The sequence below is a fragment of the Phasianus colchicus genome, chromosome 8 (assembly GCF_987193195.1).
Source record: "Phasianus colchicus chromosome 8, bPhaCol1.hap1.1, whole genome shotgun sequence".
Taxonomy (NCBI): domain Eukaryota; kingdom Metazoa; phylum Chordata; class Aves; order Galliformes; family Phasianidae; genus Phasianus; species Phasianus colchicus.
This window is the reverse complement of record NC_143443.1, coordinates 34,843,147-34,915,235: the sequence shown is the minus strand read 5'-3', so window position 1 is coordinate 34,915,235 and position 72,089 is coordinate 34,843,147. Positions and strand designations below refer to the sequence as shown.

Genomic DNA, 72,089 nt, shown 5'->3' with positions numbered 1-72,089 from the left:
TCAAGAACTCTGCCAGTGCGCATTATTGATGGCAGAAGGCAAAACTGGTGTGGCAAAGCCAAAGTTCTCAGATTAGATATGAAAAAAAAAAAAAAAAAAAAATCACTAGTAACTTCTATCATCCATAACAAAACTGTTATCTAAGAGTGAAAAATGCCCACATTATGAACTTAATCTAAAATTAAAATGCACCCCTTGCCCAAAGAAGCATTTCATGAACCACATCCTATCAGGTATAGATATAAAATTAGTTTATGAGAGATTTGATAAAACTTCTTTACACTACTCCAGAATCGGGTATCTCGTGTTGGCACAGCAGATGATTATGGTCTGCAGACTATGTAACAAAGTAGTGAAGCAGTGCCATAGCAGTTAAATCAGAGCAGATGTGAATAATTCCCATTATGTCAGCAATGTGTTTCTGGCAGCTGTGTGTCACCAACCAGGTCTCCACTGCCATGTCAGCCTTCTGGTTTGAAATCTACACAAAAGATTCCACCAGGTACCCACAGAAACGTCTTAACTGACAGTGACTCCCACTATTCTGAAGATCAACAAACTAAAATAATCACGTAAGTGACTATTCTCTCAAGGAAAAACATTAATTCTTCACAGCATTAAGTTAATGCATTATTTATTTCTTGCCATGATGCTGCTCGTGCTTTCTCACACTGGGATTCAGTGCAGGGATGCTCCTAAAAGCCCATCAGTATATCATAATTTGCTGCAGGTGCTCGTTGCTTCATCCAGCGCATTTTATACCACCCTTAGCTTAGCCACCACCAGTTACCTTCAGTGCAAAAACAGCTGTTCTTCGGCTCCTCGGGAAGGACTTAATGCAAATTTCCAATAATCTTTGGTCTTGGAGATGAGACAGCCAGCTGCACTAACAAGAAAAGACCACCACATCATCTTGAGTAGAGCAGTGTGCATGGAGTTTGTGCAGATGTCTTGGATGTGTCAGGAGCAGGAGGGTAACAACCCAGCAGCCTCATGCTGCCCACCTTCATGGGTGGACGTGAAGGTTCATACCTGCAGGCCAGGAGGGGTCTGCTCTTGACAGTGGGGGGATTGCATGTGCTTACTGCCCATCCTCGCCAAGCAAGCACTGCCCATACAGGGAGAGTTGCACTTTTGTGCCTTAAATGATCTCATGTTTCCATTTTTTTCCAATTTTTGAGGCAACCTACAGAGCAGCAGGGTTTGAGCGAGGGAGCGAAGTGTCAGGAAGGTGAGCACGGAAGTATTGCAATGAAGAGGGATGCAATGCAGGATAAAAGAAAAGGCCTGATGTGATAGATGGGCTGTTCTACTGCTGATGATAGTTTTTCTACAAATCATCAGAGCTCCTGCCTCAAAGATGGATTGTCCAATTTGTCTCCATGGGAAGAGGAGCGGCAGTTGTGAGCAGCTGTTCCTTCAGCATTGGGTCAGGCAGAAGGAACACCTCTGCCCTGCTGGCACCCATCGTGTTGGCCAGCCAACACTGGCCAGTCACTGTTTTCTGCTCCCATACTATGATCCTTTCACACTTATAGGCTCATCATCTGAGGAAAGTTAATTAGAGTGAGAAGCAAGGCAATGCCAACAGATAATCACATTAGTATCACTGCTAAACACACCGTGGTGCTGCTGTTCATACAGAGTAGAAGCAGCAGCTTATTTATAAAGTGCTGAGAACAGGCTGGCTCATAACTCAGCTGCTCCTATCCGCAGCAATATTTCTTTGCCTTTTAAGACAGTTTCTTGTTTTTCAGTTATCTGTGAAGCAACAGATCTGAACTCTATTAACTTTAAGCCTGACACATTGTTTATAAAAGGTCCTGAAAGCTTCATCCTTTCCTACTGAGTGCTTCCTAGGAGAAATAAATAATGTGTGTTTATTTATGAGCAGTGATATAATTATTATAAAGAAAAATAATCAAGCCATAAAGAATAATCTAACATTGCTCATATTGCTCAAAGCAGGAGAATAACAAAGTACTCAAATACTGTAAGAAAGCTTCGTATAAATGCTCCTTTCCCAACATAATACAAAGAAACCCTACCCTACCACCACCACGTGGTACTGGGCCATATTAAGTAAAACACCAAGCACCATAACATGGAAATATATATATATATATATATATATATATATATATATATATACATACACACACCCAAATATAAATGTATATCTATATATGTGTTGGATATTTATTTATTTTTTTTACACAAATGGATGAGTAAGTAATAATCTTTGTGATGTAGAATGTATTTAGGGGGCAGAGGCATCTTTAACTCAGCAGTAGATCATCATTCATCATAGCACAGGAACGTCAATACCACAGAGCTCAACAGCTGGCTTAGCCTGCATCCTTCTTTCAATGTAAGTCAGCTAGAGAAGTACAAAAGAAGAGGACAAGTGCACTGACACATAAGAAAAGCTCCAGCATCCAACACTTTGCAGCATAGGGGTAAGCAGTTCTTCATTAATCACACACCTCTGTCTTGTCTGAAATGTAAAAAAAATAAACAATGAAATGAACAATAATAAAAAAGCAAGTCATCTTGGACAGGCAATGAGTTATTTGAGGTTCCACTTTCTTATGCCGAAGTGCAAATGAAGTGGCAGATTCAGAGTTATCATGGACCTTTTCTGAAGCAGAAAAATAGAGACAAACCCAAGAGCTTAATATGTCACTGTAGGGATTAGATTAACCGATTTTATTTTAGGTCAGGGAAAAAAATAGAAAACTTGATTTACATAATAGGAATAATTTATACAGTAAGGGTAAAATAATGCAGGTTCTGAAAAGATTTGCTAGAATTCTCTGAGAAAAGGGGAAAAGTCTGCAATACAATTTATTTAGATTTCTAAGCATCTCTCACAGAGCATTTGGATTGGACTTGGCGATCTGGAAGGTCTTTGCCAACCTAGAGGATGCTATGATTTTGGGAAAGCATCACAAAAATCATTTTTCAGAGGGCAAAATAGAATTTTCTTGTGGCTTAGAATCCAGCTCAGACACAAAAAAAAATCAGCAGGAGGGATCAGCTGACACACAACCAGACAAGCAGGTAAGCTTTTAAACCAGCACTTGCATTTAATTTAGAACACTTCAGAGATAAATGCATGTCCAAGGAGAAATACTGCTCCTATTTTCCACATCAAACTGACACAGCATACATGAACTGCCCCGTCCATTTGTGGCAAAGAAAAGTGTTTCAGTGTTTTGTCCATTTAACCACAGGAGAAAGGATACATTTTCAAAGTTTTACTTTACTAAAAACGAACAAACAAAACAGACCCATCACCTGTTGGTTGAGAACTGCACCTACTGAGAGTACTGGCAGCTAAAGGACCATAACACACTGTCATTTTTGTTCCAAGCCTAAGCAGAAATGCCACGTTGGCACAGCCAAACTGGTTCAAGAAATGCAGTATGCATTATGCGAGAACATGCTGCTCTAGGACGACTTCAGATGACTACTGCCTTCTTCTAGCTGCCTTATTTCAGTCCATTCCCCTGCTCTTTGGATGGGTTCTGGGCTAACATCAGTACTCACTTGGAAGACATGCCATCATAGTTGCATAGCTCCCTTCAGCTGTATGGCCAGTGCTGTTATCAACATAAGGGCAATGAAACCAGTCAATTCAGATCAAAGCATGGTTATACCAAGCCAAACCCACACTGTGTCCGGAAATATATTCTGTCAGTCTCAGAATACTTCTTCCAATTTAAAAAGCTTTCCTTCATTTTATTCCTGCTCTGTTTCAAATGCCCCATTGCCAACAGGCCTTGCACTGGTCATGCTGGAGTCATGGGAAACGTCCCAGACTTTCAGCTTTAAAGTTCCTTTCTGAATTATCTTAGAATCCTAGAATGGCCTGGTTTGCAAAGGCCCACAGTGCTCACCCAGTTCCAACCCCCTGCTGTGTGCAGGGTCACCAACCAGCAGCCCAGGCTGCCCAGAGCCACATCCAGCCTGGCCTTGAATGCCTGCAGGGATGGGGCATCCACAGCCTCCTTGGGCAACCTGTTCCAGTGCCTCACCACCCTCTGGCTGAAAAACTTCCTCCTCATATCCAACCTAAACCTCCCCTGTCTCACTTGAAAACCATTCCCCGTGTCCTATCACCACCCACCCTCACAAATAGCCATTTTCCCTCCTGTTTATACACTCCCTTCAAGTACTGAAAGCCACAATGAGGTCTCCCTGCAGCCTTCTCTTCTCCAAGCTAAACAATCTCAGTTCCCTCAACCTTTCCTCATAGGAGAGGTGCTTCTGCTCTAGGATCATCAAATTATCAACTTATAGTTCTTAACAGTTTAATACCCAGAATATTTTGTGTATAACACACAGAGGTTATCATCACCTTGTCCACAGCCACCCGCTGCTGCTTTAAAAAGCAACAAAAGTATTCCAAGTATCCTCACAGTTCAGTAAAAACTCACACAAAGGTTTCTCAGAAGTCCCCAAGACAGCAGCCCTGCTAACAGCAGTTCCCCCAGGATCAGCACACGAGGCTGCTTTGTGCAGAGCCTTTACATTAGGATTAACTTACTAGTTTTTTAGCAGGAGAGTTCTTGACAGCCTTATAAGCCTGCTGCAACTAAAGTTGTATCTTTTTGGTAGCAGAAACCATTCTTTCCTATGCTGCTCTCAATATGTGATTAGTTATTATGAACACAAATCTCATAGCAATGTTAGGAGCAAAAAAAGGAGGTGTAATCATTAACTGATGAGCCAGCCTGGGCAGATCCATGACAATCTCTGCACCCCTTGTACCTCTCCTTGTACCTTTCTCCTCAAAGCTTTGAGTAGGTTAATAGGGAAATGTAGCTCTTCAAAGGATTTCAGCTATCAGTCGATAGGAGCAAGCTGGGAGATGTTTGACATCAGTGACTTTTTTCAGGTTTCTGAAAGGAACAGTGCTGTATTATCAGCCCTGTCCAGCAAGTCAGTGACACGTTCAGTGCTGAGAATGGAGCGAGTCACAGCTCATCAGATAACACACTCAAAATGAAATTTAGACCCAGAAAGCACATTTGAAACCTCTCTCTTCAACAGGGCAAAGATGACCTGTGCAGTGCTATTATCTGGAACAAGAAATTAGTGTACTGTCTTGCTCTAATGGGGCAATGTTTCAAAGAGCAAGCTCTAGAATGGGTTATTTTTTCCAAGAAAAATGGAAAATCCAATGACTGCCAGGAAACTGGAACTGTTTCACTGGAACAGGTTGCCCAAGGAGGTTGTGGATGCCCCATCCCTGGCATTCAAGGCCAGGCTGGATGTGGCTCTGGGCAGCCTGGGCTGCTGATTGGCGACCTGCACACAGCAGGGGGTTGGAACTGGATGAGCACTGTGGGCCTTTGCAACCCAGGCCATTCTAGGATTCATTCTATGAACCCTAGTACTACTGCTAGGCAGGCCCTGAGCAACAAGCAGCTGGAATGCCAACAGCACCAGGACACAGAATCACACAGCATCCTCCCCAGAGACGAGAGGACCACTTGAGAATCACTATATAAAGCAATGCATCTCTTCTGAAGTCACTCGTTAACCACAGTTTAATGAAGGGTGACAGAGTGGGAACAGGGACAGCAAGGAAATGTTGCCCACGCACCACAGGGACCCAAATACACCCGTGCCCTGCCAACACCACAGAACAGGGACTGCGTGCTGCTCAAGTCAACAGCTTTCACTGAGGTAATCTCCTAACAAGGTGTGGAGGTCAGCAAAGCACTAGGAGAAATCAGGGCTAATGAGCAACCCACTGCTACTGGGAAATGAAAATTACCATAAGGCACTGGAGAGTATCATATGAAAATTGCCCGTAAATTTCCAATGGCTAAATGCTATCTCATTTCATTGAGGGTACAGTTTTCATTGTAGTTGTATTCTAAAGACTGAAAGCTTTTGAACAAACTTAGTCGTGGATGAGAGAAACAAATAGCACACATCTGACTGCTGGGAGAGCTCAGCCTTATCCTCCCACCCCATTGCAGTGCTTGTGCTGGAGGCTGCAGTGTGCTCAGCACAACGAAGGGATGTCACCACCACAAAAACCACCACAAAACCACTCAGTCCTTCTCCAAACATTGAGGTGATGCCAAACAGATGGCTCCAGACCTGGATCTGCTCCTACCACCCAAATACCCATAGCAGCCCATAGCCGTTTCTACAGCCAATTCTTGAGTGCCAAATGTTGAAAGGATTTTCCTGAGACATGCATGACAGGCTAAAGACACAATGCACTTCAATCCCAAAATGTTATCCGTCACCGACCAGCCTCCCCTAAGTATAACCACCCTGTTTCATGCAAAAACTATGCCAGGAAGGGTAAGGCAGGACGTCACTTTTCTATGAAGCATTCAAGTTCAGTTTGCTGCATCTAAAATAGTAATAATAATAATAACAACAACTCAGAAAGTAACACAACTGACATTTGAAAGATTTTCATACTTAAGCCTGAGGGAGAGAAACAGCATGGAACTTCAGATAGGACAGGAATGCTGCTGAATGAAATAAAGATTTTTTAAGGGAGAGGAGGAGGAGGAAGGGAGAGGAGGAGGAGGAAGGGAGAGGAGGAGGAGGAAGGGAGAGGAGGAGGAGGAAGGGAGAGGAGGAGGAGGAAGGGAGAGGAGGAGGAGGAAGGGAGAGGAGGAGGAGGAAGGGAGAGGAGGAGGAGGAAGGGAGAGGAGGAGGAGACTGCAAGGACTTTTGTTCCTCCAGAACAACAAAAACAAATGAGAAAAAAAAAAAATAATACAATTGTAGATGCAGACTCAAAATGGTAAGGAGCCCTAGCAGCCATAATACATTCTGGCTCCAAAACAAATTGTCTCCGCAGTGCTATAGGATTTAAGACAAGCACATTTTGTCAGTGGATTTAGCATGATGAATCAGGTAAATTGGAGGCTGAATCATCATTGTGTCCCCAGGCATCTGCAGTGAAATAGAAAGGAAGAAAAATAAAAAATTAAAGAAGCACCTAGAGAATGCTCAGGAAATCACAGGCACAGGCAATAGTGGGGGGAAAAAAAAAAAGAATCTCACTGATATGGAACGTTTGCATCCTTTTTTTTTTTAAATGATAGGGAATTCATGAGCTATTAAGAGACACAGCCAAGGGGATTTTGTATTGGAGAATGAACCCAATGGGGATCGGGGCACCAGAAAGCAAACATTGAGAAAAAAAAAAAATTGAAAAAGAGAAAGAAAATCTTGGTAAGCAATTAGAGAGAGGGGACAAACTGGAACCTCGGAAAATGGGAAAGCAGGGACCTGAAATGACTCCAGCAGTGATGGGAGTGCTACAGTGCAACCCTGAGGGCTGTGGGAGCCTTAGAACCATAACATCATTAAGGCTGGAAAAGACCTCTCCCATCACCAAGTCCAACCATCAGCCTTCCTACAGCAGGCACTGAGGGAGTTCTCAGATCTCACTGCTGCGCGTGGGAAAATGGCACAGCAGGACTTCAAGGCTGGATGTGGCTCTGAGCAGCCTGGTCTTGTGGTTGGCCTCCCTGCCCATGGCAGGGGGGCTGAAAGTAGATGATGATGATCTTTGAGGTCCTTTTCAACCCAGGCCATTCTATGATTCTATGATGACTTCTGCCTTCTGACCCAACAGAACCAAACTGCTGGCTGTAGAAAGAAAACCTGTTCAGATCTCATATGTTTGAATGCAGATGGCACAAGCAGCCTACAGCCATCCCAAACTCACCCACACACATCCAGGCACAGGGTGTTCCTGTGTCTGTGTCCCATGGAGGTGGGGGGTGCAGGTCCTGGGGCTGAGTGCTCCTCATGGCACGTCCTGCCACCACTTATGGGGTCAGTGCTGGGTGCTCACCTCCTGGTTGTCAAAGCATCATGTAGAGATGGGAGGAAAAAAAGGAATATATACATGAACTTGGGAAAGAACACATGAAACTAGAGTGCATAATGTGCATTATGTATAATAACAGTAAAATACAATCAGTACATATCACACCTTATATGGTAACTCATTACTATAATTAACAGATGGCAGTATTAATACACTGCTGTTTCAACTGCATCAGTATACGATGCTAATAATATTGTACCTATGTGTGCATATGCACACGTATTGCAATGCCTACACTAAGTACACATCATCAAGAAAGTAAGGAGGCAGAATTGAGGCTGGTGCAGAATTTGGAGAACATCATCAGCCAAAATAACTAAAGGCAGCTCCTTCACCATGAGAACCCACAGCCTCTCAGTGCCCCTGCACCGTGTGTGAGGTGCTCATAGAGGACACAGCCAGAGCATCCCACTGCATCAGAAACATCTCCATGCTGGGCACCATTGCTGTGTGCATTGTTCTCCTGGACAGACACCGATTGAGACCATGTTCTGTTGTCAGTGTTAGGGATAACAACCCAGCAGCAGCACTTCACAGTGTGCAGTGATGCCCTGGCTGAGAACATCCTGGATTTCACAGAGAAGAGAGCCTTAGGCAAACCAAGGCTCTGCAGGTCTATGGAGGGGCTTACTGCTGCAGTGAGCTGCTGGTGCAGGAGGATCACCGAGATAAAGTGGCTTCTGTGTTGTCAGGAATTTCCTTTCAGGTCTCTGGAAATAGCTCTGAGAGGAGCACTGAGGAGCTCAGGCTAAGCAGAGGAGGCAGGAGGGGATTTCTCTCCCATAACACTCTGCAGCTGCTTCCAGACACCAAATAATATGAAATCCCCAAAGGTAAGAGGCTGTGTGCCAGCAAGCCTGCCTCAGCACCTGGCTGCTGGCTGGAACCTCTGACACCACAAGGTTTTCCCTTTTAGCTGTGACTACAAACAATCCTGGAAGATCTCCCACGGTGTTAATGGCTCTCATCTGTCACTTAAGCACGGAGCCACATTCCATCTTCTCTGTGATCAGGGAGTAAATGAGACCCAGAAAATAACTTCATTTCTGATGTCTTTCTGAACTTTTTGTTATTACTGAGTTCTGGGTTTGGCAATAGCTTTGTGATTTAAAAGCTGTTATTCAGGTTAGTTTGCACAACCTCAAGCAGCCACCACCATAACTGAGTACTGATGGTGGTGCAAGCTTAAATGTAGATCCACTTTTAGGTGCACTTCTGTGTTTTACGAATGGATAGCACTTGCTGAAAATAAACAGCACTCCTCTGCTGGGCTCAGCAGGGCAGTGACTGCTTTGGAGCACCTCTGCTGCACACAAGTGTTTTTATACGTGCACAAGTGCATTTACACAGACATCCACACTCCCTGCAGAGCACTGATAGAGCCCTGCAAATAATACAGTTTACAAGCCATCTCATTTTCCAACTCAAACTCTACCCACAGCTTTATCTTGCTCTCCTGCAGCCTCTGACAGGAAGGTTGTAGCCCTCATTACGTAGCATGTCCTTGGTCATCTCCTCAAGTAAAGCATCCCATGGGGGGAAATTTTATTCCTCACCCCAGCATCTCCAAATGCCAATCATGGTGCATCTCACCTTGCACAATGCACAGAGACATCCCAGTGTAACAGCCTGCAGCTTCACAGCACTGCCCAGAGCAGAGAGGTTCCCCTTAAAGCAGAAATACAATTGGTGCCATAACTTTTCCAGTGCCACTGCTGAAGTTTCTGCACCAAAAAAAAAAGAAAAAAGCTGTTGTGATGCTAAAGCAGATTTCTCATGTGATGCTTTTAGTAAGGAGATTAATGTAGGTGCTCATAGAGTTCAGCTGCTAGTCTGAAAGCTGAGATTAATCACCTCTCTAAAGCCACCACTTGTAAGAAGTCCATCAGCATCAATACTCCAGTGCAGCAGCCCTCTGCAGGGCAGACATGGACAGATTTGGGGGAATATTCTCACTTTCCCAGGCTGAATAGCTGCACACACCAGCATTTATGCAGATTTGTGGCACGTTTTACTCCGGAGTAAAACATTTTACGCCGTGTGGGTGAGGCAGCCCCCGGGGGCCAGCTGTCCCCCTCCATCCATACAGACCACACACCTGGAGGAGGAACATGAAATGACATTATCACATCACACAAACAGTCTTCAGAACTGTCTGTCAATGGCATCAAATCCAATGACATTGTGGAAACTGAGGAGCAAGAAAGAGCAAAATGCCAGGCTGGTTCTCATTAAAAAAGAAAAAAGATCTCAGAGAGCAACTCAGGTGTCCTTTGTCACATCTGTGGATCCGTGGAGCGTCTTGGTACCATCAGTGACACAGCTGTGAGACAGTTCTCCCAATGAGAAGTACCTGAAGGGGCTGCAAGAAAGAAGGGGACAGACACATGAGTGGGGGCTGTTGTGAAGGAGAAGGGGAATTGGTTCCAAACTTAAAAGAGGGGAGGTTCAGACTGGCTACAAGGAAGAAACATGTTACAGTGGGGGCAGTGAGGCACTGCATGGGCTGTCCAGAGAGGTGGGGGTGGTCCCTGCAGACAGCCCAGGGCAGGGGATGGGCTCTGAGCAATGATGGAGTTGTGGGTGTCCCTGTGCATGGCAGGGGGTGGCACCAGGTGGCCTTTGGAGGTCCCTTCCAACTCAAACCATTCTATGAAGCACGTGGGCACCTCCAAAAAGCACGAGTTTCGAGGTGCAGACCCTGCATGCAGCCCTGTGAGCCCATGGGTCCACATCACAGCTCCCCACACCACCCATAGGAAGGGCCACAGCCCAGGCTCTGTGCCATAGGAACAGCCCGTGGGCTGGGCTGGCAGCAGGGGCTCAGATGGATTGCTGCTGTTGGGAAGACAACAGCATCTTCCATGTATCCTCCTAAAATTAGGAATGTTTTACCCTAGCAAACAGATCCCTTCAGAGAAAAAAGCAAGCAGAGAAATAAGAATATCTTTTCACGGATAGGGAAGCAATCTTATTATTGCAGACTATTACAACTTAGAGGTTTCTATCAAAAAAAATTTTCTAAGGGAGATAAATATCCCATTAAATGCCCAATTCAGTCCCAGAACTCCTACATTTTAAAATCACCCCGGCGGTCAGAGGCACGCACACAATTATCTCTACATCTCACTCTCTCTTACAAACCCTCGTATCAAAAAGGGACAGTTATTCCATTCAGGGCTACTCCAGCTTCAAGAAAGACAGAATTTGAGCAGGAAAGGTCCCTCAGTAGTGATGCTGAGAGATGGGGGTGGGCTTTGTTTCGGAGAGCTCTACCAGGGTTACATCCGATTTTGTTAATGCAACTGCTGCTGTAGTCTCATCTCCATTATAAAAAGCATGTATTAGAGATGCATTAGAGCTATGTATTTCTATTTGTGCCAGTTGGGTAGGTTTAAATACGCCTTGGTTTCAATCTCATTTGTAAAAAGCCACATTAGAGCGATGCCTTCATCTCTCTTTGCATACATGGTGAGCCCTCAGAGACAAGGCAGGATATTGAAGAGTACAGATCAGGGTTTTTTTTGTTCCTCAAGAGAGAGTTCAGTACAATCAACAGTTGATTTACATTTTTGAAGATCATCCAAAATAATTGGTATTCAAAAAAATTCCGGGGTTAACATCTCGTGTTATGGATTATTTTAAGAAATGTACACAGTAACATTTGAGAAAAACATTTTTCCAGTTGGCTTATTCTTAACCTCGGTGCAATTTTTCCCAATTACAACCAGAACCTCCTTATATGTTCTACATTTCTGCTGATTTCACTCATCCAGAATTGCTACAGAGCTAAAAATCTCTGACAGAAATCCTATTTCTTTAAGATTTAACTTCTATTGACTCACAGCTCTGGTGTTTTTGTTGAAAGAACACAAGTTCTACAATCCTCTTATTTTCCCCTGTAATAGGGGCAGACAAATTCCACTCCTGATTGTGCAGTCTGCCATGCAAGCTCATGACTTGCATTTTCCTCTCCTGTGTATCTACGGTTCTGTGATTTGTGACAAGTAATTGGGAAATGAGATCATTCCTCATTACTGTACTGGACTCCTGGTGCAGTACCAGGGCACCATGCCTTTTGTGAATCCGCTCCATGTGGGTGACCCAAAAGAATGGAAGAGCCACGAGGCTTCCTTAGCAGCACAGTAGTATCCTGTGGTAGCCAAAGATGCTCTGTTAATTCATTTCTTTTCATTACCTGATTTCTAAACATAGTAGGATCCTTTGAGAGAGGCCCGACCTGCAGCTGGCACCGTTGCAATGAGAGCAGAGCAGTGCAGGAGGGCATTGGGACACCAGCAGCACCAACGTGCCCACGAGATACCACTTAATTTATGCTTTCCCAAAAAGGCAAAAACTGCTGCGTTTTGATTGCCTCTAATATCCAATTATCTCCATGTTTCACTGAAGATTGCTGGACAGAGTCTGAGCTCTGATTTCTAATTCCCAGCTCTCCCTGAAACCATGTGCTGTCTTTCAAGCCTGGCGTTTGCAACTTCAGAGCATCCCCAGGTGCCACGGTGGGGAGGAGTGAGGCAGCAGCTCCTCCAACACACCGCCCTCATTGTTCTGACCTAGAACTTAAATTTAAATATAAAAGACACCACTGAACAAAGAATTACTTATGCGATTCTCTGATCCTTATTCCACACAGCAGAAATTCTCAGGAAGATAAGAGTTTTCCTCCTGCCCCTTTTGCAGCTGGTAGCAATCAGGAGTAAATGGCTGCTGGAGGGCACACAGCTCAGCCCACATCCCAGAAGCACATCTTGTTCATAAATACTTACTTTCTTCCAAGAGCTTCAGAATTCAGCTCTGCTCCTCAATTCACTGCCACACCAATGTGGTCCTGGGAGATCCATGAGTGGCACAATGCATCCCCCCTTTCACTTTTGCACCAAGATCTGCACCTCCCTTCATCCCCCCATGCTGCAGTCCTTCCATCAGCTAAATGGAAATCCCCACTTCATGTGGTTTTCCAAGCAAACAAATTTTGAGCTCACAGCAATAACAATTTTCTTCAAGAGTTTGTAGTTTTGGGATGCAGTACATCACACCTCACCCCCAGCAGCAGAAATAACAAATAACAACCTCAACCGCAGCAGAGTGCATCCTAAAGGTGACAAAACTGGGGATGAAAGGCAGTGGCTACGACATTCTCTGCCAAATCTGCTAAGCATTTTGAAGCATCTACACCACAGTGCCACAGTCACGACGTACCCACATCCCACCAGTAGCAGCCATGGAAAGGAGCAGCCTCAGCTGGTGAACAGCAGTGTTGCCTCCTCCCCCAAACACCCATAAGATGCAGACATGATGGGGTACGTGGATTTGGGGCCAATTAACACCCACTCCAACCCCTCTGGCCACACATGGGGCATTTTTGCCAAGGGTGTCCAACCATGACATACACTTTCCATGCTTGAAAGCAGATGGGCATGAGAGTGCCCAAAGACATTGCAACTTAAGCATCTCCATCATTCATTTATGCTTTCACGCCAACAGCATCCCATGTTATCTCAACAAAAATCATCTTTGGCACAAAGGAAGCTCAGATTTTTCTCAATAAATCCTCATGGAGCTGAAGGCATCTCTTTCCACAGATCCAGTACTCAGCATTCCAGCAGCATACAGGCTCTGCTGTTCCTTTTTCTTTTCTTTTTTTCTTTTTTTCTTTTTTTTTTTTTTAATCTAAATCATTCCCTCTGTATTTCCTCAACACAGAAATAACAGGAACTGTACACTGGTTTGGGGGTTTCTCTTCAATTTTAAATTTACTTCTAAATTGTGACCTTGAATACCAGGATTTTGCCCAAAGCAAGGTTTTATTGTTATGTTATCAACTCCAGAAAATAAAACCCTCCCTTTATAAAATGTAACAGACCTTTAATTAACTGTAATGATAGTTCTGGGTGCTATTATCACACATTTTAGCTACAATGAAAAGCTTTTAGGAGAGATGACAGTAAGTTCAGCCCACATTTCTCTCCTTTCCCATGCCCAGAGTTATGGAGGGAAGTGCTCAGCTCCCTGTGCAAAATGCAGTACGAGAGGTGCAAGAGTTTGGCCAAAGGATCAAAAAGGAAAACTAAAATGAAGTATAATTTAATCTTTTACATCAGTATCCTGAAGAGAAAAAATGGCTTTGGGAAGGACAGCCCCAGGTGAGCTCTTCTCCTGCCCACATCTTGATTTTGTTTTCTATTTATGATTTTCCAGTAATTCTAGGCTTTGTTTCCCATTCTTCAGAATAACAGCTGGATAAGAACTTGCATCTCGCTTCACACCAGTTGCAGGAAGTGGAATGGGCAAACCTCCCAAATAAACCCTCTAACTGAAAAGCATTCCCACTCCCATGCATCAGCCCTTCGCGTGCCCTGGCAGAAGGGAACTGCTCACCACCAACTCTGCTTTTTGAACCCACAGTCTGTTAGCCAAGCATAGAGCAGTTGGTTTCCCTCTTCCTTCTGCAAGTCATCAAGGCAAGCCAGAAAGCTGCAACCACGCAGCCAAACACCTGAGAACACAGCACCCATCTCATGAAGGGTTCTCACCTTTCACAGGTTGGTTGGGGTTGGAAGGGAACTTATCTGGTCTGACCCAACTCCTTGCTTATACCGAAGTGTCCTCATACCTCTTCCTACCAAGGACAGCACCACAATAACTAACATTTGAGAATATCAAACCATGATTTATTTTCATTGTAGCCAAATGCATCCCTGGGTCCCATCCCCATTCATACCCACTTGGTTCCTTTTCCAGGCACAGGACACAGAGTAGTCATGACCTACAAAACAGATGCATGCGGGATTATCCTGTCCCATCCAGATTTTCTCAAATGCATCTCCTGTCCATCTCCAGGTTCCTCAAATGCAGCCAAATCTTTCAGTAAATGAACCCTAGCAGAGACTACTCCAACTTTACTAAAAGTTACTGCTGAAGACGTGCTAACTTTAAAAAGCACATCTACATTTTGGACTTGATTCGTCCAAAATATAGGAAAGTTACTTACGTACTTTCCTAATTAGCTGGGCAGATAATCCACATGATATCCAGGTAGGCTGCTCCTGGAGGACTTTGGCTGAGTTGTTGCTCCCCAGAGGCACCAGCCCCGTGTCCTGTAGGACGGGTGATGTTACAGCCTCTGTGGCTGCCAACAGAGTGAGAAATATCAGCTGCAATTTATTTTCTTCCTCTACATCAACAGCTTTCAAAGAAGAACAAACTTAGGCTTTAACACCCCAAGACTGTTCCTGCACCAAGGAGAAAACTCCTGCTAGTCTTGAAATTAATGTTTTCATTCTCTAGCAACACCAGTACCTCAGCTGGGGAAATAACAGAGATATTAATGTAAAACACAGTACTCGACCAGAAGGAAAGCATTTCAGTATTATGCAGAAAAGTCCCTCAAAGGGCACACTGCGATAAAAAATACATAGGGTTAAAAAGGAATTGTACTTTAATATGCTAACCAGAAATGGAAAAATCAATAGCAGCAATTTAAGTTTGCAACCAGGAAAAACAGATATGGTTGAGTGGATGTTCAGAATGCTTCACTGGCAGCTCAAAATGCTTCATCAGGTATTTTCATACGTTTGATTTGAGTAGCTACAGGATACAGGGTGGTGAAAATCCAAAGCTGTGCTAACTCTCTTGGTCAGCTACACATATGTAGGGCCAGGCCAACAGTGTGGAACAAATCAGATCACTTTATTTGCTAAATAGCTTAGTAGTATGCAAGAGAGAGGTGACAGATTATTAATACTTGCATTTGAAGGTAAGTCCATCACTAACAGTTGTTAGCTCAAGTAAATGCTTTCCTCCAAAAGGAACCTCCTTAGTGCTACTGCCACCTTATCCATTTTCCAAAGACTCGTTAAAAATGAAGGATTCCCCAAGCATCCTTCTGTATGTGCAAAGAGGATCCCTCTTAATAGCATTTTCAGTAACTTGTAAGATCTTGAAGCTCAAAAACCATATCTGTAGCACTGACAACTCACATAGTACGTGTTATCAGCTTCAAAGTGCTTGGCTCTGTGGTAGGGCAGAGCACTACTCTTGCACACCTCTGTAATTAAGAAGAAAATAAAAGCCTTTAAAAAAATGTAACTTTTTGCTGTGAAAATTTATTTTCCATTTTGCTACTGCTACAAATACTTCATTAGGACACAGCTAAGGAGGTGCTAAGGAGGCTGTGGATGCCCCATCCCTGCAGGCATTCAAGGCCAGGCTGGATGTGGCTCTGGGCAGCCTGGGCTGCTGGTTGATGACCTGCACACAGCAGGGGTTTGGAACTGGATGAGCACTGTGGGCCTTTGCAACCCAGGCCATTCTGTGATTCCGTGATTCCATGAAGGGCCCAGGACTCAGGGAACACTGTAGATTAAATACCTTTATGAAATGATGTTGTGTTTTTGAAACGGTTTGGAGAAAATCATATTTAATGAACACCTATAAAATATTTAAGGAGATGTAAGGGAAGAAAGAGCATTATATGAAATGGACTGGATGGGAAGGAAATGTTTAATTACTGCTGCAGCAACAGAATGCACAGTGACCCAAAGCAGCCTCCAGATCTGTTCATTCTGTGGGCATTTTCATCTTCCTACTTGTCTTTTGTACTTTTTCATTCCTTTTTATCACACTGTCTATATTATCATAACCCCCAGTGATGTATGACTTGGTTTTTACAAATGCCTGACTAACTAAATTAAAGAATGAATTACTACAATATTTAAATATCCCTTCAGTAAGCCTTCTTAGCAATTAAGAAACAATGATCATTAGCTGAATACTTATTTAAGCACTCCCAGTTTTAGCAAGAACTGCACAATCAGCAACGATTACATGTTAAAGAACAATTTTGCTTGGCTCTTAAAGGAGAAAAATGTCCAGAGGAAACTCCTAATGGAGATTCCCCAAGGTCACCCCGCCTCCTTTTAGGATAGGACTCATTTCCTAGTGGTTCAGCTGACATTCAGCTGTTACGGGGTGTCAATATGGGCAGTGAGTGCAGCGCCCCACAGAAGGGATCATATGCACCTCCTTCAAAGAAAGTACTTATTATAAACCTTCATTCTCTGTGACTTATTCATGTTACTGACAAGTACTCCTGACCATTACATGTGTCCCCATCTGCCTTGGGCAGCAAGAAATTCCCTGCACATAAGCAGCCTTTCGTTTCTCATGTCAAGCCATTAGAAGAAGCCTGGGCAACCCGGTCCTGAGTGATAAACACATCCAAAGCCCCTGACCAACCCTACCCTACCAAGGTCAACCTGTGTTTGCCAACACAGAAGGTATCCCCAGCACCAATAACATAATTTTAGCCCCCCTTGCTCACACCTACCAGTAAAAGAGTCTTTGAATCCCAGTCCTCTCACTTGTTGCAGATTGATTCCATTGCTGCTTTCTTTACAAATTGCTTTACTCCCCAGAGATTCAAGCAAAGCTGCTGGCCAGAAACACTGTCAGCTCCAACTTAACTCCTTGATTCAAGCCTTCCTTCTTGGGTGAATTCATCCTGCTGAGTGACGTGTCCCCAATGGTGACCCAGGCCTACAAAGTCTAAAGCAAATGCAAACAAGCTCAAAGGCAGTGAGAGCAGAAGGTGTGCTTTGTGTTAACATGATCAATGTATCAGGGTGACAGCATGGGGATAAGCACGTGGTCTCAGCCACAGCAGCTTCACACATCCCATTGCACTCTGAGGACACTGAGCTGGGTCAGGGCCCAGCTGCCAAGTACTGCACTCAGCTCCCCCAGCCTTCCTATGGGTTCTTTTCTTTCTTTAAAAAAGCCTTTGGAATATTTTATATTAATATGTACCCCCCTTTTCAAGAATACAAAAGATCTCAAACCTCATCTGCCATAGCCATGTTACTAAAATTCTTTGCTGCACTCATCTTGACACCACCCACAGACCCACAGATCTAACTTAATATTTGATTCCAAGAAAGAACGAGTGCTTTTCAACATATTGCTCCATGGCCCCCCACGACTGATTATGTGCTTAGGAATGATGCCACTGTATTAATTCCCAGTACCAAGTGATCTTGCTGCAGACCGAATTCTCACACAAGCACATTCACATCTGCATAATGCAACATATCCCAGGCCCTGAGAGGGGTAAATAATTGATAGGATCCACTCATTTTTTCATCTTCTTGCTTTTTCAATTCCTTTTTCTACCGTACATCAGAGTACTCCTAGGACACCACAGTGTTGAGAGAGGCAACTTCTGTTGGGGCATCGCACTGATCAGCACTACAGCAAAGGCTGTTCCATGCACTGGCTATTCCAGTGGGTGCTCGGCCACATGCTCAAAGCCATCTTTATTATTACAGTATTTTCCAGAATTACTCACTGTGTTCTCAAAGCAGGAAGCTGAATATTCAATGCATACGCCAAATCAGGGCATCACTTGCCAACCCCTTTGATGAAGGTGAGTGTGCTGTTAAGTAGGACATGGCGTAGTGCAGGATGCACACACAACAAAGGCAGCTCCTCTGATTTGGGCAGCATTATTAAGGTTTCAGGGGAAGGGGCTCAAAAACATCACGGATAATGAAAAAAAAAAAATGCTCACTGTCTACAAGGGACTGGCAAGATTTTCTTCTTCTTTCCCACAGCACAGCTCCTTGGGTGCTCTCATCTCTGGCTGCTGTGCAGTTTGTATTTGCAAAGAAAAAAAAAAATAAAGAGAAACTAAAAGAAGTGAGAAAAGCAAAAGAAGCGAGAGAAGATTGAAGGCCGCATGACAGAAAGAGAAATAAGTGACTGATCCATTTCCTTTGTAGTAATTTTGTGAAGGAAAGACAGTGTTGTACAAAGGATCAACCAGACTGCCTGCACGTCTGATCAACCTGTCCTTCAGAGGGAAAAATCACACCATTAGAGGTTCACTCTGTGCTCTGCGGGAAACCTCATTACGTGCACTGCTCCAACAGAGCTCTCTCCACCCATCACAACCAACGGGTGCTGAATCTCCCCCTCTCATACAGCATTTCTTCCAGAAGACGATGCCTGTGCTGTGATTTACTGTGCATCCAGAGTGACTCCCCGTGGCCCTTTGAGATGCACGTGGACCACAGTCTGTTTGGCAATAATTCTACTCCTATAAAGCTCATAAAATCTCATCGTGGGGAAGGGGGGCAAAAGGGCACCTACATCACCAGAATGTCAGCATCTTTAGTGATAATTAGCGGCCACGCATTAAAGCCTCATTCATCTGCATCCTAACATACACTTGGCCCCACAGTGATCCAGTGCTGCTGCAGCAAGTTGGGCATTAGGAGCAATGTTTGCTCCAGAGTGCTGCCAGGCGCTGGCACAGCTGCCCAGGGGTGGGCAGCCCCCATCCATGGAGGTTCAGAGCCATGGGGATGTGGCATTGAGGGATGTGGGCAGGGGGACTGTGGGCTGGCTGGGGGTCTCAGGGATCTCAGAGGGCTTTTCCTCTGTTTTCCTCTTTTTTCAGTCTGATGACTGCAAGATATGATTCTATGATCTCCATCAACCTCCAAGGGGTGCACACAAAACAGTGACAAGTGGAAGAGGGAGCAAACACCAGAATGCCCTGAACTCACCGTGATGTTATTAGTTCATCATTTGTACCATTCCGTTCTTTGCAGATCCATGGCACGTGTTGTGTCAGGAATTAAGCACAACTGTGTGTGAACCTCAGGACCCACAGTAGCTGTGTGTCCCTTTTCCTCAGCTCGGAAGCCACACAACCCCCCACATCAATTAAGGGACAGCAGTTCATCAGCTATCTTCATATTTTCTTGGCATTACAGGTTTTAGCGCCTGTGAGCAGAAAGGAAGAATAAATACAGCCCAAATTAAATCTCTCCAGCTATCAGACAAATGAAAGTCCTCTCTTTGCTGCCAGCAGCTCTGCCCTCACCTCGAGCACAGGTCTGGTCACACATCCTCAGCCCCAGTGATAAATTATGCATCTGTCGGCTCTATGAATCACAGCCACCATAGATAATCCGTTTTGTTCCCACAATACAGCTTTCTTCTAAATAAGAAACTGAGCATCACTCTACCTCTAAAATCAGATCTGCTTCGCTTTGTATTGGAAAAAGAAGACAGATTACCTCTAATGGCGCCTTGTATCCTGCTACAAAAGCCCCGGGAGATGCGAAATGAGCAGAATTATGTGGAACCAAAGAACACGTGGAGTGAGCTCACTGAGTTGAAAAGAATTGCAGAGAGGCTTCATGATTTGTAAAATGATAGGAGTGTGAGGCAAAAGGAGCGAGTTCAGCCGTGAAAAGAAGATCCATCCAGTTAGGATACATTTAATTAAATCACCCTGTCTTCTAATAACTGGGAGCAATTCAGAAAAGAGTCTTAGAATCATAGAGTGGCCAGGGTTGAAAAGGATGATCATCCAGTTCCAACCCCCTGCTGTGTGCAGGTCACCAACCAGCAGCCCAGGCTGCCCAGAGCCACATCCAGCCTGGCCTTGAATGCCTGCAGGGATGGGGCATCCACAGCCTCCTTGGGCAACCTGTTCCACTGCCTCACCACCTCTGGCTGAAAAACTTCCTCCTCATATCCAACCTAAACCTCCCCTGTCTCACTTGAAAACCACTCCCCCTTCTCCTATCACCATCCACCCTCACAAACAGCTGTTCCCCTCCTGTTTATACACATCCTTCAAATATTGGAAGGCCACAATGAAGTCTCCCTGCAGCCTTCTCTTCTCCAAGCTAAACAATCTCAGTTCCCTCAACCTTTCCTCATAGGAGAGGTTCTTCTGCTCTAGGATCATCAAATTATCAACTTATAGTTCTTAACAGTTTAGTACCCAGAATATTTTGTGTGTAACACACAGAGGTTATCATCACCTTGTCCACAGCCACCCGCTGCTGCTTTAAAAAGCAACAGAAGTATTCCAAGTATCCTCACAGTTCAGTAAAAACTCACACAAAGGTTTCTCAGAAGTCCCCAAGGCAGCAGCCCTGCTAACAGCAGTTCCCCAGGATCAGCACACGAGGCTGCTTTGTGCAGAGCCTTTACATTAGGATTAACTTACCCTTGTCCTGTCACCATCCACCCTCACAAACAGCCGTTCCCCTTCCTGCTTATACCTTTCAAATATTGGAAAGCCACAGGTGGCACATCCCTCCATCTAAGAAAAGAAGATGGGAAGGAAACATAAAACAGGAATGCAGACACACTGAAGTCGGGCAGTGGTGAGAGGAGAACACCCGGCCCTGGGAGCAGGATGGCACAAGCAGGCCATGCTCCCACCACTGCCTTTATTCCCATAGGACTGCAGTCACAGAGAAGAACTCAAAACCCTTCCACAGTCAGTGGTAGAACTACTCCTTTGGTAACTATTCTGACACACAGTTCAATTACTTTGCATCTGTACCAGGCCCAGCCATGAAGAGATCAGGATTGTCCTTTGTCCTATTGCTTTGCTTGCAACTGTTAACAAGTTGCTTTCCATGCCCACCCCTGCAAGGTGAAGGGGTTTGAGCCCCTGCCTGCAGGAAAAACACACAGCCATTGGTTAGGGCCCTTTGCACAGGGGAGGCACAAGCAGAACACAACCAGACAAAGCAAGGCTGCATTTCTACAGAGCAACAATTAAGAGCAAAAATACAAGGAAACGGCCAGTGCTGCCCCTCAAGCATCTGACCCGAGTGGGCTAAAAATGCAGCATGGAATGGAGGAAAAAAAAAAAAACAACAGGTGGTTTTCAAGCCTGGCTAAATATAGCTGGCTCAATTTTCTTTCTAATGCCTTTAAAGATAGGAAGTGACAGCAGAGATGGGACTCGGGCTGTCCGTGCTCACACCGCAGAGCGGATGGCACTGGAGGGGACCTGCAGAGGTGACCCGATCCAAACCAGCAATATTTTATTTCACATCTCAGATGAAGTTTATTTCCACTTTCCCTTATAAAAGTGCTCCCACTTTCAGGCTGTACCTGCCTGCCTATCTCCCTCCCTTTCCCCCAGAACATACACACATAGGCACTTCTTTACATCCTAAATACACATCTGTTCTTTAAAGCAATGTAAGATCTCAAGTTCTATTTATGTTAGAAGCTAGATAAGTTTAACAGTCTCCTTCCTTCTATTTACTGCACTTTGCTTTTCATTTATTATTGCAAACTAGGCCTCCTAATATACATTTCTTACTCATCCATTTAATGATGCCTTGATTATGCTGTAGTACCTAGAACCTTCCTATCACCCATAGCATCTTTAAAAAAGTGGATCTCAGAGGGCTTCTTCTCATGGCTTTAATCACCATTGGGCCATAGGTAAGCAATATGTTAGCAAAGGTCTTAGGAAGGCTCCCAGCTCCTCCTTGCTCACCATGGCTTAGCACTGCCAAAACCAGGTGCTCACAGCCTCAGCTTTTGGCACCTGCGGGTTGGTTGGCTTTTTGTTTTTCCTTCTCTTTTTTAGCTCTGTTTTACTGTTTACATCCAGAATGAATGTTCACTCGCTGCAGCTGTAAGCACAGGTAAAACAAACACCCTGAAATCACAGCATCTGCCAGGCTCCTTCCAACCAGGTGCCTCACTGCACTGCTTCTCCTTTAAACAGCTCCGTATTTTGTACGCTGATACAACCCCCCCTCCTTTACTCAGCCATGCCACATGCATTCTGCTTTGTGCACTTCTGTGTATCCCTCCTGTGCTAATCATCCCAGCCTATTCTCCTTTAGGCCCGAACGAGATGTACTACATTAATCAGTTGATTGTTATTAACCCAGTTACATTGTATCTTTGCATAATGCTGCTCCATCTCTAAATCCATAGTCTAATCAGGTATTATGACATCTTTAATGATATTACTTGCGTGCTTCGTAATAATCCTCTGATGATGCATTGGGGCTTTATGGTTAAAGCCTGCTGCAGTCTGAGCACGGGTGCTTTGTGGGCCAGGATTGGGTACCAACAAGGCAGGGCTCCTCTGTGTCACAACAGAATGCCTGTGTCATGTTCCTATGGGGGAGAGAAATACCACCCCACAACCAGTTTCTATTTCCAGGACAGACTAAAGAAACAGCTGGATGTGGAGCTCTTGGAGTGAGTACAGAGGAGGGTAAGTAAGATGATCAGAGGGCTGGAACAGCTCTTCTATGAGGAAAGGTTGAGGGAACTGAGATTGTTTAGCTTGGAGAAGAGAAGGCTGCAGGGAGACCTCATTGTGGCTTTCAGTACTTGAAGGGAGTGTATAAACAGGAGGGAGAATGGCTATTTGTGAGGGTGGGTGGTGATAGGACACGGGGAATGGTTTTCAAGTGAGACAGGGGAGGTTTAAGTTGGATATGAGGAGGAAGTTTTTCAGCCAGAGGTGGTGAGGCACTGTTCACAGGTTGCCCAAGGAGGCTGTGGATGCCCCATCCCTGCAGGCATTCAAGGCCAGGCTGGATGTGGCTCTGGGCAGCCTGGTCTGCTGGTTGGTGACCTGCACATAGCTGGGGGTTGGAACTGGATGAGCATTGTGCTCCTTTGCAACCCATTCTATGATTCTGTGAAAAGCAGCATGAGGTGTAACTCACCTGAGCAGCCCAACTAATGCTGTCTGTGGTCAAAGACGACAGCAAAAGCTCCACATCCCCTCTGCCCCCACCCCAGAAGCAGGCTGTGAGTTAGGAAGGGAATGAAACACAAGATCATCCTTAGCAAGCAGAATAAAAGCACCTTTACCTGTCAGTGGGTTCACTCTCGCTGCTGGGGCAGCAGAACCAGGGCAGACATTGCTCCAGCCTCAAGCAGGGCAAGTCCAAGGCTTCCTCTGCCAGCATCGAGGGGGCACAGAGCAGCCGCCTGTAAGAGAGCAGCAGGAGCCCAGCAAGGAGCAGCAAGGTGAGATGAGCAGCAGGCCAGGATTTCCCCTGCAGCACTCTGAAATCTTCCTGCTCAAGGAAACAAACCTAATTAGCCAATGCTAAAACCAATCCATGGTGGGCTGGGAAGGCAAACCATGCTGCTCAGCTGCATGCAAGCCAGCAAGCAGCGCCCACCAGCAAGTGGAAATGAACAAATACAACAAAAACAATCATACAAATTGCAACTGAACACTAAGCAATGATTAAACATAAAACAAAAATACATTTAAATTATCATCCCTGTTTTTGTTCTTTAACTTTTATATCCCACAAAGAGCCCCCATACGAGAGGGCTGTTTGCTTCATGGGTGCACCCAATATTCTGGTTCTCCTATAGTTACCTATGAGCTGAATCAGTCCTTCCATAGCAGAGTCCAATCCCAAACAATTTAGCTTCCAGGCATCTTCAGTACCACAAAATGGCTTTAGGAAGATACATGTTAAGTGACACATTAAATATGTAGCTTGGAGAAGAATGACCTGCATGTTCCTTTCTGCAAAGCACGCGGATGCAGTGAGTACAAAAGGGATGTGCTGAACTGAGCGTTGGCATTTGCAGTATCTACATGAACTTTCTGGGAATCATTAATGTATTTTAATAACCACTGCCACATTAACCAAAGGCACACTATGCAATATAGATGCTGCTTAATTATTAACATGTTGACAACAATTTTGCAAATAATGAACTAATTACTCCCATTATTTATTTTTCAATTATCTGCAAGAGCTCAGCTCTGTTCTCTGCACAGAGGGCTGATGGCTGTGAGCTCAGACCAGCCCCACCAGCACAGTGTCATCGAATCCTAGAATGGCCTGGGTTGCAAAGACCCACAGTGCTCATCCAGTTCCAACCCCCTGCTATGTGCAGGTCACCAACCAGCAGCCCAGGCTGCCCAGAGCCACATCCAGCCTGGCCTTGAATGCCTGCAGGGATGGGGCATCCACAGCCTCCTTGGGCAACCTGTTCCAGTGCCTCACCACCCTCTGGCTGAAAAACTTCCTCTTAAATGGGGGGCACCAATGACAGCCCAGCCCCACCAGCACAGTGGAAAGAAACCACGGTCTGCCACAGTCAGGTGAGGCACTGCACAGCTACAGAGGGCTTCCCACCTTAAGGGATGCTCAGGAATCTTCCAGAGAAACAGACATAGACTTAGCAAATGAAAGGGCATGATTACGTGCTACATAGCATTCCTTTTCCAGGAGGTAGTGATTGAAACTGCTTTAGTTTAATAGCGTTTACTGTGAAATCAAGCAGAAAAAATAAGCCTCTGGGGTTTGATACCAAGCTTGGAATTATATATAATCAACTTGCACACATTACTTATAACTGATGGCAATTGCTTTGATCCTAGCTGGTATCTTTGCTATAATAGATCTACACGGTATGGACTGCATACTGCCCACTTCAGTATAAGAATTGTACAGCCTGCTAGAAGGAACAGCAGCACCTTCCTACTGAGAGAAACATCCATTCAGTCTTACACAGAGCACATCAGCATGGAAGCCTGGCTTTGTCTGCTGGGGCAGGTGGGGCATTAGGAGCAATGTTTGCTCCAGAGTGCTGCCAGGTGCTGGCACAGCTGCCCAGGGGTGGGCAGCCCCCATCCATGGAGGTGCTCAGAGCTGCAGGCATGTGGCAATGAGGGATGTGAGCTGTGGGCACGGTGGGTTTGTGGATCTCAGAAGGTTTTTCCAGCCTGAATGGTTCTGTGATTGAGTGGCAGGTGGCTGATGGGGCAGTGATGCTGGAAGGGATGTGGATGAAATGCAACACAAATCCCATTGAGGAAGGTCCAGGGCTTCCAAAAATATCGACTTAAAGCATAGAGCAAATCTAACAAACAAAGTGAAGCACAGAGATGATCACATGCTATAACACAGGGCAGAAACGAGCCGAATTCAGAAAAAGCCTACAGCTGATGAGGATGCTCTGCCCAAGGTGGACAAGCAGTGTATGTAAGCTGGCACTAAAAAGCTGAAGCAGAAGATGAAAGTCTCTGAAGATGAGCATTAGTGAGACAGCCATCAGGATTTGCTTTTAGGCAATTTCAGACTGATTCACTGACGGAGATGCACATAAAAACCTCTGAGAGGATGACTGATGCAAAGAGCCCAATAACATTTTATAATCCGGAGGAAGCTGATCAATTAAAAACCCATATAAAAGTGGATGACAACTGTTTGAAAGCGTTGCCATTAGTGTGAGTAGCACAGAAACCTCCTGGGCTGGGGGACCTCGGGTGACGTGGGTGAGGAGGTGACATTGGCTGAGGGTGAGGAGATGCCCTTTTCATTAATTAACTCCCAGGGAGCCATGTGGAGCACCTCCCAAAGGAAGGGAAAAGTGAGGGATGGTGCAGAATGGTGAAGGACCTCCTGTACTGAGGTATCCCCATGGCCCCACAACACCTGGTAGCAAAGACAACTGTCTGCACTGCTGTTGACCGCAGGAGATACAAAGAAGCCCTCAGGTCCAAAGAAATTTCCTCCTTCTCCTCACAAAGATCAACCTGGCTGGACAACTTGGTTTTATCACATCCCGTGTGAGATAACTGAAGGGCCAGAAGTCTTATTACAGAGATAACGAGGAGGATTTTGCAAAGCTCCTGGGAAGAAAAAGACTACTAAGTGCTGTAACTTAAAACATCGCTCATAAGAGGGGGAAGAGGTCTTTTGTGACAAAAGGATACATCCTAATAACAGCATAGAGTCTACCCTTACCTTAAGAGCTGGCTGTAATTAGCAACTCTTGTTCTTGGAACAGGAGATCCGTTGGAGAAGAGCAGTCAGGAGCAGCTCTGGAGCTGCATGATCCTCCAAAGCATCTGGAAACCACTGCTGGGCAGACTGAACGACTGGAGCCCATCAGCCTGATTTTCTTATTAGTCTTATAGCTTTTATTAGTTTTACTGGGTTAGATATTAGGAGGAAGTTTTTTACCCAGAGGTGGTGAGGCACTGGAACAGGTTGCCCAAGGAGGCTGTGGATGCTCCATCCCTGCAGGCATTCAAGGCCAGGCTGGATGTGGCTCTGGGCAGCCTGGGCTGCTGGTTGGTGACCTGCACACAGCAGGGGGTTGGAACTGGATGAGCACTGTGCTCCTTTGCAACCCAGGCCATTCTAGGGTCCTATGATCTATAATGGGGTTTTCATTAAATTCTCTGTTTTGATTATCCATTCAAGGTTAAATTCAGCAAACAGCCAATAAATTGGGTTTTCCATCCTGTTTAAACTTAATAGCCAATAAATACAGCATCATAAACTCCACAAAATCTCTAGGTTTTGGAAGAAAAGACACAAAACCATCACGTTGGTACACTCACCTCTGTAGTTTTCAGCACGTGAACCATTCACTGTCACATCTTCTCCCCCTGCACCACACATGAGATGGATATTCATGTTACCACTCATCAACGTAACCATTTGCAGCATCTCTCAGCTGTACCCAAGGGGAGCTATGGAAGCACCCCACGTGGAGCTGTAGAAGCACAACACACCTTTACACCTCCCACCTTGGCACAAGCCACAGCAGAAGCCTTTCTGTAAGCTGCTTACCTCTGAGCAAACTGAGCTTTGGAGTGGAAAAGGTGAAATCAAGGTTACACCGCCCCCAGATTCTCACAGATGGGAGAGCTCAGCCACGTTCTCACACCTTTTGGGGCAACCCAGAACCCCTATTACCCACAGTGCTCCTGCATAGAACCAGAGAGTATTAAGGTTGGAAAAGCACTTTAAGATCCCCAAGCTCAACCCATCCCACCATGCCCACCAACCCTCAGTGCCACACATCCCTGCAGCCTCCTTTCAGGTCACTGAGGTCACAGCCTAAATCAGTGCCCAGGGACGAAGCTTGCTGCTCCTGTAGCAGTGCTGCAAGCTCAGGTTGCTGTTGCTCTGCTTGAACTGCACACAAGGAAGCCACCAGCCACAAGATAGTTTAACCACGGGCACACAAAACAACAAGAGAGAAAGTGACTTTTGCCATCAGTGCTTTAAAACCAGCAACTCAGTAGCACTTCCAGAATGCAGAATCCTCCAGCAATACCCCAGAACAGCAGTGATGGTGATGTGCACCTCCTTTGGCTACTGGGAGCATTTTATGGGGTGAAAGAGACGCAATGGATAGGGCAGGGAGGTACGATTTGTTCATGTTCTCGAAGGCATTTGATAAAGTCCCAACTTATCTGGAGGCTGTAAAGGAAACACGGTTAGCACCGGGTGAACGATCACGTCTTGTCACGGATTAAAACAAGTTAAGAGATAGGAAAGAGAATAGAAATAAATGGCCAATTCCCAGCATAGAGAAAGGTTAATGGTGTAGTGCCCTGGGGATCAGTCTTCGGGCTTCTGTTTTTCAATGTGGTCATTAACAGTCTGGAGAAGCAGGGGATGGCAGGGCAACAAGAGAACCTAGCAGCATTGTTCCAGCTTGTCATGGGCAGCAACATGCACACAGTGCTGCTGCGTGCCCCCAGCAGCTCAGGCTGTGCCTCGGACACCTCCAGGGATGGGGACAACACAGGGCTTCCAGCAAAGGACTCCAGTGACAAACTCAAGTGCCTCAGGACTCTGCCAGCATGGGGCTCACAGGTGGCTCACAGCATCCCCCCCTGAGAGCACTCCTGCATCAGCTCCACAATTACACACATGCTGTCACCGTACCCCAGGGCATTATCAGTATCGAGATGTAGACATCAATATTTTCTTTATTAACACACCACATATCGCTATCAGAATCGGGGAAACGGTGGCTTTAATAAAAAAGATAAAGAAAACCCAGTGCTGACTCCACTAATACCTCCTTACCTCGCTACAGACACAGCCAGAGCAGGACGAGATAGCAATTTAGAGGAGAGAGGATGAATGTCAGCTCTGACAGATTACTTCTTCCATTGGCAGCAGTAATCTTTTCAAAGGGCACTGACAAAAGGAGCAGCACATGAAAGCAGTGCTCACCTGGAAAGGAGGGGAGATGCTTCCCACTGGGGCTGAGAGCTGCGGTAGGGGGGGGAGGGGGGACAAAGCTGTGGTTACTGATGGAAACATATGGAAATGTAACACCCTGCTGGGAATTCGTTAATGTGGAAGACAAATAAAAATGCCTCCCTGAAGGCATTCAAGGCCAGGCTGGATGTGGCTCTGGGCAGCCTGGTCTGCTGGTTGGCGACCTGCACATAGCAGGGGGTTGGAACTGGATGAGTATCGTGGTCCTCTTCAACCCAGGCCATTCTTTGATTCTATGAAAAGGATGTTCTGAGGGTGATTTTGTTGTTTGCAACTTGATCACTACTTTGCCAAATTGAAACCATCACCCTGGAGCCTCAGGGTGGGCTGTGAGCAGGGGCTGCAGGTGGTGCCCTGTATGATAAAGGCCATCGGCCCATTGATGGGTGGGTTGGAATTGAAGTGGCAGCCTCTGCTGTCCCCTCCCATGCTGCAGGGCTAGGAAGAGAAGAATTTGAATTCTCAATGGTTGATTTTCCTTTTCCTAAACAACAAAGAAGGGTATTCCTATTTGCTCACATAGAAGAATGAAACGTCCATCCTTACACGCAGGGATAGGCTGGTTTAAATCATCTGTCAATATTTTCCCACTAACCTGGCCATAATGAAATTAATCCAGTAAATTCACAGGGAACTGATCCGCCGAGCAGAAGACAGAGGCACTGCAGTGTATATTTGCTGAAGTGGGCATTAACCCCCCAAGGATCCCTGCCTGCGAGGTCTGAAAATTGCAGGCAATCTTCTGGTCCCGAGGATGCAGGCCCTGCAGGGCTCCTTCCGTCCATCTGCGAGCTCTCTGCAGGAATCCCTACAAACATTCTCAACACAAACATACACAATTTGCCTAAAATGTTCTATGCTTGTATTGCCTGTAATCATTCTGGCTGTCATTAAGACGCGCCCGTTGTTTATAGGCATCCAAAACTCACAAGGAATAATTAAGAGGACACGGTTTGCTCCAGAGCGATGCTGCAATTTTGTCTTCTTGGAAACTCATCTCCTGCAATCCACTTACCCAAGGAGAGCTGCAAAGCATCCAGCCACGTGCAGGACAGAAGTGATTTTGCACACACACCCCACAGTGCCCTACACAGCCCTCCTGAACCCGAGCTGTGCACAACCTTGCTGGCCACAGCCATCCTAGCTCTGCGATGTATCCTTCAAACAAAGGGAATACCGCGTCATTTTGGCTTCCGTCGGCGCACAGAGGAACTTCCCACCGTGTTTTCTCATTAAACGATGCCCTCGATGCCGGCAGCGCTCAAGTTAATGCGTCTCGCAGAGCGCAGCTCCTCCGGTGCGCGGATGGCTCCGCCTGGTGGTGCGCGGGGGGAAAGGGAAGGAAGAGAAAGGAGGGATGAGGAAAGGATGGGAAGGAAAGTGGGGCACAGGAAGCTGGTGATAGCAACTGCTATAGGTGTGCAGGCTGTCCAGGCAAAATAACGGAGCTTTCTGCCTGCACTTTTACATGCTTGCTATGGAGTGGACTTCACTACACGGAGCTGCTTAGGTCCCTGCTTGAGTCCCCCCCGTGCACAAACAGAAGTGATCACACTGGGTAACACAACAGCTGAGCAAACCTCAGCTCTTTCCCAGGTGGGAGCAGTGCCAGGAGCAGCGTTTGCAGCCGGCTGGGGAAGCACAGTGATGCCAGAGACCGAGTCCTCCCTTCCTAACACTAATTCTCCCCTCCTCCCCCCCCCCACTTTGCTCAGTGCCTGCAGGGCTGGGGGTTACATCTCCATCCAGAGATGGCAAACATTGGATTCTGTACCTTGAACCTGGATGTCACATCATTAAAATACAACACAGCACTTCTTAGTAAATGAGGGGTCAGTAACAAATAAATAAATTTGAAAGAAAGGGATGAATCAGTCTGTTTACCAAGCAAACTGCTGCAGTTCAGACCCTGCCACCCCTACTCCCACATAGCACCATTAATTCTCATCCAGGCTGTGCTGGGGGTGCAGGGAACTCCACTCTGGGGGCTCAGAGGACCCCACTCCCAACCCCTCCCTCCATTTCCATCCCATCTCCCCCAGCCCTGCAGCTGCCCCTGGTTCAGCTCCCCCTGCTCCCACCCCTCTGCCAGCATCAGGAGGGGGAGAACAGTCATCTGACAGCAACGGGCACAGGAGGAATGGCTTTAAACTAACAGAGGGGAGATGCAGGTTGGGTGTCAGGAGGAAATCATTCACCCAGAGGCGATGCAGCCCTGGTACCGCCCAGAGCTGTGCTGCCCCATCGACACGGTTGGGCCCTGGGAGCCTGAGCTGGGGGGTGAAGGGGTACCCAGCAGGAGGGGCTGTGAGGGCTGGGATCCCACGGTCCTGTGATTCTATGCTCACCCCAGTAACCACAGGGGGTTGTTATTACTCAATGGGCAAGTTAAAAAATAAAAAAAAAAGCCGAAAAGAGTCCGAATTCCCCTTTGCGGACCCATGGGAGCGCCTTTAAAAAGGAACCGGAGAAACACAGCGCAGCTGCGCCCTCTGGCGGTCGGTCGCCGCAGTGCCGCCCTGCAGGCACGGCCCACCAGCTGTGACGCTCGCACCCAGACCGCAGCTTTACTATTCCATCCAATCACAGAATTCTAACTCAAACCAAGGACCTCTAAAAGCCGCCCGGTGCCACCCCCTGCAGTGAGCAGGTTCACCCACAGCTCCATCGGTGCTCAGAGCCCATCCCCTGCCCTGGGCTGTCTGCAGGGACCACCCCCACCTCTCCGGGCAGCCCATGCAGTGCCTCACTGCCCCCTTCTCCAGCTGCAGAACCCCAGCACTCAGCCTGAACCCATAGGGAGCTGCGGCGGTGCAATGAAGAGGCAAAAGGCTGTGGCTTTTTGGAGAATTGGTCTCAAGAAACATATGTTCTTTCATGCAGGAGACCCCAAGCACAGGAACAGGCAGCCCACAGCCTTTCACCACACGCACTCAGGCTGCACCAGCCTCTCACACTTACACAAGAAGCCTTTACAGACGGCAAAGGCCAAGACTGCAATCCATCCTTTGCCATCCGTTCAGTTCTTTTAAAAGGATGGTCGGAGCAAAAAGCAGATCTCAATTTAAGATAGGAAATAAGATGGGAAATGGCTCAGAAGGAGAGGCATTTCAAAAGAGCCAAAGGCCACAGAGCACAACAACCCACTTACCTGCTCTGATGAACCGTGACCACGTCCTGCTCCCTCTGCTCACCCCACAGCAGCAGCACTGGGCACCTCACCCCCCGCTCACAGACTGATGGGACCACCAAGTGCTAAAATCCCCAACTTGGGAGCCTACTTGATTGTGGGCTGCTCAAAGAACCCATGTAGGGGCAGGGCTCTTGTCAGCCCATCCTACCTGCCCTGCTCATGGTTTTAATTCCATCCCATCAAAGGCAGCACTCCTCAGGTTGGGCATCAGAGCAATTTGTTCTTCAGAGAGCAGCCAGGCGCTGGCACAGCTGCCCAGGGGTGGGCAGTCCCCATCCAGGGATGTGTCCAGAGCCATGGGGATGTGGCACTGAGGGATATGGGCAGTGGGACTGTGGGCTCAGGGATCTCAGAGGGCTCTTCTATGATTCTATGACTCTCACTTCAGCTGAGTGTTCTCACATGTTACAATGTCATACTGTGGCTCTCATATCCTCAGCAGTACCAAAGGCACTTTTGCTGGGCCTTCTAAAACTCTACATCTAAAGGAGAAGAGCAGCCACAACCAAAAGAGGCACAGCAGCCCGTACAGAGCCCAAACCAGGGAATGGAACTTTAAGCTTTAAGAAAAACATCCCTGGCCTCCTCAACTTCTGTTTTAGCACTATAAGATGAGATACATCCTGATCACTTAATACTCCCGAAATTAAAACCATTAAGTGTATCAAGTTTCCCCTTGGTGTGTCTGAAGGTTTTAAGTAATGCTTGTATATTTCCAACTTAATGTTTAATTTAGAAACAGTATTGCAATGTCTCAGCTATATGGCACCTCTAAAAGGGAGTATTTCAAGATGTTTTTGAATTATTTCCTAAACCAGTTACCTGGTTGGGTGACTTGTTCTATTATAGTTAACAGCACACAGCAGTTAGCTGTTGCTGCAGGATTCTCATTTTGGCCACTCAAAGCAAGAGAAGTCCTGCTCTGCTCTCCATCCACTGACACACTTATCACTAACGCTTCACTACTGTGCCATTTAAAACCACAGATGGACTTGTTTTGGATCAGGCACCTGTTATCCATGCAAGGCTGCAGCAGTGCATGAGCCACACTCCCCAGCAGCACAGAAATCAAGGCTTTGACCACATGGCTGGAGTTGTTCTCAAGCACATCTCATAAGGATTTCTCACCCTCCCCTGAGCCAGGAGGGAGCTCAGGCAGCTGTGCCCTGCAGTCAGCATCCTGCAGTGAGCTCCTTCCCACCACCGAGAGGCAGCCTGTGCCCACACATCGCAGGCACCAGCAGCTCTGCAGCTCCTCCTACAAGCAATCCCAACCAGAATTACAGCTATGGGACAGCATAGATGTACTTTGTATCAATTCTTAACTCACACAGCTACAGGGGTGGACCAATACCACACAGCAGCAAAAGACCTATGCAGAAACACTGCTGCTTCCAAAACCATTCAAACAGCACAGGGTAAAATTCAGTCCTAAGAAACACCAAAGTGATAATTTAGCTTTTGCCAAGTTAAAATGCAAGTAGTCCCAATTACAAACAACACCATCTATTCAAAATATTGCTAGCTACCAAAGTTCAGGCCCACAATTTAGCACTGTGAGAAGGAAACAGTTGCTGCACACAAAATGTTAACCCCAGGTCTCTGAAGCAGCACAGCAGTTTCACTTCAAGAATAGACAATTTGGGTAAACAAAGTGCAGTACAGGAGTATATGGAATACAAAAACACGTTCAGAAAAACAGCTGGTGGTCCTTCACACTTGTATTAACCTGTGAAGACACTACGAACCTTCAGCAGTTAGATTCCACTAGGACTAATCTGGAAGGGAAAGGGTTTGTTTGGTTGTTGTTTTTACAAAAAGGGTACTACAGAAGGATCAACATTTTGGATTTAGTCTTGCTTTAGTTGGTCCAGAAGCACCAAGTATACAGGTGTTTCTCAGCAAGCACAACCAGCACAAAAAACAGTGAGGAACAGGCTTATAACAACGCCTCTCTACTCAAAGCTCACACCCAAAGGGGTTCAGGCACACCCCTGCTCACCAGCATTTCATTGCTTGGTTTTATAATCGGAGCTTAGCTTGCTCTTCTTCACATTCCAGAGCTCTCAAAGAATGTCTTTACTGTGCATAGCCAATGCACTCAGAACAGCTCACTTCAGTATTTCACAGCTAGAAGTCGGCAGCAGCTGATATTGCTGTCACACAGAGCAGTCTGCATGTAGCTAACTAGAAATATGTCATTATTTCACAGACAAAACCATCCTTTGAAACAAACAGCTCAATAGTCTCAGTACAGAGGCTAGGATCTCAGACTGAAAGCAAAAGGTGTTTCCCTTGAAGAGAAATACCCTCCATCAGTAGCGCAATGAGGAATGTTGTATTTTGATTTTTGATGCTGCTGTGCTTTATTTTTCCAAAGGTAGACTTGAAAGCACACTCATGCTGGAGCTGGTGAAGGTCAACGCAGCGTATGAGCTCTTTATATTTGTTACAGATACTGAAAGAAAGATTAACAACAAATCTAAACCTCTGAGTACCAAAGGATTTATGTGCTAACACAATCAATTAAACTGCAGCAGTTGTAGCACAGAAAGCAAGCCTCTGAACAGATGTAACACTGACAATACACTGGAAGACTGGCCTAACCATAGGTTTATTGGCTCACTTCCACTGAAATTTAATCATGTCCAAAAGCTATGTTAAAATTGGTCTAATATCTGCGATTAACAATTCCTGTACCTGCTTAGATAATGAAGATGCATGTATGCAGCTGAAACCCATTAATAACAACATCCTAATGATGCACTGGATTAAAGCTTCAACAGCATTTTTCTCACTCACTAGACATGAAAACAATTATTAGCAGGGACAGAAATTTATTAAGTTCCATACCAGAGGCACTCCCATTAATATTTTCCTAATGACAGATGCAACTTAGCCCTATATAATAGTGCAATAGACAATGCCGTCATTACTCAATTCTTAAACATCTAGATGCAACGAATACATTAGGAAGTGTAATAAAAACCCCAAACTCCTCTAGCATTATATTTTAATTGAATTTGAAGATCTTGACATGTTTCTATCTTCAGTGGAAACATACTTTCACATGTAGCAGGGTCTTGTGAAATACACAGAGTACGTAAGAAGCCTTTATTTACTTCTGATTGGTTCCACAGGGTTAAGTCATATATTGCTCCAATATAATCTATCAATGAGTAATTGTTCAAAGTACTTCAGTTCCCACTGCTGACCTCGGACATTAATTTTCTCCCTTCAGAATAGGCAACAACTCGCCATTTTCTTTTAGTTCCTGTAAAGAAATACACCCAACAATTAGTCACTACGTACATTTTGTGATCACACTAACACCATTTCAATAGGAACAGTTTACAGATCAATTCAGTGAGTATTAAGGGGATGAAGCAGATGACCCACTAGAGGTCCCTCTAGACCAAGACTCTTCGTAATGTTGTCTTTAAATTCTATTTTGTACCTACCAAGTCAAAGAGGAAACTTATTTAGGGAGAAGATAAGTCCTCAAAATAATTGTTATCCACTTTACCAGGTAAATCCTCTAGTATTTGCCTCCCCAGACAGATCTAAGCATACAAAGAATTTTACATCCAAAACACTTCCCACAAAATGAAAAAACTACCACCATGCACGGACAGACCTTGTTACAGAGTGTGCTAGTAACTAACAAGACAGAGAGAAGTTTGTGAGTCATAACTAAGAGGTACTTGCCCATATTATCTGTGTGGTTTAATTCAAGTTCTAAGGCTAACTTATCAGGAAAAAAACATGAAATGGTTTTAAAATAACACATACTGTGGAGTATATATTCTTCTCCTAAATCTCAAGAGAAACAGCTCTATCTCAGTTTTATTCCATATTATGCTATATAATAGAATGCATTTTCAAGGGCTGACAACATTCATCTACCCATACAATTTACTGTGAACCAGCAATGCAAACAGACAACTTAAATTTAAATGCCAGTGAAACTAGAATTCTGCAGCATCTCTGCAATGCCCAAGACTATACTTACTGATCACTGAAATCACCCACACACTTGTTAAATAAATAAAATTAAAGTAATCTATATAATTTAAGTAATACCAGTATTTTTAGAACTAAATGAGATTTATTGATTGTATCTTCCCAAGAGTTGCAGTGTCTGAGGAATTGGCTATAAAACATTCAGACAAGAATGGGCTCAAGAGTATTTGGGGTTTAGAACACTGTGGCTGCTGTTACAAAAATCAAAAACCACAGTAACAGATGCAGATCTATTTTTGTTGCTTCAGGCTCTGTTCAAACAGCTACAATAAACTTTACTTTTTTCTAGGAATGAGACTGTTTGCTCGGAAAAAATGTCTCACCCACCTTATTTGAGAAAAGCAATGTCAGAAGTAAAACAAAGAAGAGAACCCTGTAAAAATACACCTACAGGGTAAAAATGGTCTTTACAGTAACAGTAATTGACTGCTGTCAAGAAAATACATTTCACTGCTAAATCTTGGCATATGAGAATGCTAGAGATTTAGAGCTCCTTTCAAGCATATGTTGAGCTAATGGAAGTCACAGTAAAAGCAACCAAGCCATTCAGTTCCAAGATCATGGGCCACTATGCAGGAATTTCCGTATGTTATGGGCAGAAAACATTTTTACAGTGTTAAACAAGCGGTAAATTTACATCTCAAGGTTCTCCCATTCTTACCTTAACAATATCCAAGCCTCCAACAAGTTCACCTTTCACGTATAGCTGAGGATACGTTGGCCAATTTGAATAGGTTTTTAATCCTTGCCGCACCTAAGAAAAATAACTTTAAATGTGAACTTCAACTTCAGTGAAAGTAACAATGAATTCCACAGTGATGGAAATAATTACCTCTTCATCCTCCAGTATGTCAAATGTCTCATAATCAACACTAGAAAGAAGAAAAAAAAAAAGAGTCTGTAAAAGGAAGGAAGAGAGTCAGCTCCTTAGGCATGAAGAACTAACAAAGTCTAGTTGCATGGCCAGCTTCTCAGTGCACAGATAACAGCATAATGTGCCACAAAATTAAGCTGTGTGGTTGATGCTCTAATTGATCAAGTGTGTTCAAAGTGATTCTGTTCAGCATTAGCTTAAAAAAGACATACTTTGGAAGTTTTTACTGAGGAGTCATCCAACTATGGTTACTTCATGTATTACTTGCAAAAGAAAAGTCAGTGTAAATCTGAGTTCTGGCTGATTTGTACTCTGAGGTGTCATTCTTCAATAACTGGGAAGTATGCAGAATCATGCTGGTGGATAGGGTCAATGACAAGGAGTAGTAATTTGAATAACTACAACTTATTTCCATGCTGTGCATTGATATATACAGTTTTCTAGTTGTCTGTTATCTAAAAAAGAAAAGGAAAACCTCATTCTAACACCTAGTTATCATGACAACTGTTCAACCTCAAACTAGCAGTGCACCCAAAATGTGAGTTTATTCAAAGAAAGATCATACTCATCTCTCACTACAGAAGGAACTGCTTTGAAGAAGAAAACTGAGACTATGTGAGGGGCTCCAAGATTAAGAAAACTGATCATGAGGGATTTCTAAGAGGAGCTGCTTAACAGAATGGATGGATTTCTTTAATGTCAACAGCAAAAAAAAATAAAATTATCCACTGTTGCAATAATCTGAACAAGATAATCACTACAAAGTAGTGCTGAAGCAGAATAATATCTGACCACATTTGACACTGTATCAAATGAAAGTAGTAGGGATTTATACTATGGGTTTTACACAGGGATACTTAGATACTTCTGAACAAAACAACAACATCCTAGGAAGGTTTCCACTAATGTTTTTCCCCTTAAAACAGAACTAGCTTCCTAAATTAATTCAAAATTTACATACCCAGTATTGTTTATGATTTCTATAATTTGCTTGCTGAATCCACATTTTGCAGACTAGAAGGCAAAAAAACACATTAAAACATTTCTGCTATATTTGATCCTCCAAATTCCAGCTCAAATTACACTACTATAAATTTGTTGCCAACGAAACCTTACTTCATAAGCAGTACCACTGATCCCTCAGATTAGTGCCATCCAGTCTGACCTGCTGGCCATGCTTCTTTGTATGCAGCCCAGGTCACAGTTGGCGTTAGGGCTGTGAGGGCACACTGCTGGCTCGTGTCCAGGCACCATCCAACAGCACCCCCAGGTCCTTTTTGGCAGGGCTGTGCTCTATCCTTACATTGCCCAGCTTCTATTGATAGTGGGATTGCTGTGACACATCTGCAAGACCCCACACTTAGGTCATGAAATTCTCCTGGACACACACTGCACAGCCTAAGTTTCTCTGGATGGCATCACCACCACTGCTTCAGTGAGTCAGCATAACCTACAGGGTTCCAGTGGCTATGAAACTGCTTAGAAAAACACTCTCACAAGTATATTTTCTAAATAGATCTAGAAGGTTTCGGGAGCAAATGTGAAAATAAAACGGAAAGACAAATCACAGGAATAAAATCAGTCCCCCATCTTTATCACTTCTAAATAAAATACCTGTATACAACCAGTAACTATAATTATTGCTTAGACTACACAGCGTACATTCCAATACTCCAACGAAAAGTTTAAGCTAGGTCCCAGTAAGTCATTTTGACAGGAAGAACTGCAGCATCTTCCTGTTCAATAGGGAACAATTTATCCCATGGTTATTTTGTTTGAGCATGCAACACAAAGAAACAGACTGAGCTTTCAGTTGACAGTCATTTGCTACTACTTTAAACCTAATTGTTCACAGTTATCTTTCTTTGATCACTACCTTTACTTCATTGAGAAAGGTAATTAATCTCAGCTCAAAGTCACCAGGCATACATTATTCCACGTGTGTTAGGAGTGATTATTTATAGTATGTGGCATTATATTTTAGTCTCAAAAAACATCTGGCAGCTTTTTTTTTTTCAAATGCAGTTATGAAAGCATCATAAAAATCAGAGAAATTGAAAAAGATAGGGCATCCAATCCAATTAGGTCAAGAGAGGGAAATTCCTAAGAACATCTAGTCAAAACTGAAGTGTCAAGTAACAGTAAAAGTGTATGCTCCAAGTAGGACAGATATTAGCCACAGCATTCTGAACATCAGAAGAAAATCCATTATCTGTGAACACAATCAATAAGCCCAGACCAAAACGACACACACACTTCTTCCATTCATTCCTGTGTTGCAGATCAATTGACAGATGTCACTGTAATCAGGGAATTTCATGCCTAGTCTGTACAAATACAATCAGCATTTCAGCAATAAATATTTCAATCTGATAAAACACAGACTGCTCTTCTATTTCGTACAGAAGCACCAAATAAAAAGAAGACAAATAACTTCCCAGAACCACTGATTTTTATTAAGCAAGGGAAAGAAGGTAACTTGCTGCTTAAGTGTTGCAAAATACTTTTGTAATCTTACCTGTTTGTTTCCCTTCATAAAAAGCATTACAGGAGCTTTGTTTATCAAGCTTTTAAGCCTACAGGAAGGAGGGAACAGGACAACAAAATAGCTCAGTTATTATCCAGGTGGAAAGAAAGCAACTTACAGCTTTACCAAACACATTGAAAGCAGTGCTCTGAACACTTCCATTTATATTGTTTACAGTAACTTTAGTCAATAAGACTGAACAATCCTGTTACTTTTAGGCAATAATTTACATTTTAGATTGCTCTTTAGGTATTAAGTAACAAAATTAGGAAAAACATTCTTTTAGGATACTCCTAACACAGTATCTTTATTTTGTAATCTATTTACTTGCATATACTGAATGCAATATAATGCTTCTTATTCTCCACGTAAGACAGTCTTCTGTGGAGTAAGAGCCTTACAGACAGTGTGTATGTCACACCATCACCAAAGACAAACCACTACTGAAATTCAGGGATGGGTTCATTTTGCCCCATTGTGCCTTGGCTGCTTCTGGTTCACCCACATTAGACAGTCTCAGTCTTTCCTTCTCCTTTTAGGAAATGTGCTCTGTGACAGTTGATGGGAAATGCTAGCTAAGCCTCCTGTCCTGCTGTTTTCTGCTAACAGCATATTATCCTCTATAGTACACATGGCAGGTGGTTATTTTCTCTAAAATGTCACTTTGCACTGCTCATGCAAAATGATCCCAGACCACAGAATCCAGGATCTCCCCAAAATAAAAGAAAATCTAGTTCTGTTGGGGACCTACAGCATGTTTGCATACAAAGCTAAAACCAACAACTTTGCCATCCAAATTGCTTCTAGCACAAAGAACAGCAAGTATACTAACTGCTAGAGCAACTTCCCCTAGCAACACATCTTCTCAGAGAAAGCAAGCTGACTTCTAGAGTCCATTTTCCAGGCTGATTTCAAAAGAAGATGAGTTCACTAATGGGCAGAGATCGAGCACTCAGTAAAGGAATATAATTGAGTATTAAATAGATTTTACTACCAGTTTCCTTTGTTTTATTAAGTCTTAGTGTTTGACCAGGTAGCTCACAGGGTTTTTTCTTAAGAGCGACTGATAGCATGAATGTAGTCTGAAAGAGATGTAAAGTGTCCCAAAATTAAGTATGATGTTAGCTACAAAGAATAATAAATGCATGTCACAGTACTGATCTCCCCAGTTATCACACAAAAACACTGCTCAGAAAAACACTGCATGATACCCTGCTAAAAAAATACCTACTAAATGATGAAGAACAAACCAGGAAATGAGGATCAGATGCAACTCGTGGTACTTTTTTAGCCAGGTTGCCTTCAGGTCATTTCTACATCAACATTTGATAAAATTGAGAAAGACTTCACACAGCTGTTCAAAAGCTGATGCTGCTCCTTTGCAGAGATATTTGCTATACCAGTGACACTGATACATTAAAACACATGAGATAAGTGCAAGAAACTGCAAATTAGCTTATTTGCCTCAAGACTAAGCAAAGCAGAAATCAGGTATGAAACTGATGAAGTTGCAAGCTATCCAAGTTTGCAGAAAGAATAAAGAGACTAGAGGAAGTTTCTTAGAATCAATTTTTTAAAAATAGCACTGAAACAATGCAACTTCTAGTTATAATGTTATCCCAAGCTGCAAAAGGTAAGTATTTTGGTCTCAGTGAGGCAATCTACAAATTACCTACTAGAGCAACAACATGTGAACCTCTACCACATTTCAATTGAAAAGGGAATTCAAAAACTATACAAATGTCCAAGAGCACTTTATTCATGCAACAAAATGGTTTGCATTAAATTAGTTCTCTACTGGGATGAGAGGGAGAGAGGAGCAGAAGCAGTCTTATCTGGTGGTTTGCAAAGCTCGCTCTTATCATCTTCAGACAACAAGTGGGAAATCTATGCTTACATATTTGCCTTCAAGGCACAGGCTGTCCTCCTGGTAAATCACCCTCGGTTTGCATGTCTTAACAGCACTATCCACACAAACTAGAAAAAAGCCACACATCCTAGCATCTTCTCCAACACAAGGACCCTCAGATGTCTGGAGCTGCACTGCCTGGGGCATGTCAGAATTTCAAACAGGTGCAAACCTTCAAATGGGAAGGTTAAAGGAGGACAAATTGGTTTTCCAGGTATTACATGTGATTCAGGATGCTGCATTTCCTACTGATGTAGCATATGTTCATGTGACCAAGGTGAGAGAAAACATGAACTGAAGGACATGAGCAATCAAGAAAAATGAGGCAAGAAACCTGAGGTTTTTTGCTAACATCAACATCACGAAGTTTATGGCAAATAAAGATAGCCTAGATAATTACGAAAACCCATTTCTGAGCACACTAATAATCTTTATAGAATAAATTCTTATATCTACTATCATAAAATAGTACAAATATAATTGCAAGCAAAGTCTATAAGAACGGCACAGCTTCAACACTTTTATATAGAAATGATGCTTACTACACAGAAAATAGAAAATATTAAACAACTTGTAGACAGCAGAAATGCTGTAATTAGAAGAAAACTTTGGGTTCCTGAGCAGTTTGACCTAATGGAAGGCGTCCCTGTCAACATTAAGGAGCTTGGAACTAGATGGCCTTTAAAGATGATCTTTAGTCTTCCAAATTCAAACTATTCTAAGATTCTATGATTATCATCTGATAAAAATCAAAAAAGCACCAATTTGTATAGGATGTATATAAAGTGTTCACCTGTAAAATTGAGAAGAGAGGGCACTACAAAAATTGATCCCCTGAAAATAATCACATAATACATCATACCTGTCCTCTAACTTCTGTGCCTTGGGACAGACTGTGTCCAGTTCTCCAGAAGCCTCAAGTTCCTATGGAGACAGGGGAGGAGGAAAACCAGATGTAAAACCAAAAGAACCCAAAACCATATGCTTCTCACAATTACCAGAACTAGAAATTTCTCAGTTTCTAACCTTGATAATATCAAGTCCACCTATTAGCTCTCCAGCTACATACAACTGTGGATAAGTTGGCCAATTAGAGTATGTTTTCAGCCCCTGACGAACTTCTTCATCAGAAAAAATATCAAAACTGCTAAATGAAATACCATGTTTGTTCAGTATCTCCACCATCTGTTTGCTGAAACCTGCAAAAAAGAGGAATTATACAGAATTTTAAGCACGGTACTCCCATATCCATACTAAACTTTATTCAATAAAAATACACAGTTCTCTATTAATAACCTCAGATGTTACAAAGGAAGAAAAAGCATATTTACTACTGGGATTACAAAGCCTAAGCACATGGACAGCTTGCTAAGTCAGGAACTTCACTACATGCAGAGCCACCCAATAACTTCATATACGTGCCTGTTGTTCCCACATACAACTAAAGCAATATTAAACAGATTCCCTTATTCTGCCTCCTCCAGCCCTTCTCCCTTCAGCTCCCAAAGAAAAGCTGCTCAATTACTAGAAGAGCACCTTCAGCAGCCTTCATTTTATCCCTCTGCTTGCTCATCATTTTCTTTAACTGCTGTTTCTTCCTCCAGTTACTTATCTTCTACACCAGAAGGAGATAAAGTTGACAAACCAAGCAGGAATCAGGATTCAAACCTGCTTCTATTTCACTAATTTAACTTGGAAACTTGGCTAGTACAAAGTCTGGGCTTTTATTTTGCTTTTAATAGTTTTGCTTTGAGAGTATATCCTTTCCTACTTCACAATAACAGGCACATTCCTTCTGGTCTTTTTAAAGCCTACATTCATGAGCACACTATATTATTTTATTATCCCTGTGACACGTGTATAATGTGCTTTATTTTCTTCTCAGGACATGAAGCCATGCTCTGATAGCACCTTTTCAGAAGAACATTAAGCATTGGCCATTACAATACAAACATTCAGATATTACAAATATTTGCAGCCAGCCAGAGAGGAAAAAAGATCTCTCCCTTCTGTACCTAACAATATTTTTCCTAAGAAAATCGCTTTATATGTAGAAAATCACATGCATGACAGTTCTGGCATTCGAAAACTCATCCAAATCTTCTTAAACTTGAAGAAAATCAACATAAGAATTCATTTTCCAAATAATTCTCTTATTAAAATGAAACACTAAATTGATGTTTTTAAAAGATTCTTTTTAAAGCTGCCCTCCATTAAAATTCTTCAAAGTTATCTTAAAACAAAACAGAGTCGCACTACCCAGGCTGTATCCTTCACAGGTCCATTGTTTACAGGCTAATTTGAAAAAAAAAACACCTTAGAATTGGATGCTCAAAGCCATCATCATCCACTTAACACTTCCACTATACAGTGCACAGGTTGCTCTGCAGAAGACATCAGCCCAGCAGAGGTTTCCCCCATCCCTGGAGGCATTCAAGGCCAGGCTGGATGTGGCTCTGGGCAGCCTGGTCTGCTGGTTGGCGACCTGCACATAGCAGGGGGTTGGAACTGGATGAGCACTGTGGGCCTTTGCAACCCAGGCCATTCTGTGGTTCTGTGATTCATTCTATACTATGGATATTTACTCCATAAAGAAAATGAATGAGAAGACAACTGCAGTAATTACAGCACAAGGATGCCCAGCATTTGATCGTTAGGACTGATGATCAAAACTCCATTCACAACCCCACTTTTTCCTCTGTTTGCCCTGCTATGAAAACTGCTAAATACAGAACACCAACACTGAAATGCTCTGCAGCTCTGCTTCCTAACACATGGTCTTTATCCTAAATATTCCAACATCTCTTGCAGTTGCTCCCATGCTCATCCCTTCTGACACACATCTTCCTACGTAACTTGAAGGGCTTGCTAAAGTGATCCATGAGAATTTGCCCATAAAACAATATGATGATAATGTATGCTTTATATCTTTGCCAACTCATTCTGCTTCAAAGTCAAATGCCCTTGCAATTCCACCAATTCCCTAAAACAACTCCAACAAATGCTGTGCAGACAAATGAAAACCTCTACACAAGTGTTAAATAAAAGACAATGCTTAAAGGCTTTAATAAAGGAAAAAAAGAAATAAAGCAGCTTTAAATGGGAAAAAAAGAATCAGAGGGCCATACAAAAGTAACCTTTGATTTCAGCTCACACGACCACCTATTAGTTTTTGAAATATGGATTTTTTACTATAGCTTTCTGCAGTTTTCACCATCTAGAATTTATTGAGATATGAAATAGCAGTGTTTATATGTATGGCATCTAAGTTGCTTTTCTTTCTACAACCGAAGTGTTAAGTTCATGTACAGCCTGAAGTAAAACACAGATTCTGATTTTTTTTTTCCCATCCATCTGGGAGTTCATTAGTAAACAGCTAAAGGCCGACTGCTGATGGTTATTCCATCACCAATGCATTAACTCATTTCTACTGTAAGAGACGGGGCGGGGGGGAGCTTTATTTTAGCTGTAGGCAATTACATGCAAACGAGAAAGATTGATTGGTTGTGTTTCATTTTGAAGGGTTATGGTAGCAGCCTGGAAGTGTTATGCTTGGGGACAAAGTGTCAGAACAGCTTCAGTTTCATAACAAAAGATTGAGGCTGAATTTTTGAAGAAATACAACACGAGCATCGCGAGTAATAATTAAACTGCAAACAAAACACTTTAAGCAATTATCTGGAAAAATCACAAGTGCCACTCCAGCTACTGCAGTGATAAAAACAGCCTAAATAAACGACTTCATCAATGAAGCAAACAAATACTTCCACAGGCCAGAAGAATCTGATGAAACAACACAACGTACATGGCAATCACACACAGCTGCCAATAAGCACTCAGCCTTGCTTTACACTATGCTTAGCTGGCTTTTCCAGTGAGGAAATCACAAACTACAGAAGACCTCAAAATCCACTGATGGATAGGGATCCCAACTGCTCACCAACTGCATGAAAGACATCTGGTCTATTCTTTGTATCAAATTGATTTACATCGCAAAAGTCTTCTTTCAACAGGCACAGCTTCTTTTATTCAATTATACTTATATTATTCCTACTGCTGTTACAGCAGATCTATATTATCTTTGACAAAGCGTTACATTATCTCACCTTGAAAGAGGCTTTGTCTACTGCAGGATGTGAAAGCCAACTTACTGACATCTCCCAGTTACTGCCAGGAGCTATCAAAGCAGTCTAAAGCAAGTATAATATTTAATTACAGAATTAAGAGCTGTAAATTCAGATTATTTTCTATTGCACTACGTTTTAATACATACATTTATTTAGGCAAGGACCTCCCATGCATTTTTCAGGTTTGAAGAAATACCTACTTTATCATGGTAATACAAGGCAAGTGAGCCTGCGTTATGCCCTTAATCTGCTTTCTATAGTGGGTTTATGCCAAAGTAGCAATCCTTTGCTTTGATGTCTAGAAATGCCTTTTTGGTTTGTGCTTCCATGGTTTTTTTTATTTAGTCTTACAACTCTCCCACCAACAACTTTATCACACAAAAATCCACAAAGGGCCTTCTTTCTCCCTGTCCTAAAGATCTGCCTGGCATTCTGCTCACTGCCCTCTGGAAAACCAGCTCTTCATCCAACAACACCAGCACAGCAGGTCCATTTGTAGCACTGCTACATCTGCATCCAACACAGCTAAATCCAAAGCACACATCTGAATAACCGAGACTGCAGGAACCCCTGATGTACACACAAATATATGGAGCTCATCAGAGCAGTACCCTATTGCACAGTTATTATAGGATATACCAGTAGTTGCATTTCACAGGTCTACTTCAAAATAAGCCAAAATTCCAATTCCTAAAGAAAACAATCTACAATTCCTATGACCACATCAACTTGCAAGCACCTGTAGTTACACAGCACAAAACTACAGATACATAGATGTAACTTCATCAGCTCACACACACAACTCCTAGAATCCCACATACACAACAGCACAATGAACACAGAAGCTCTGAAATCTGGAATGATTCCTCAAACTATTCCTGCTGAAGTGATATTGGCAGTCGTTAATGAAGCGAAAAGAAACAATGGGCTTGAAATTTGAAAGGGATAAAGAGGAAAAACAGACTGTGCAAATACTAATATAGTATTAGTCTGATGCAGGATGGGATGCCTCTTTATGTGCAGGACACGTGCACTTGTCCCTCTACAACTTTCTTACAGCAACAAATGGTAAAGTGGCATGCAAACATTTAACAGCAGCTGGAATGCTGTGTAGGCACTGAGTGCAGAGGCAGTAAGAAAAGAGGCACACAAGCCATACAAGTTCTGGGCTGAGCTGCCAGGCTCTTCTGGCCCTGCCCAGCAGCACCCATCTGCAGCACACAGCCCAGACTGACGCACACCTGACATGTCACAACTTCTCTTTCAAATATCATCTCCTGACTTTTACATACAAGTTTTCCTTCTCAAAAAAGGCACCAGGCACTGTACTAAACTCCCTCCAATTACCAGCATTTGACAGGCAGACAGTTCTCCTGCCCAACGCATACAGTGTCAGCTTCTCCCTGTAATTCCATCCCAATAGGCCCAAGCAGTAGATTCACTGTCACTGCCACTCTGCTCAGCTCCCTCGTCTGTCAAGCACAGGTCGTGACCTAAAGCTACCTGAACTTAATGAAAAGACTCTTATTTACTCTACGGACCCAATCCTCAATTTCAATAAGCAGTGCTACAGACACATCTCCTGAAATACAAATAGCTATCCTGTAACATCCTGCCTGCACAGATACAATGCAAAATAGCAGAAGCTGTTTTGCAAATCACATAGCACAGGTCTGTATTATCTTCACCAAATCATTGTGCTCCAATTTGCATCTTGCCACATTTAAGTAAACAGACAGTATATGCGAAGTTGGTTTCTTTTAGGTACTTGCATAGAATTGTACAGTTTTCCTATTCAGTTTCTGGACATAGTCCAGTGGAACATGCAAGAAATGCTACTGAGGCATATCTGCATTTGAAACTTGTTAGCTAAATCTAATACTTAAACCGTTATGAAATCTTCCATGTGTGGAGGACAAGCAGCATTAGCACAGCACAAGGATGTTTGGCAGCTGAGAGCACATCCCTAACTCACCACACCATGTCACCAGCTCAGATCAATTTGTGGACTCCCGATTGGATAGAAGCACTGATGTGCCTCTGGGCAGCACGTGTTGAACCCTTACCAATCACAACAGGGGTGGAGAGTTTCATGTAACAATTTAAGCAGTTCCCTCTTTATTGGTTCTGTAAATATTTGCTCATTGCCAGCAGCTCAGCCTGTAAGGAGTTACTGTTTCTAGTTCTTTTCTGATTTTCCTGTTACACTTGTAAATTCCTTCACCTTTTTGGCCTTGCAATATAGTTAGCACAACTTGCCTTACAGGAGGCATGCACACATAGCAAAGGAATCTAATCTTAGACATCTCAGCATCAGCTGCTTCACAAAAGGAACTGCAGACATTGCAATATTTAATCTCTAGACCAATATGGTGAGAGAATGGAGACAAGTCAATGCAAGCTTCCCCCCTCAGTTGTTCTAACCTTTTGGTTTTATAATTTTATATTATAATTAAAACATATTGCCACCATCCCCTGAATAAGACAGTCTCAGTCTTCAAACTTCAAGTAAACATCTGGGGGATAAATTATGAGGAATGGTTATTATACTGCATTTTGCTCTTTGGCATTGTTTTTTTGTTTTGTTTTGGGGGTGCTGGATTTTTTTTTCTCCCCCAATATGGGATATAGGGGTTATGGAGCATGAAAACAACAGCACAGAAACTAAAAGTTGAAAATACACTCCACTAAGGTATGAAAGAAAAACACTGGTGGGTTAGAATCTGACTGACAACTGAAAACAAACTGAAGCTATCCTGAGACTTGCCCCCAGAAGGCAGGCCAGGCAAAGCATCAGTACTGCGCGGAAACTTCTTGAGCCCACCTGAGTAGAAAGATAGCAGCTTCACAGCACTTAACCTTGCTTTTTAATATTCGTTTATCTGCTTTCCTACAGATCAACACTTTAAGTCAGCTGGGAATCAAGTGCTCTTAATTCTTGCTCACTATTCATAGAACTTGAGTAAAAGCCTTTCCACTGTAGCATAGTCATGCTACTGTCTTTCAGTTTTAACAACTAGTGTAGCTTTGGTTTCTTTATCCAAAATGGCAACAGTGATTCTGTTAGTTAATTCTTGTTATTCCCCGAATTGAATCATACCCTTCAAACTATTTGACATTGTAACAGGTGAAATGATACACAAAATACATAGTGACCGAACATGAGGAATATTTAAGGATAGCATTGCACATGTGCTTCAGACAATACCGAATCTTTGTGATGCCATTTCCAAAACTAAAGCAAACACACAGCAATTCTTTAGCTGTAGATAAGCAAGGACCTCTATTAATGCTTCTAAGTATGCAAGATACCATTGGGATATAACTCCCAACTCTTAAAAGTAGCCCAAAAACAGCACTGCCACATTGAACACGAACTTCAGAAAATCCTTACCACAGCGAGGTTCTTTTGGAGACCCTTTCATAAACAGCATGCAAGGGGCAGCATTGATGAGTTTCTTTAGACGAACATTAAGATCTTCTTTTGCACTGTCATTAGAGCCAGCAGGAACAGAAGTGCTGGACGCGTGGCGCTGGACTTTTTTGGTCAGCTCTGGGGCATGAGCACCATCTAATCTGTCAACTTTCTGGGAGTTCTAAGGAAGCCAAAATACAGGCTTATGTTAAAGGATTACATTCAGAATGTGTACTGTCTCAAAAAATAGTAAAAGCACCACATAAAAAACAGGTCTTTGGATTAGTGCATTGATCTTGTAGCCAGTCTTTAGTTGCTGCATACTCAAGACCCATACCGTTCTGTTAGCTAGCTACCCTTAATGCTAGCAAAGCTTACTATTAAAAGAATGGTAGAGGAAGTATTAAGAATTTTATCATCACAGGTAAATGCACCCCATAGAGACTTGTCATTTCTACCAAAAGACTGTTGAGTTTTTCTTTTTTTCTTTTATGTAGCACTACAGCTAGAGAACATTACTAAAAAAGTCTGACAGCTAACATATAAACTTGTTAAGAACTCCAAAGCAATTAAGAAATCCCTGAAAAATTGCACATAAAAATGCACACAGAAATGATTCTTAGATTCCTCTGGATAGGTTAGATCAGACACAAATGTTTCTTCACTGAGTTTTCACCAAGTTTCTGCTCTCCTAGCAGCATAAAAAAATATACATATTAAAAGCTCATTTTCTTTTAAACCTATCTTCTTTTACCTTAAAGAATAAAAACGTTGGAACAGAACTAATTTCGTATTTTTCAGACACTTCAGGCACAGCTTCAGCTTCCAGCTGGAAAACAGCAACAAAGAGAAAGAAAAAAATAGTTTTATTTTCATAATCTTCTTTCAAGTTTGATTGTGGATGTCAAACCTGTCTAAGATGTTCTTAGAGACGTTTTATACATTTAAAAAGGAATCTGACGCAGAAGTTTGTGACATATTTGCATTTAAATGAGACTCACTGGCGTGTCATCCACTGAGCCTACAGTGTCAAAACAGGTTCAGAGGTTTTTATTTTGTTGCACATTTCAAAAGATGCCCGGAGGCTGTGAGGAAAATTTTTGGTGCACTGGTGACCTAGTAAATTTTCAATCATATGCAGCTACTACTATATTGAAATCCATAAATCATTGACCCCAGTTATGTCATGATTACAGTGCTTATTTTCTGCCCACAGCAATTCTTGCTGTTTGCTCTATTGACTAATTTCAAGGGGCAGTACATCACGAATGACTTTTGCAGCCTTCTGCAAATTACGAAGCAAAAAGGAGTGTTTCTTCAATAAGCTACTGATGCCTACTAAATTTTATTTTTAACTCCTACAACACTACTGAGCACTGAGTGCAAAGCTTGTTTAAATTATTGGTTCTAATTTTATTCAGCCTTCAGAGACATGCCTTAAAATTATACAAGGTAGTAATTCACTATAAAAACATACCTGTTCATTGACTTAAATTGATGATTTGCTACGCATGGGCTAAAAGCTTACTGGAGTGACAAGTTACTGCACAGGACTGCGCAAGACATTTGCTCTACAGCAACTGCAGAGTTAATGCTAAAGAAAAAAACAAGTCTTAATAGATATGTTTCAAGGAGAAACCTGTCCTGATCCAGCACCTAGAAGAAAGTGTTCTTCCACAATCCATACAGTGACAATTCAGGAACGAGCACTGCAAGCTACTGAACAGCTCACAACTGCCCACACATCTGCCCTCACCGAGCTGTGTTAGGGTGAGAACTGTCAGTAATTTCAACTGAAGGAAGCAAACCTTTCAGTGTTTGAGCATTACAACATGTTTTGATTCACTCTAGCTGAGCAGGCACTTAAGGAACTTCCTCAATACAGACACAACTCAATGGAGTATCTCAGAACTGTAAACTGAAAATTGTAAATAGATTCTAATTAGTTGTTGTCTTTTAAGCAGCAAATGATTAAATGTCATTTCCATAACAGTGATTTTCTTTTTCAGTAAAGTTGCCTACTTACCTAGCTACTTGTTTTCCACTCTCCTGGGGTCATACACACAGAGATCATACTTCAATAACTTGCTCATCTTGGTATCTCTTCTCAAAAGACATTTTCTAACTGTTTCTCAATACAAAACAACTTAACCAAGGCAAGGAGCTTAGAACTAGGATATGCAGCAACTAAACTGAGGAATTACATTTGAAAGTATCCATACGAATTCTAGATCTATATGGCTAACTATTATCACGAGAACAAACAAAATCTGTAGTATGTTTCAAAAGGGCACTGTTTCTAAATTAACCTGAAATCCACAGAAAAAATAATCACACTAAAAAATATGGCTGTACACAGAAGGACTGAGATGCTGCAGGCACAAGTTTAAAAACTTATTTGTTAGACAAGTAGCTAATGGAAGACTTTTTTTTTCCTTTAAGTACTAAGATAAATGAAGGTGCTGTCTATGGAGTATCAAGTTTGGAAAGAAGAACTCAAAACTTTTATCCGACACATTTTTTGATGCATCTTTTTCATATATTCAACTCTGTCTTCAAACAAGTCAAAGCAGATCTTCAAAGCCAGCTGCACTCACACTCTGCGACATGCCATTCACACATCAAACAGCAGCTCTCCTCTGTTCCCAACACCCTCAGCTGCCCGGCCTTGAGGACTTACCTGCACAAACGTAACCTGCGTGTGTTCCTTCGCTAGAGTGGCCATAACCTCATTCATCTGCACACACTGGGGAGCCCATGGTGCCCAGAAGTGGACAACTACAAGTGCTCTATTAAAAGAAAAAAAAAAAAAGGTAACAGCATTTACTTTTAAATAACAATTATGCACTACAGAGGTTTTATTAGTCACAGACACACCTACACAAACCCACATCTTCCTGGGAAGAAAACTGAGTAATTGAAACTAGGAACATTTTTCTATGACTTACAGAAAGAATAACTTCACTGCTTTTTCAGGAAATAGATCAACACCCAACACTTCTGTTAAGGCAAGGCAGTAGAAAGAAAAATGTCATAGAGTCACAGAATGGCCTGGGTTGAAAAGGACCACAGCGATCATCTAGTTTCAACTCCCTGCTATGTGCAGGGTTGCCAACTAGTCATGTACTTTGATAGTAAAGAATCATGCTATAGGAATGTCAGACAGGAAAAAGAATGAGCAGAAAGACTGGAGATGGGGTGAAGCTACACGAAGCTGCTCCTGAAACACATGAAGACCGAACACTCAATCTATCCTGGAGCTGCAACTGCCCCACACCTCCAGCCAGCCATGTCACCCCTCTACCCTGCACATCATCCCTCAGCCCTGAGCCCCAGCTCAGCAGTTTCACCATAGCCTTCTCCTCGCAGTGCCACTGCCGTGCTGCCTCTCCACATTCCCACCAGAGAAAAATGACTACTTTTATTCAAGTCAAATGGGACTTTGCTAAAAATGCTGTATTCTTATGCTGAAATGCCATTTATTGCTTCAACTTCTTATTCCTCTTCAAGGTTTCCTTGAATCCCAGAATCCTTAGAGTTGGAGTAGACCTCTGAGGGCCATCCAGTCCAACTCCCCTGCAGTGAACCAGGACACCAAGGCCTGATCCAGCCTGACCTTGAAAGTCTCCAGAGATGGAGCATCCACCACATCCCTAGGCAGCCTGTTCCAGTGCCGCACCGCCCTCACAGTAATAGATTTTCCCCTTATATCTAACCTAAATCTCCCCTCTTTGAGCTTGAAGCCATTTCCCCTTGTTCTATCACCACAGACCTTGCTCAAGAGTCTGTCCTCTTCTTTCCCGTAGCATCCCTTTAGATACTGACAGGCCAGTCTCAGGTCACTTGGACGCCTTCTCCTCCCCAGTCTGCACAGCCCCAGCTCTCAGCCTGTCCTCACAGGAGAGATATTCTATCCCCTGGTTCATTTCTGTGGCCCTCCTCTGGACGTGCTCCTACAGCTCCATGTCACTCCTGTACTGAGAACTCCACATGTGGACACAGTGCTCCAGGTGAGGACCCAACAGCACAGAACAGACAAGCAAGTCCACCTCCCTGACCTGCTGACCACTCTTCTTTTGATGCAGCCCAGGACACAATTGGCTTCCTGGGCTGTGACGGCACAGGAGTGGCTCACGTGCAGCTTCCCATCCACTCTTTGGTATCAATCAAGCACAGCATTTAAAGGTTAGTCAGGTGTGTGAACACAGATCCCATCAAATCAGGTACCACGTGCCACTACTTCTCATGAGCTTAACCCAACAGGCTCTGATGACTGAGACAAGATATTTGCATTTCATTTTCAATACTGTTGGTTTCAACTCTGTTGCCCTAAGTCAAATACCCCAGATAACAGGAGATAAAGAATACAAAGATGTACTATTTTTAATATACCTGGATACAAGAATCATCAAATTGATGCCCTAGAAGCCACTTAGTATCTTTCTCCACCAAATAACAGAAGCTCACTCTAAATTTCCATAGTCTTGCATGCAGCACAACATTGGTACAGGGACAGAAGACACATTACCTGAGCACATACTCTGAATACACAGCTAAGAGCAACTCAGATGCAGAACCACTGACATCAAAAACCTGATTTTCCAAAGCAATTCTAGGAAACCTTGGTAGCAATACAACACGATATATAATGGGATATATTCTACCAGCCCTTCAAGCTAAAAGGCAAGCTTGGGAGCAGCTGGGCTGCCTGCCACAGCTATCAGCTCCTCCAGCATCTTTGTGCCACTCCATGACTGAGCACAGCTTGGGCATTTCACTTTCCACAACCAATACCAGCACTGAAATCCCAGTAAAGGCTTGTTTTAATGACTAACTCTTTACTTATAAATGGGATTTGACAGAGGTTTCTTCTCTAAAAACATCAGATCACGTGTCACTGCTCAAAGGTAATTCTGAAACTCATTAATTCTGAAACTCTGTTTCAGCATGCAGACTTGTAATGCTCTTTTGGATGGAGTCTGTCTAGAGAGCAAAAACAGCAGCAGGGAACAGCAAGAGGATAGCACAGGCAGCTCATGCAGCAGTTCTCCCTCCTCAGAGCAGAGTTCTTCCAAAACCTCTACAACTGTCAGCTCCTGTGGCCACACTTTGGTGAGAATTGAGCCAATGGAGCCTAACACTGCACAGCACATGCTGCAATCACCTTTTTTTTTGTTGTTGCTGATAAATTCACTCTGTATTTAATTACGCTGCCCTCTCAGTACCAGGACATTATAAACAAAGCTTAAAAAAAAAAAATGTAAAAGTAATTAAAAATAGTAAGCAAGGAAGAAATTCAAGACTTAATGAAAAGAAATACATCAGTAGTTCCAAACAAAGCATTTCCTAGGTCCAACCAGGACATTCCTTAAGAAATTACCATGACCAAGAAAAAGAGGATGGTAACAAACAGTGATAGCTTCTTCAAAAGCTTCTCTTCCTGTATCACTTCTTTCTTACTTTAAGAAACTTTTGCTTTCCTGCTTCATTATTTAAGTGAATATTTTAAAATATAGTGAAATGATAAAAATCATTTATTTTCAATTTCATTTTGATAGTCTGAACATAGAAAGTATATTAATATATAACTTCTAATGTCATCCAGAAATGATACGATTAAAAAAATAATTTCTGTGATTGATCACCAAGTCCAACCATCACATCACCAAGTCCAACATAAGCACATTACATTCTTAACAAAAGTTTAGGTTTGTGGTTTCTTAGCTGTAACAAAAAAAAGAAAAGCCAAATATTTCAAGCCAAGCAGAGTAAGATAACTGTCGGTACTATCAGCTCAGTGAAGAGCCAAAAAAACTATATGTCAAATAATTCAAACTATTAAAGAGGAAACTGACCTAAGTTCCAGGGATGTAAGAAATGACAGAACTACTGGTGTTTTGTTTGTTGTTTGCTGCTGAGAATAACTTCAAAGTATTGAATTTGCTCCTGAAAATATTTTCATTTCAGGTTGTGTAACACATAGCAGCATGTGTGTGTGAGAGAGTAGAATTCCCTTCCTCATCCCCACTCAGCCACTCCACTGAAGGGTAATTCCAGAAAGAATTGGAAGTTGCTCATCAAGTTTCAAAGACTCTCCTTTCTTCCTCCAATAATCACAGAATGGCCTGGGCTCCAAAGGACCACAATGATCACCTCGTTTCAACCCCCTGCTGTGTTCAGGGTCACCAATCACCAGACCAGGCTGCCCAAAGCCACATCCAGCCCAGCCTTGAATGCCTCCAGAAATGGGGCATCCACAACCTCCTTGGGCAACCTGTTCCAGTGCCTCACCAACCTCTGTGTGAAAAACTTCCTCCTAAAATCATCAAAGCTTCTTAACGTTTCTTTAAGCTATCATTAAGAACCTGAGGCTGGTAATTTCATTATCCTACACCAGCAATTTCTTCAGTTTTCTCTCCTTCCATGTTTAAAGGCTGCCGATAATTCAGCAGCTAAATGGCATAGGAATGCTATTGACACAGCAACTTCTTTTAACACACCACACCAAATCCACTTGGATACAGACAAGCAATGAATTAAAGATGTTACAACAGCCACCACACCTCTGCCTCCACAGAACAAGTGAAACACATCACCAAACCTGTCCTTCAGGAAGGCTCCCAAAGCCCTGTTCATCTTTGCCACTATCAGACAGCAGCTGCAACAGCCAAAGCCAACACACTGTACTGAAGTACCAGCACCTAAGCCTTCCAACTCAAAACTGCCACTGAATGGTTTGATTTGAAAGGGACCTCCAAAGGCCATCTGGTCTCATCCCCTGCAATGCACAGGGACACCCACAGCTCCATCAGAGCTCCACATGTGGACACAGTGCTCCAGGTGAGGACCCAACAGCACAGAACAGACAAGCAAGTCCACCTCCCTAACCTGCTGACCACTCTTCTTTTGATGCAGCCCAGGACACAATTGGCTTCCTGGGCTGTGACGGCACAGGAGTGGCTCACGTGCAGCTTCCCATCCACTCTTTGGTATCAATCAAGCACAGCATTTAAAGGTTAGTCAGGTGTGAGAACACAGATCCCATCAAATCAGGTACCACGTGCCACTACTTCTCATGAGCTTAACCCAACAGGCTCTGATGACTGAGACAAGATATTTGCATTTCATTTTCAACACTGTTGGTTTCAACTCTGTTGCCTAAGTCAAATACCCCAGATAACAGGAGATAAAGAATACAAAGATGTACTATTTTTAATCTATCTGGATACAAGAATCATCAAATTGATGCCCTAGAAGCCACTTAGTATCTTTCTCCACCAAATAACGGAAGCTCACTCTAAATTTCCATAGTCTTGCATGCAGCACAACATTGGTACAGGGACAGAAGCCACATTACCTGAGCACATACTCTGAATACACAGCTAAGAGCCACTCAGATGCAGAACCACTGACATCAAAAACCTGATTTTCCAAAGCAATTCTAGGAAACCTTGGTAGCAATACAACACGATATATAATGGGATATATTCTACCAGCCCTGCAAGTTGAAAGGCAAGCTTGGGAGCAGCTGGGCTGCCTGCCACAGCTACCAGGTCCTCCAGCACCTTTGTGCCACTCCATGACTGAGCACAGCTTGTGCATTTCACCTCCCACAAGCGAGGCTTTTTCTTCACGCCCAGCCTAAACATCCCCCCTTACATTTTAAACCATTTCCCCATGCCCTACCGCAGCAGACCCCGATGAATTGCCTGTCCCCTCCTTTCTCACAGCCCCCATCCAGACACACACCACTCCATTTAGGAAGGACGGCTCACACAGCACCCTGCCAGCACGCCCAGCCCGAGGCCTATTGAGGCCTCACGTCTCTCCCCCCCCACCCCGAGGCCGAACCTCAGCGCCCGCCGCTCCACCCACCCTATCCGCCGAGCTTCCCGCTCCCTCAGCCCGCAGGACGCCACCCCGCAACCCAGCCGGGCCTCACCGCTCCTTCTGCTGCAGCAGCCGCTGGAATTGCTCCGCGGACCCCGCCGTCGCCACCTCCCCCGCCGCCATGGCCGCGCCGCAGGAAGGAGGAGCGGCGCCGGGTCACGTGGGAGGGACGGCCGTGCAGGCGCAGACGGGGCCGCGCCGCTCGCGCAGGTGCTGCCCACCCCTCTGCGCATGCGCCGCGAGGCTGAGGAGGCGGTGGCGGGAATGGCGGCCGTCAGTCAGAGCCGTCAGTCAGAGCCGCGGGGCGGAGCTGCGCGCTGCGCCTCTCTGAGAGGTTTTAAAGGCAAAGCTGCGCTTTCAGCCAGCGGTGTGTCTAAGTACGGAAATGACCGACGTCTATAAATGGTTCTCGCTTATGAAGCGGTTCTGAGGTTAAGGCCACTGAAAAATCTCATATCCCTTTATCCTGATGCCGTTAAAAGGATGCTCGCAAAGCTTCCCGTACTCTGCTCACCGTGCGTTGCCAGAAAGAAATGGATAAGAAATGTGGTTCTTCAAAATGAACGCCTTCCTCTGCGGCCTGTGTCAACCACAGCCACGTCAGATGATTTAAAGCCTCGTTCCTCGATAAGGTTGGCGAGGCATTTTCAAGGTTCATTTGGAAGGTAGAAACAAGGATTGCTGTTACAAACGTACGGCCCCATTGAGACGCCGGAGACCTAAATCTCCCCAACACGAGGCTATATTTCTGGGCATCCCATATGGAGTATTTGGCAGCATGGTCCCAGGGAAACCCAGGCCTTCAACGACTCCAGATTGAACAACAGGCAGCAGGCCAAATTAATCTGGCAGGGCTCCCACAGTGCCCAGTTGATCTACTGCTCACCTCCAGTTGTAAAGGGCTTGGTTAACAGGGGAGATGTGCAAGCCTGGGAGCCGCGAGAAGGAGATAGAAGGTGCTGCTCACATTGCTGGCCCTGCCTGAGAAAGTTAGTTTGCAAAAGGATGGCTTTACATGTGCTAATTACCTCATTTCAGAGCCCCTGAGATGTATTCAGAATATATATAAGCAGTTCTGTATAGAAATAGCCTTTATTGGTGTGTGTGCACTGTGAAATAAAACTAAATAAAATAGGAGCCAAGCACAGGATACTAAAAGTGATAAGATCGAATCTCATAATAGAGTCTGAAAAAAATATTTAATGATAAGCAAAGTTATGACCTGACATCACATGGCCTGAAGTTGCACCAAGGTAAGTTTAGGATGGATAACAGGAAAAACTTCTTTTCAGAAAGGGTTGTTAAGCACCAGAATAGGCTGCCCAGGGAGGTGGTTGAGTCACCATCCCTGGCTGTGTTTAAAAACCATTTGGATGTGGTGCTCAGGGCCATGATTTAGCGGAGGGTTGTTAGAGTTAGGGTAGGATGGTTAGGTTGTGGTTGGATTCGATGATCTTTGAGGGTCTTATCCAAGCTGAGCAATTTTGTGATTCTATGATTCTATGTTTGCACTTCTGGATGCGTGACACAAGATTAAAAAAATTGGTCTGGAAGAATCACAGAATCACAGACTGTGTAGATTTGAGAGATTAAGAGATTTTGTAGCGTGAACACTATGGAACAAAGAGCAAGTATTCTCAGATAGATTCAGGTTGTGGATGCCCCATCCCTGCAGGCATTCAAGGCCAGGCTGGATATGGTTCTGGGCAGCCTGGTCTGCTGGTTGGAGACCCTGCACATAGCAGGGGAGTTGAAATGAAATGATCATTGTGGTCCTTTGCAACCCAGGCCATTCTGTGATTCTGTGATTCAAATAAGACAGGAATTTGCCTTAAGATGTGGCAACTCTCGGTGTGACAGCAGGGGAAGGGTTATGCAGCTGACATTTCCAGACCTTTCACCTGCTGTATTCTAGCAGATTTAGATGGATGTGTCACAAAATGCTTGTTTGACTATAGTGTATCCTATTGTTCTAAGCACGTGAATGTAAAATGGGAAGCCAGTCTGCAGCACTGGCTCTACTGGCAAGGAACATAAACAGGCTCTGGGGGGTGGAATTGGAAGGTGGTTTTGAAATAATTAAATAAATTTGATTTGATGTGAATGGATTTGGGCTTGGTTCAAACTCAGCAATGAGTTATGCTTCAGATGTTGTGCAAACTGGATTACCCAGGTTTAGGGTTATTTATTTTTTTTTTCTATCAGGCATGTCAATTGCTAAATTAAAAACAAAAACAAACAACAGAAAAAAAAAAAGAATCTGTGGATTAATTTTTTTGTGGTACACCCTCAGGCTCAAAGAATGTGACAGAGCATACAGTGTAAGTACAACTGGATCCCTAGTGCAGAATAAGCACTGCAAGGAATGCCAGGGATAGCTTGACAATGCAAATAGCTTGATTTAGCAGAGCATAACAGACAAGCGGTGTATTAGATGTTCCCGACTGAGGATTTAAGCCTGTGCTGGTCTCAAGACCCACAAAAAAAAAAAAAAAAAAAAAAAAACACACAAAAAACTAAAAGGAAGACTCTAATATTATCTGTGACATGCAGCAACAGGGAGTGACGAGCTCTGTTGGGTTCTCTCGGTCACACCTCCTCCTGTGTGTTTTGTTTTCTCCCTTTTGGTGGGAGATAGCTGGTGCAGGAGAATCATATCATAGAGTCATAGAATCATAGAATGGCCTGGGTTGCAAAGGCCCACAGTGCTCATCCAGTTCCAACCCCCTGCTGTGTGCAGGTCGCCAACCAGCAGCCCAGGCTGCCCAGAGCCACATCCAGCCTGGCCTTGAATGCCTCCAGGGATGGGGCATCCACAGCCTCCTTGGGCAACCTGTTCCAGTGCCTCACCACCCTCTGGCTGAAAAACTTCCTCCTAATATCCAACCTAAACCTTCCCCGTCCCAGTTTAAAACCATTCCCCCATGTCCTATCACTATCCACCCTCACAAACAGCCGTTCCCCCTCCTGTTTATACGCTCCGTCCTTCTCCGGACTGACCCATCCCAACTCCCCATAGCTCCGCGCTGCATTCCCGCACATCCCCGTCACCCCGACGTAGGGAGGAGCCCAACAGCGCCGTTATCGCTCAGGACGTGCAGAAATAACAGCAGATAAAACTTGCTGCGCTCTGCTCCTTCCGCGATACTCCGAGCTACGGCGGCTCAGCGACCTCCCCCGGGGCAGCTCCGCTCACCGCCCCAACCCCGGGCACGCTGCCCTCCGTCCCCCGGCTCCGCCCCGTGCGGGAGGTCGGCAGTGCCCGGAGCGGCAGCGGGTCCAGGCGGGGCTCTGGAGCCGCGTGTGCCGCCCCGCCGCCATGGAGGCGCTGGCGCGGGGGCGGCGGGGGCTGCGGGAACCGGAGCCGGGAGAACCGGAGCGTGTGAGTGCCGAGGGTCGGGCGGGGGATGGCGGCCCCGGGCGGGCACGGCGGGCTCAGAGCCCCCTGGCGGCGGCGAGGAGGGGTTCTGCCCTTCGGGGTTTTGAGCCCCGGCCTAGAGGTCGTTCTAAACGCTGTTGTCGATGGGAAAGATTCTCTGCTGCTTCTTCTGCTCCCGCTGTGTGTCGTACGGAGGGACGCGTGATTGATTTTTGCACGTCGGCGCAGCGTTTCAGGGACGTCCTGCAGTATGGAGCTCCGTGCTGTAGCGCTTGCGGTGTTTGGACGCGGAGGCCTTTGGAGGCGGTGCTGCGTGGAGCGCAGCGTTCCGAATTGTGGTCCCTGGGGACCCTCCCCACTCGGGACAGCTCTCCCAGCCGCGTTCTGCACCCTTCTGGTTTCACTTTTCATAAGAAGCAGCTTCGCTGCGAGGCCTTCATCCTTTCACCAAACACACGTGTTTTCCCAGGACTTGCCAGCTGGGAGAGAGTGACAGAACATCTGCTCTGCGAGCAGCCCTGTTTTCTGCCTGTTCTGGGACATGCTGTGAATTGCTGGTGCTTGTCTTGAACTGTTTCAAGCTGGAGGTGTACCACGGTCTCTCCCTAACAAAATCAGTCATTTTGACGCAGTGCGTGGTTGCCTTTTGAGTAGCTCCCTCATTGATCCTTATTCATCACAAGCACTTTGAGCCCTGTGCTAAATGCGTTCCGTTCACAGGCAGGATTGATGTATCGATTGTTTCTTTCCTAAGAGAGAATTCCAGGAGTGAAGCCTTCCCTGCAGCCAGCTCTGCCAGCAGTTCCCACAGATCGTCTTGGCATCGCTGTGATAGGATTGTCAGCCAGCTGCTCTGTGTGCTGAATTCCTGTCACTGGTGCTAAATGTCTTAAACTCCCCCAAAACAATGCTTTGAGTTTATTTTTAATAAGCCAAATTTCCTCTGATACGTGGCAGTGAATCGTTTTTTGCTCTGTTCCTTCATCTCACACACCGTGCCGGCTCTGCTGCTGTAGCACCACGCTCTAGCTTTTAATAAAGGACAAGTTCTGCTGCAACAAAGGGAAGAGAACGTTTTCCCAATGGAAGGCAATCTGCCTTTGGAGGACCTCCTCAGACTTTTTATTATTACATTATTCACTTTCTTAGTACAATACATATTTCACTTTTTAATTTACTTCCCTTCCAAATATCCTGTATTCCTTGATAGTTGCTCCTTCCAACTGCTTTCCACAGAGGTTCCTGTTGTATTGATCCATTTTATTTTACATGATATATTCACATTTCCCATTTAGTTTCCATGCTTCTGTAGTCTGTCAGTTCCGTGGCAATACCTCTCCCACCTGTGAGATCCTAAATGAGATGGAATGTTGTTACTCCTTAAACAAACTTTGTTTGGAAAGTTATTTCAAAAGCATGTACATCTCCTTGGGATTCAGTCAGAGCCAGACCCTGAAATGCCTGCATCAGTTCTGATATTTCTCATTATTATTAATGTGCTGCTACAGTTTCAAGGAGCATCCTAGTGCAGTCACAGGTCAAGGGCTGTTCCCTTCTTAGGGATCCTGATTTGTGCCTGCCTCACAGCTGCCCCACAGCTGCCCTTTACCCTTCTGGGTTCATGACATGCTTTGCACAGTGAGGCATTATCTCAGCAGACCTCCAATCTTGCATGGGATGCCAAGAACTGTGAGAAAGGCATCCCCACTTAACACAGCCCGTGCTCCAGAGTTGGAGCGATTTGCAGGAAATCCAAAAGTCCTTCAACACCAGGTAGCAGTTGAGGTGAGAAGCAGGAAGCTGATTGGGTAGCAGAGGAAAGCTGTAAGAAGGTGACAGTTTGTAGAAAAAGACACAAATAAATCATTACAAAAGATGTCTTCATAGCTGTCTGACTTGGCTGCAGGGTTTTCCTTCCGTTTCCGTGATTTAATTAGCCGTTTCTAAGAACTTCCCATGATCTGCTCCTTTGATAAGCCCCATCTGAAATTAGATGCTAATGAAAGGTGACGTATCCTCTTTTCCCACCGGCGTTCTCTCCCCACTTTCTGAAACTGAGGCTCAGAGACGTTTAGTGAGATCCACACATCTCCCTGCTCATCCAGCGCCAGGCACGGTGCTCCATGCAGTGTTTGTGCTCTGGCCTTGTGCTTGCCATTTACTAACTCACTGTACTGACAGTTCTTCCCAGTGAATATAAGATCCCTGTCAGTCATAAACAAATCCTGCAGGCTTGTACCCAATGGCCTATGCCTTGTAAAGACACGCATATATTCCTTTTTACTCTTTCAGAAGCGAGTGTGCAAGCCCTTAGAAGCTGTTCCAAATGAGGTTGATGCTCGCCTCATTGACTGTGCTATGGAGCTGGATTCTAAACAGAAAGTCTCCTCTGGCTGTGGTCCTTGGGCTACAAAGACAAAGCAAAGCTCTATGGTATGTTTACGCTGTCAACACATCTATTTATTAGAACGCATTTAAAGTCAGTTTTGTAATAAAATTGCAAGTAATTGTTGTGTTTTTTGTTTGTTTGTTTGTTTGTTTTTATGGTTCTGTACGTGTTTTTATTAATTAGATTTTTGAAAACCAAGGAAGCAGAAGTACTGCCCAGCCTTGCCCAAGATGTATTGCTGGAGAATCTGTAAGTATATTAACCTTCTTTCTGTGGCATAAAAGATAGACTTGTTCTTAAGTATTAGATCCATAAAACATAAAGTTAATAAAAACCACAATTACATTTCTCAGGAATAAAGCATGTAAATAAAAGAAGGCAGATTGATTTAGCATTTCAGAGGTATGCCAGCAGAGCACAAACTAATATGTTTTCAGCAGCAGTTGGAAAATATGGAGACTGCAAACACATTTTTCACATTCACACTAAAAAGCAGAGTTTAGGAAGTAACTGAAGCAAACAGTAACATACAACTTCCTCTACCTTGTTATTATGTCTTCTTTGATTTACGGAATCATAACAAAATACTCAGGATTCCCATTCTGTTTCTTATTGTTTCCTCTAACTCGATAGTTCCTTTCCAAAGAGCAGATATACAGCATAGCATCTTACACTGCAAACATACTAGACCCAGCTTTAAACAAGCTGGCTAAGGAACTAGTAGCCAGCAAAGCTCGGCTCAGACAGCTTGACATTTCAGAATAGCAGTGCAAGCCTTTGGACAGCTGAGTATTGCTGTCCTCTGGGCCATCCTGATATGGAAAATAAGCTGGGTAAAACCAGCTTTTTTATTTGTGTAGGCTGTAATCAACAGCTGGAATTTGGCACAGCATAATATGGAAGAACACTGCAGTGGTAGTGCTGGAATCTCCCACTAAAGGTTATGGTTATCTTAAGTACTTTCTGCTTTACTATTCATTAAAGGCCAAGCCTCAAGAGAGAACGGCTGAGAACAGTGAAGGAGGTTATGGTGCTCCTCCAGTTTCAGTTGTGCAGATTTTCATAGAATCACAGAATGGCCCAGTTTGGAAGGGACCTCAAGGATCATGAATCTCCAACCCCTCCCCCCGCCACATGCAGGGCCACCAACCTCCACATTTAACACCAGCCCAGGCTGCCCAGGGCCCCATCCAACCTGGCCTTGAACACCTCCAGGGATGGATGGGGCATCCACAGCCTCTCTGGGCAGCTGTTCCAGCACCTCACCACTCTCATAGGAAAGAACTTCCCCCTGACATCCAACCTCAATCTTCCCTTCTTGACCAACCAAAGTTTCAGAAGTCTCTTAAGCCTATGGGAGCTGAAAAGGCATTTACTGTGTAACAACCTTCAAATCATAATTAGGAACCCGGATGCCTTAGGATATATAATTCACCTTTTCAACAAGCATTCATTTATTTGGGTGTAATGGATGACTTCTAAATGCTTTTGAACTTCAGCTGTAAGAACCAAGGGAGGGAAACTGCTGACTGTACTCAAGGAGAGCTGGAATCTCAAAAGTAAAGAATTTTCCCGTTTAACTGTCCTGTGCTGTCAATATAGTGACTCAAGTCGATGTTATAAACATTTGGAACCCTTGGATAGCTACTTGCTAGACTTCTTGCTGAATTAGACTCATATCATGAGTTGAAATAGAAACTGCTTTGCTCATAGCAGGCTGATCTAAAATGCGACTGACTCAGATTCTGCTTTCCTTGGTGTTCCCTGTAGCGGTGCCAAAGTTTATCGACGTCTGTTGTGTGATGACAAATACCAATTAGAGTTCAAGGAGCAAGATGGAATAATCAAGTTAGCGTGTATATATATATGCAGTTCTCCATTATTTGAGTCATGGACCTGGAACAATCTGGATGAAAGAAGTGTGTGACTGCTTTTGCAGCCGTGGTGTGCTTTTGCAGAGGGGAGGGATTCTTTTTGACTCTGGCTTTCAGTCAGCAGGGCTTGTTAGTTTAGACATAATGCCAGACACAAAGGCAGGGCTAGAGCAACCGGGATTGTGTTCTAGTGCAGCTGAATGCGTGCTGTGCTGAGCTCATAAAGCCATCCTGATAGAAGCTGGCTCACGTGGGTGTCCTTGCATCCACAGCACAATTCATCCACAACTCCTCTAGCTGTGGGAGAAGTGATTGTACAGATTTGTCAGTTGTGTTTCCTTCAGACCATCAGTTATTTGCAGCCATGCCATGATAGATAACACGGTTACATCGGATAAATTTAGTAGGACTTATGTTAGTAATATGTTCATTCTTAAAATAATAAAAAGCCTATATTGAGAATAAAATGTGTAGTAAGCTGATAATTTTCTTCAGAATTAAAATTTCACCTTGGGAGAATGAACTTGTCACAATGAATAAGATGCATCATGAAAGTCCTTCAGAACAGCTGAGATGTCCCTAAGGGAAGAGCCTCCAGGTAGCAAAATAAATAATGTTGCAATGCTTGTTCATAGTAATAATGTTAAAATTCTCTAAGAAACTGTATGCTACTGATGAGAGGGAAATTCAAAAACATAAAAGCCCTGGAGTAAGGCAAACAGAATACAGGCATACAGGACTGAGACGATTCATCTTGCATAGTCTTCTCAGCATTGTAGTTTGCATGAGGAACCTCATTCACACCAGCTTTCCTGAAAGCATTTAAGTCTCTGTTTCTACACTGTATGCTATGATTTTCAAAGTGTATTCAAAGGGAATATCACTTCTTGACTTGCTCTCTCAACATTGAAGCTTGTTTTTGTAGACACGATCACTGCATGTGTTTCAGAAGGGACAGCAGAAATGCATTAAGCCACAGTTTGAGATGAGAGCAGTACTGAATTTGCAGTTGTTTTTAACCTTTGTCCATGAGTTGTTTGGGAAAGCAGAGAGCATTTGAGGTGCTGTCAGCAGAACTGTCCATTTCTTTTACAGTCACATTTGAAAATGGATACTGAGAAAAAGCTTCAGGTTTTGATAATCTTGTCACATACCATTTTGTCATTTCAGGGACACTTCAGTCACATCCTGGGCTGCTAGAGATCGACAGACTGCAGATAAGCAGTGCTGCTTCCCCTGTTGGAGTCTGGAAATGCACCTGTGAGCAGCGTACAGCTGGAGTACGTTCACTCGTGGCAAACATTCAGCATGCTGCTCTATGCGTTACTCCTCCATCACGCAGTTGGATGCCACTGTTTTTACACTTGAAAAAATGCCTTTGTACTGAAGGTATCTCACATGTATGAAAGAATATGTTTTTGATTTAACTTTTTGGAGCAGTTAAGCTGATTTGGCCTTTGGCCCAGTCTTCACCTGGCACTGGACCAAAGGCCATGCTGACAAAAGGTTTTTCACTGTCTCACTTAGGCACTTTCTCTGATGCTCATGAAGGTTGTCCTTGTGTTCACATTGGTACTGGGCCTGCCTTTTGGCTCAATTGTACATAAGCAGGAAGAAATGGGAGGACTCTTCAGCTCTAGATAGAGAGCTGATCAGCTTGACTGCTGTGTAAAGGCCAGTGAAAACCCTACTGAAACTTATTTTGTTGTAAAATCCAGAATATGCATCCATTTCAGGTATCTTTTCTACATGTCAAACTCTAACTTGATTTACAAGAAGCACAGTTTGTGAATGTGACAGATAACTATCTGAAAGAAAAAAATCAGTGTTATTTGAACAACATTATGATGCAAAGGTGAGCGGTGCTTCAGATCTACGCAGTCCTTTCAAATTGCTGAAGATACCATCTGATGCTCTGGGATTCCTTTCTTTCCAACTGTTGTGATACTAGAACAGGTCTGTTTCAGCTTGTTACCCAACTTGATCTTATTGGCTTGCCACAAATAATTTAATCAACATTTGGGCAGTCTGCAATCCTATGTAATTTTTGAACACCTGCAGGTTTTAAACTTTTAAGGCATCCAAGTTGTGTTATTTGGATGTGACACTTCAGTGGCTGCTCTGGAATGGAGCTGGCTGCTGTCCAGAACAGAATAGCAGTATGCTTACCTTATGCATTGGATAGAAATTGCTGTGACCTGCCAAAGCTCAGGAAGAAAGCAATCTCCACTGACAGGAGAAGTGTCCCCTGTTTCCATGGAGCCTTTGGGCAGGGTTCAGCCCACCAGCAGCAAGGCAGGCAGAACAGCTTCCAGCCTCTCCTGCTCTGAGGGCAGTTCTCAGTGTAGATTAAAATGGTAGCTCTGGAGTTGCAAAAGTCTCGTAACAAGTCTTTAAAGGTCACTATCCCAGTGGTGTTTATCACAACATAAAATTCTTAGAGAAATCTTATCATAGTCCTAGAACACTTCCCATATCGTGTGTGGAGCTGTAGCTGTAGTGTGAGCACTGAGTTGACTTTTATTAACAAGATATTCTTCCTAAGTAGATGAATATCATATGAATACTGAATTCAGTTAAGTGACAGGTGGGGAGATAAGTTTATTAAGCAGAGCTGCACTAAACTGACACCCAGAAAGTTTAGTTAGGAAAGAATAGATATCCTCCAATCCCATACGAATTTTAGATCCCTTGGAAATGAATCATTGCAAACTGGGATTGGACTGGATGATCTCCAGAGGTTCCCTGACCCCTGTGATTCTGTGGTTCTTCCAGTTGTTTCAAACACCCCACAGTTTCCTTCAGTGACATACAGTCTGCTCAAAGATCAGATCACTGAGAGAATCACAATGGTTGTGTTACTTTGAAGGTAAGAAATTCAACTTGAGCTCTCTAGCTCCCAGTACAGGTTGATACAATCAATAGTGTCTATTCAAGCTAGAAAGGAACATATGCTCAGTTGAAATGATAGCAGTGCATGAGCAAATTCCCATATCCTTATAATAGAGTTTATCAACTAGTGCAAAATAGTAAAGTAAAATGGTTTCTAAACACACTGTTTGCTCTGCAACTGCATATTTGTTACTGGGTAGCTAGGCTGTATTTTGTGGGCAGTTCATTTTTACAAGAGTTTCCAATTGTTTTTTAGCCATGTCAGCCAAGAGAAAAGATGGCTGAGCTTCAGTTTCTGTGCTGTAAAAACTGAAATAGTTACTTTGAATGTAGAAGGCTGAAAGGTATCTAAAAGTTTAGTCACTGCAAAATGACTCAGAACTTATTGGGTGTCACTGAGTTCAATGCTTGAAAGCAGCTGTTAGCAGAACAGTATGCAGTCAAAATTTAAGGTGTCTTAAGAAGAGAAATGACACTTGGACTTGTTCATGGAGAAGTTTTCTGCTAGAATATATTGGACCAAAGCAGCACCATATTGCTTTTAATGCACAGGCAATACACTATGAACCATCAGACCGAGAGGATGATTTCCCATTTAAATAGATAGCAGTGCATATATTTCTTCTGTTAGCTGAAAACCTGACTGTATTTTAGTCAATAGAATGCAGTCAGAATGAGAAGTCTTTACAATCCTTGTAGCTCCTATCATGCTCTTTCCAATCCTTCTCCTTTCAGGGTAACCACTACTTGGTTGTTGTAAGGTGCCACCATACATAACTCACAGGATTGGTCATAGTTCCTCCTGGCTGCATTACAGAGCCCTGATGAAGTCATACTCTGTTCGATTTTAATGTAATTATCTCCTATCAGTCTTCTCATCATTACTGTGCACTGTGCAGGTATTTTATTACACTGTCCACAGTGACTCTCAGCTCTGTCCTTGCAGATTACTGCATCTCTACAGCTCAAGAAAATAGGAGAACTTTGTACTATTTTTAACCTGCAGTGTGAACACGGTTACCTTCTTTGCACTGTTCAAAATGTAGCGCTGCGTTTTGTATCAGATCTAATTGATGAGTAGTTCTGTTATTCGTGTGTATACTTCAAATATCTAAATGCTATAGAAACAGGAGTAAAATTGTCCCAGGTTGGGTCTTTATCTAACTGCAGCCTTTTGCATTCCCCAGGAACACAATACAGGGTATGTCAGAGCAATTCTATGGCCATAAGAGGGCTGGATGGGCCGGGTGCAGCCGTCATCTGCGTGCCCAACAGCAGCTGGGGAAAGGCTGAGAAAAGGACAGGCATTGAATGGGAACACTTCTTACAACAGGGAGAACAGTATTTGATAACATGTTTTGTTCTGGGAAACCCTTTTTTTTATCTCGCAGCTCAGACTTGACCACCACAAATCACAATTACTGAACTACTGATAGTTTCCAGCAGTATTTTTGCCTTCATACTTAATACAAAAACGTATTGGGCATCAGGAGAGCGTCATACCTGAGTTTTCCTTCTTAAGTAAACATTGGCTTCATCACTATTTAAGAAGTATTTCTAGTGTGACTGCAGTTCAGGTGTGTGTGTGCTCCTGCTTGATTAGCAGAGAGTGGAGATACTCTGTCCAGTTTTGATAGCAGCTCCCTCCTTTTTGGTAGTCCTCGAGTTGGCTTGGAGTTAAAACATAAACCAACAAGAAACCACTTTCTGCACAAACTTCACAGTGAATCCTATGGAAGGATGTGATTGCTTGCCCCATGCCTTGTAATGGACTAGATGCATTTATACATCAGCCATGGCACAAATGAGTTGCAGCTGAAATAGTTCAGCATAGTGAAGACTTGCTGTTTGATTCAATAGACGTGCTGTATTTGCAATCTGCCTCAAGATTTGCTCAGGCAGAATCACAGAGTGCTGCAGCAGGTGCAGCTGAGGGCCGTGCAGCTGGGGATGGTGAATGTTCCCTTAAAGCAGATGGGTGTCAGATCTGCAGCAGAACCTCAGCACTACTTTTGTAGGACTTTTCTTCACCTTGTACAACTATGCCATTTTGGTTTGTTGATAAATACGATTCTTTATCTTTCTTAATGCTGTGGTTTGTACACAAAACAACCTAAAATATACTTTATTTAGGTGTATATAGTGAAGCATACAATCAGTTTTTAATTCAGATGAAAATGATACAATATTTTTAACTTTGTATTTTATAAGTTGTTGCAAAAGCAGAAGCATTAAACCCACCTTTGGCTACAGTACGAACTGTCTGGTTTTGTTCTGCCATTAATAATTGAACTGCGTTCTGCAGGCACCGAGGCACCAAGGTAAATAAAAGGGTTTGGGGTTTATATACTATGTAGCTTCATTTGTACAACGTAGCCCACCCTGTTCTTCCCCTCGCTGCCCAAAAACATGAATGATACACAGAATCGATACTTTGAAACAGCATAATTTCTCTGCAGGTTTGGCTTAATGGGGAGTTAAACATCCACATTTCTCAGCTCATCTCCACCTGCCTTTCCAGAATTTGTTTTTCCTCACCTAATTGGAGCACCTTAGCATCAGACCTACGTTCCTGCAGATTTAGATAGAAATGGAGGTGTCAAACTGCCTTGGGAATCTAAGCTCTGACCTCCTTGGATCTCACTGCTTTATATAGATTATCACTCTGCTCCATAGCTGCGTGGTTCCAAAGCCAAGTTCCCTCAGCCAGTGCTGCATGCTGGGCAGCGCTGCAGCTCTGAGACCCCCCAGCCCAACCCTCCCATGCCCACTACCCACGTTCCTCAGTGCCACATCCCTGCAGCTCTGAACACCTCCATGGACAAGGACTGCCCAAAGTGTAACCTTGGTCACACAGCACAGCCCAACACTCCTGGGAAGGTAACAGCTGTGCCCAGGAGCTCCGACATTGTAAGTAAGGAGAGGACAGTGCGGAACTTCTTTGATTTCCATCTAATTTTGTCACCCATGCCTACACGCATTGAGAGAAAAATGGCTTCAGCAGCTTAGAGATGAACACGATTTGGCTGTACATACATTTTGTATAAAGATAAGCAGATGGAACATTTAAGATGAGAGAATTAAGCCTCGTAAGAAAGTGCAAGAGCAAATGTGAAGTTGATAGGGTGAATGTATTATTGATGAAAATAATAAAAGTGTTATCCTTGCTATGTAAAATTTATGTACTGAGTTCAGTTGCTTTAGACTTCAGTGTTCACATAATTGTTTGTTTGCTGGTAGCTACACATTGACTTCATCATCAAAGAGGAAGAAACCAAAGCTTTTGGTTTAGTACGTGTGGAGCTTGCAGGCAGTCTGCACAGGACTAGGACGGACACAAATGTGTGCAACACATACATTGAAAATGATATTTAAAATGAATGGTGTTCGTGTCAAAGTTAATTGGGGAAGCTGTATACGTATTCAAACTGTGGCATCTCCCCTGAAATCATCATACAGTGGATCCTGAGAGCACAATGTGACAGCCTGCATTGGCAGACAAAAGTCACACAGTAAGAATGCTATTTGGCTTTGATTACTGTCAGTAATTATAAAATTAAGAGTTATACCTTGAGATTCTCTCACACATCAAACTCCCATCCAGGCTGGATGTGGCTCTGAGCAGCCTGGTCTGCTGGTTGGCGGCCCATAGCACATAGCAGGGGGGTTGAAACGAGATGATCATTGTGGTCCTTTCCAACCCAGGCCATTCCATGGTTCTGTGATTCAAGGCAACTACATTTGAACAAGCGAGAAAAAAACATGGGACACTACTTTCTTTTTCAACAGAAAAACAATAGAAAGAATCCCACGAAGATCCAATAGGTGTTAGTTTATCTGAACCTCACCTGCTGTCAAATAACAGGTCCTGCTCCCAGCTTCAGAAAACAGATGTGCCTTCCACCACTATGAGACATTAAGGCCCACAGGCTGCGATCAGATCGGAAAGCACTGCTCTCCATTCATACAAACACCAAGGCTGCTCCAAGACATCCAGCCCAACCATCTACCTACCATCCATTTTTTCCCCCACTAAACCACATCTACGCCCCTCCCTGTCATACAACACACCCTGCATCTCAGTGGGAGTTTCCAAGGAGCAGCCTTTAGGATCCCAAGCGGGCAGCTCCATGCAGTGCCACTGCCCATGGGACACAGCTGTGCCAGTGCCCACGCGCTCACCACGCAGCGGCTCTTTGTTGGCTCTTGGAGTGAAGCGTGTGAGCTTCTGAAGTTCCTCCTTTGAATGCCATCTGCTTGGTAGGATTGGGCACGGCGATGTGTGTGTGTGATTACAGCCTTGTTACTGAAACAATATAGAAATCACCGCATGATATTTGCTTGCAACACAGGGTGTCATTCATGAGTTATACATAAATGGCAGCTTTACATATTTAAAAGGAACATGGACTGCTTCGCATCTGAAGTATGTTTCCCAGGAGGGAACACTGCCATTTGATCTATTTTTGATTAAAATGTAAAAATTAAAAATTAAATCAAATGGTAGCGTAATTCCTAGGGGAAAACATACTTCAGTTATGAAGTATTCCCCAAAGTAACCTTGAGAATCTTACGGCTGTATTGTCTCATCTGTAGGTGGTCTTTTTATGTCTCACGTAATTAAAACGAATTGCTGTTAGAGAACCCATAGCGCTGCATACAGATTTATGGACCTCGAGGCACCTCCATTCACAGCCAAGCAGTGGGATTGGGCACGCTGTGGCTGGGCAGGTGCTGGGTGCTGGGCTGATGCTGAGCAGTGCTCCTCACCTCTCTTGGAAGGGGAAAACAGGAACACGGCAAAAGCAGGGCGCATTGAGGATGGCTGCCAAAGAG

The 72,089-nt window shown here is 43.8% G+C and overlaps 2 protein-coding genes across 3 annotated transcripts; one reads left to right on the top strand and one right to left on the bottom strand.

Moving 5' to 3' along the window:
* Nucleotides 1–34,950: 34,950 nt before the first annotated feature.
* Nucleotides 34,951–56,967, bottom strand: GLRX3 (glutaredoxin 3). 2 transcript variants are annotated; one of them, XM_090145677.1, is made up of 11 exons: nt 56,705–56,967; nt 51,510–51,618; nt 49,584–49,658; nt 48,809–49,010; nt 42,314–42,486; nt 42,150–42,211; nt 39,370–39,427; nt 37,813–37,865; nt 36,810–36,849; nt 36,639–36,731; nt 34,951–35,228 (listed from the first exon to the last, which is right to left on the bottom strand). In XM_090145677.1, exons 1-11 carry the CDS (start codon nt 56,950–56,952, stop codon nt 35,178–35,180), a joined length of 1,164 nt encoding a protein of 387 aa, XP_090001803.1. In that variant the 5' UTR covers nt 56,953–56,967; the 3' UTR covers nt 34,951–35,177. The 2 variants fall into 2 exon arrangements, with proteins under 2 accessions (XP_090001803.1, XP_031453160.2); XM_031597300.2 differs by having other exon boundaries at nt 56,772–56,930.
* Nucleotides 56,968–59,778: 2,811 nt separating this feature from the next.
* Nucleotides 59,779–69,508, top strand: C8H10orf143 (chromosome 8 C10orf143 homolog). Its single transcript, XM_031597301.2, has 4 exons — nt 59,779–60,101; nt 62,391–62,531; nt 62,671–62,736; nt 65,532–69,508. Exons 1-4 carry the CDS (start codon nt 60,039–60,041, stop codon nt 65,559–65,561), a joined length of 300 nt encoding a protein of 99 aa, XP_031453161.2. The 5' UTR covers nt 59,779–60,038; the 3' UTR covers nt 65,562–69,508.
* The last annotated feature ends 2,581 nt before the right edge of the window (nt 69,509–72,089 follow it).

Excerpts from the sequence above, each read along its gene's own strand:
- GLRX3 (XM_090145677.1), bottom strand. The coding sequence starts at position 56,952 with ATGCGCAGAGGGGTGGGCAGCACCTGCGCGAGCGGCGCGGCCCCGTCT. Across the intron at positions 39,428-42,149 it reads GCACAGAAGTTAGAGGACAG|GCTTAAAAGCTTGATAAACA; the intron begins GTATGATGTATT and ends TCCTTCCTGTAG. Across the intron at positions 35,229-36,638 it reads GAGGCTTGGATATTGTTAAG|GAACTAAAAGAAAATGGCGA; the intron begins GTAAGAATGGGA and ends ATTTCTTTACAG.
- C8H10orf143 (XM_031597301.2), top strand. The coding sequence starts at position 60,039 with ATGGAGGCGCTGGCGCGGGGGCGGCGGGGGCTGCGGGAACCGGAGCCG. Across the intron at positions 60,102-62,390 it reads AGCCGGGAGAACCGGAGCGT|AAGCGAGTGTGCAAGCCCTT; the intron begins GTGAGTGCCGAG and ends TTACTCTTTCAG. Across the intron at positions 62,737-65,531 it reads GATGTATTGCTGGAGAATCT|GGACACTTCAGTCACATCCT; the intron begins GTAAGTATATTA and ends TTGTCATTTCAG.